The sequence below is a fragment of the Triturus cristatus genome, chromosome 6 (assembly GCF_964204655.1).
Source record: "Triturus cristatus chromosome 6, aTriCri1.1, whole genome shotgun sequence".
NCBI classification, from domain to species: Eukaryota; Metazoa; Chordata; class Amphibia; order Caudata; family Salamandridae; genus Triturus; species Triturus cristatus.
In genome coordinates, this window is record NC_140589.1 from 1,576,678,500 (window position 1) to 1,576,750,588 (window position 72,089).

The window sequence follows — 72,089 nt, forward strand, 5'->3', positions numbered from 1 at the left end:
TATAATTCTGTGTCTCAATTTAGTGGGAGAAATCAGCTTCTCACCACCAAATACCAAACAGTCAACTTCAGAAAGTTCATTGCCAATTTTGCAAAAGAGTTGGAGAACAGGATAAAGCTTTTTCTGCTTTGCCCACCCCCTGATCATGAAATTACTTACCCTTTGACTGGTGCTGTCCTGGGACAATTGAGCTTTCCACATTTCCTCACTCTCACACACAACAGTGTCAATCCCACAGTTGGTGATATTACACTCTTCAGTGTCGACAGAATCACAGTATTCATCACATTAAATGGCGAGCTGAGATAAACAATTAGCTTGCACATTCAGGGATCCAGGAATGTATTCCTTACTGAAGCTATAGTCCAAAAAGCTTTGTAGCCAATCTTGCTAACCTTGATGGAGCTTGTTTAATCTTTTCACCAGAAAGAATGTCTATGACTCATTGTCAGTGAAATTGCTCTCACTCCCTCGCAGCTCTACCATTAAGTGAGGCCTTCCCCCAAGCCCCTGCACTCTCGAGTGTTGGTGTTTGAGGCCCTCCTCTACCCGCTGGTTTCACCTGCGCCTCATCCCTGGTGGTCCAGTGGACCTCCGTCTCCATTTCTTGCTCCGCTTTTTCTCTCCTTTTTCACTCGTTTTTTCCCTCGCTTCTATCTCCCCCCTTCACTCTCCTTCTTGGTCTTTCCTCCAGTTTCTGTCATTTTCCCCACATTTCAAGCTTCCCCCTTTACTCTCCTTCTGTGTCTTTCCTCTGTTTTTCACTCATTTTTTACCCTCATCTCAATCTCCCCCTTTCACTCTCCTGTGTCCTCTGTGTTTTTCCTCCACTCTATCTTGCACTTTTCCTGTTGTTTTCCCCTCATTTCAAGCTCCCCCTTCACTCTCCTTTTGTGTTTCTCCTCCGTTTTTCACTTGTTTTTTACCCTCATCTCAATCTCCCCCTTTCACTCTCCTGTGTCCTCTGTGTCTTTTCTCCACTCTTTCTTGCACTTTTGCTGCCCTATTTTCACTTTTCACTCTCTTTTTACCTTTTTCCTTTTGCCTTTTTCAGCCCGTTTTTCCCCCTCCGCTGCTGTCCCCGCAGCCCCTCCCCCCAGCACGACCAGTGCGACTGGCCCAATCCAGCTCTCTTCCACGCTCCCGCCTCCCAGCTGTCCAGCCCTCCCCAACCCCTACTTAATGGCGGCCGTGCCGCCGGGGTGCCAAAGGCAAGCTCGTCTGCGCCCGTCCGCGACCCGACTGCGACCAGCGCCAGGAACCCTGGATCTCTGCACCGCCAACGCTACGACCCAGTGGTACTCCATGCTCTCAACCCAGGTAGCAACAACAACTGAAAGTTAGCATCACCAGCTGACACCCACGGACCCTTCAGCTGTCACCGCTGCTGGCACACTTGCAGCACCGCCAAGACCACTGACCCAGCGCAATCTGCCTGCAACAACACAACCAAACCGAAGACCCTGCAATGCATCCTCCTCAACGTCCGATCCCTCCACAAACACGCCATTGAAATCTGGGACCTCCTCGACAGCACTACCCTGGACGTAGCATTCTTTACCGAAACCTGGACCAACACCACCTCGGGACCGGACATCGCCATTGCCATTCCCAAAGGATACAAAATCTCCAGGAAGGGTCGCCCCACCCACCCGGGAGATGGAATCGCCATTGCCCACAAATCCACCCTCCGCCTGAGCACACATCCCAACGAGCCCACAGACCTGATGGAACACCTTCACTTCAAGATACTGGCCAGCCCTACCTCCACCCTCCCAGGAACCCTCATCTACTGACCCTCTGGACCCCGCAGACTTTTCGCTAACTCCATCACGAACATGATCTCCCAGCATGCCATTGCGTCCACCAACTACACCCTACTGGGAGACCTCAACTTCCACCTCGACAACCAACTGGACCCCAGCACGATATCCCTCCTGGAGAACCTCCACAACATTGGACTCCGCCAGATCGTGACCGAACCCACTAAGCAGGACACACCCTCGACCCCCTCTTCACAACAGGAAACTCCATCACCTTCAGCCACACCACCGAACTCCTATGGACTGACCATTGATGCGTCCACTTCACCTTCAGAACACCCACCATCCACAGACACCAATACCTGCTCCCACGAAGAAACTGGACCAGAATCACCAGAGACCAGCTAACCTTATCACTCAGCAACACCACCCCAACCATCACGGAAAACGACGACGCCAACACCGCAGCCCGAACCATGCACAGATGGATCTCCGACAGCGCCAACACCATAGCCACCCTCATAAAAACAACAACACCGACACCAAGAAAGCTAGATGGTTCACCACCGAACTTCGAGAGTCCACTCCAGACGCACTTGCCGCCGCCTCAAAAAGGCCTGGAGGAAGACCAAATCCACAGAAGCCCACAACAACTTCATAGCTGCCACCAATGCCCACCACCAACTCATCAGAAAAATGAGGAAAAAAGCGATTGAAGACAGAATCTCCACTCATGCACACAACAGAAAAGAACTCCTTAACATCATCAAGGAGTTCGCCCAACCCACCAGCGAGTCCATCGACATCCCTCCCTCACAAGACAAACTCAGCACATTTTTCTACCACAAAATTAAGAGCATCTACGACAACTTCAACGAAGACAACCAACACACTGAACCCTCACCAACCACCCCCGACACCCTGGAGCCAGCGGTCGACAACTGGACAGCCCTCACCACTAAAGACACATTCATCGAAGAGCACAACATCCTCGACTCCTCCCAATCTGGCTTCAGAAAAAACCACAGTGCGGACACCGCCCTGCTCATCGCAACAGAGGACATCCGTACCTTACTGGACAAAGCAGAAACAGCAGCCCTCATCCTCCTCGACCTCTCAGCGGTGTTCGACACAGTCTCTCACCGCACCCTAATACGCAGACTCCATGACGCAGGGATCCAAGACAATGCCCTCGACTGGATCCGCTCCTTCCTCTGTGGCAGAACGCAGCGGGTCAGACTCTCCCCTTTTCTCTCGGACCCTACACATACCACCTGAGGAGTTCCCCAGGGGTCCTCCCTCAGCCCTACGCTCTTCAACGTCTACATGGCTCCGCTCGCCCCCATCGTCAGAACCTACGGACTCAACATTGTGTCAGACGCAGACGACATCCAACTCATCCTCTCCCTATCCAACGAACCCAACACCGCCAGACACAACTTTCGAGAAGGCATGGAAGCTGTCGCCAAATGGATGAAAAACAGCTGCCTACAACTAAACATCAACAAAATGGAGGTACTCATCATGGGCCCAAACCCAGATGCCTGGAACAACACCTGGTGGCCCCCTGTCCTCGGAACCCCACCTACCCCCACAGACCACGCACGCAACCTGGGAATTATCCTGGACTCAGAACTCAAAATGGACCACCAGATCAACTTTGTCTCGTCCTCCTGCTTCCACACCCTCTGCCTCCTACCTAAGACCTTCAAATGGATCCCACTCGAACACAGAAAGACCGTCACTCATGCCCTGGTCACCAGCAGGCTCGACTACGGCAACGCACTCTATGCCGGAATAAACAAAAACCTCACGCGCAAGCTACAGAACATCCAAAATGCCGCCGCAAGACTGGTCCTCAACCTGCCAAGACCCTGCCACGTCTCCCAGCACTTGCGCACACTCCACTAGATTCCCATTGAAGCTACAGTCACCTTCAAGATGCTAACCCACGCTCACAAGTCCCTCCATGACACCGGACCACCATACCTGAATAGCCGACTCAAATTCCACGCACCCCAAAGGACCCTACGACCAGCCTAGCTCTCCTACGCCGAGGCCACTCCTTCTCCTTCCGTGTGGCCAGAGCCTGGAACGACCTTCCACTCCACCTCAGACAAATACCATCGCTCCCCATCTTCGCAAGAAACCTCAAAACCTGGCTCTTCGACAGACCCCCCTCCTTGATGGACTGGAACCTGCGAACCTCCCCCACACCCCCCAGCGCCTTGAGACCCTTACAGGTGAGTAGTCGCGCTTAACAAACATCTGATTTGATTTGATTTGATTTATGAGTGGCCGGTGACCCAATTGAATTACAAAACGAAGGCCCCAGATTTGCAGGTGAATTTTCTCTACTCCTCATACACAAGCCAGCGTTTCTTTTTCAATCACCAAGTGTATGGGACCCAATCGTTTCTGCTTTTGGTTGTCAAATTGTGAAAGAACTGCACAAAGTCTGTAAGCACTGGTGCATACAGTTATGTGACAAACACTGCCTTCTGTAAAAAGGTTGTACGGCAGGGGCTTCTAATAGTAGTTTCGTAATTTGATGAATGTTGTCTCACATTCCTAACTCCATCGACAATCTGAGCCTTTCCTTAATAAAATTCTAAAATATTCAATCTTGTTAGCAAACCTGTGGAGAAATTTGGAATACAAGTCACACATTCCAAGAAACAACTTACACTGGTCTAAATGTTTGAGTGATGGGGTATTGAGGATGCTAACCACCAAACTTGGTCTAGGCTTGCTACCATCTGAAGTCAACACATGCCCCAGGTACTCAACTTCAGAGGATTCTAAAATAAACTTTTCACTGCACAGCGTTATACCATTGGTCCGATTCGTCCTTTGTGAAGCCTCGCCTTGTCAGAAGCCGAATGCTATGCTGTGACAAGCAGAATCGCTATTACTAACTGGTTCATTTTAGTACATTTAGAATTGTGATTGCCTAATTGTGAAGGGCAAAGAAACTCAATTAGGAACTCACAATACCTAAATTCTGTATATATTGCCCTTGGCTTTTAGCAAAAAGCGAGGAATGGCCGATGATGCCACACATGACATGGGCCCTGCCAGGTATGAGCAAGCAAACATATATGGACACATCACCACGATAGGAGTGAAAGAAAGTTGAGAAACAGTGCTGCTGTGTCCATGTCCATGGCATGTCCTCACCTCACTCAATAACAGACCTATAAAGTAATAGGTGTAGTATGCATGAGAGGCCACCCAATTCACAACACGTAGCTGCACACAGAGCCTAACCAAACTGAAGGAGAGACACATCAACATCACGGCATCAATGACCTTCAGGTCTGCATGGGGGCTTGAAGAGCCCATTCCCGTTTTCTGGTCTTGTATTGCATTGTGGACCTTGTAGTAGTCTACTTTATTGTGCTGAGATGACACCTATTTTCAGCACAATACAAGTACATGAAGTTAAATACTTTTTAAAAGGTGCTTCTGAAGGTGACAGTAGTTATGCTTGCAGAGGGGCCTCTGTACAAGCCTTGTAGTCATATTTCAGTGAGCTAACAATGCTTACCTAGAGGCCAGTGACATCACAATCAAAACCCTGCTGGATCTTAGAGCTGGCAGATTGAAAATACTGACTTTAAAATGTGTCCATTTCGGGCCATGTACTCATGTCCTTAACTTTACAGGCAAAATCACTGATTGTTATTGCAATGACTGTAAAAAACGTTAAGGTAATCTTTGTCAGCAGCAGTCCCTGTTTACATTTAATACTTTTTACTTCATGTTACAGTCCATAAGATTACTTTTTTTCCAAATGTTGTGTTTTATGTGTATATTTTTTATCATTTAATATACGACTTTTGTATAATGCGTACTGTATACAAAGTCACCTCCCGGATTCCTTCAGAATTCAGGTTGTGGGCGGGTGTTTATGACGGCACGATTTAGAGCTCTGCTGCTAAAGCTGAAGGCAGTCTGAATTTCTCATGGTGGCTGTCCGTACATCATAATTGTGTGCAGTCCACATACACATACAATGTTTGGCCTCTAAGCAGAGAAACCACAGCGATAGTCACATATGTGCCAATTGTATTTGCAATTCTATTGTAAAGAGTGGGATGGGGTGGTCAGCTATGGAAATATTGACAGCAGCCCAGAAAAAAGAAAATGCAATCCTTACAAGTGAGTGGATAGGTTGCATTTATATGAGAGGTGGTGACGTGGGGGCTGGGTAAAAAGAATTACTGGCAGGAGAGAGTGAAACGGTGCAGAGGAGGACAGAGACAACCGGTTTGATATGCAGATAGAGGATTTCAGATAGCTGGAGGGGAGAAAAGGGTGTTGGTGCCTACCAGAATGACAGCTTACACAATCTAATCATTCGTTCAGAGTATCACAGTTTCAGTTTTTCTAATTCACACCAAAATATTGTCTGTTGCCAATGTATTTGATCCTGCTAACAGACACTGGGAAAGCTAAGAGGTCGGATTGTTTTAGGCATATGCCCTTTGAATCGTTTGGATACGATAGAAAACTCGCAAAGAGGCACCTATACATTTGTTACGTGGCATGATGTGTGAAGCACTGGCTATTAGGTTACATGTTATATTGTACAACCTTAATTACATAAGTCAATCCATTTGGAAAGGAATGTTAATTACATTTCTTTGGCCATGCCTATTTTAGACACCCCCACACTCTTTTTATCCAAATTAAAGCACTAATCAACATAGTTAAAAACGTTATAGAGTTTAACCATGAAATATATTTATTTTATCAAAGCAATTTAGTCAAATTTTTAGAAATACGTGTGGTTTTTCCGCAGCTGTAAAGTCATCAAACGTGTATATTAAGAGCTGTTGTCTCACGCTGCTTTAGTTACAATACACGATGCCAATTTAAGGTATTCTCAAACTGCGTTATTTGATTGTCTCACTTGCCTCTGCCATGCTTTCTTCCTTCCTGCCTTGGCTTGCCGCAAGGACACGTCTGACACAGCTGGCTGGTACGGTGAGGGAAACACAGGGGAGCCTGATAATAAACTGCTACTACTGGGCCAGGCCATTGCGTTAGCTGATGGACAACTTAGCAGTTTTGGTGCAGTTCTATCTGCACCGAGCTGGGCACAACCAGCAGTATTCAGTACGGAATGACAAGCATGCACAGGTCATGCTGCTGTCAGCCGTAGCGGCACAATCCAGCTCTCCTGCAGCCGCGCACTGCTCCCTGCCTGGAGGTGTGGCCCCACAGTTTATTTATACAGATCGAGCCAAAGTCTCCACGGCACGGTTGGGTGCAGATCTTAGCTGCTCGGGCCACAACACTCACATCATACACAACAGTAGGTAAAAGAAAAATGAAGACTAATATGCAAAGTTTAAAAGTCAAGTTCATTTGGGGGCCTCAGATTTAGGGGGGCCAGGCAGAAATATGGGGTGGCCTGGCCCAACTAGCACCCCCCCCCCCCTCCCCCATGGCTATGCCCCGCCATCAGCCCTGACAAATGCCCCGGACCTTAATGGCCTCTTGCGTGGACGGAAACATGTTGTCCTTGTGAGAGATGGATCTGAGACATCATTCTCTGTATGGTCCATTGATTACGTTTGATTTTAACGTACCTCAGGTCCTCACGAATAAAGGTGATAACGGAGGAACCTGAAGGCACTTTTAATTGAACTGGATCCCACTTTATCCTGTAAGATTTATGTAAGAACTCCCTCCTACCGAACGAAACAAGCTAGAGGTTCTCTGCATCCAGTCCTCAAACTCATGGTTAGTTATTCATGGCACCTGGATTAGAATCACCTCAAAATATGTTAAATTCTACCTCATTTGTGTTGGAAATCTTACCAGCATATTTTGAGCAGTAGAGTTTTGTTATGTTGTTTTGTGGCATAGGGGTAACATCTGCATTTCTTGCAACTGAATTTTTCTTCTTTTGTCTGTAATTTAGACAATTTTTACTCCGGATTGTAGCTGGTTCTTTTCAGCTCAGATAGTTCACCATTGAAATATTATTTGAAAATGTAATCTCCACCCTTGGGTGGATTTGTTTGTCTATTACCAACATGTTGAGAGCAGTAGATGTGTTCAGGTGCTGGATTTCTTAAGGTAGACTGGGTTCGAAAAGTTAACAGCAATGCAGAGTGTCCTAAACTGCTCTGGGCTGATGTTTCTGTAATGCCTATTTGGGAGTGAGAGGAAGCTTTATTTCAGGTTTGACAGAGATGAAAAGCTGGTCTGGCCTGCTCCTTAGTGAGACGGATTAGTTATAGGTATTACATTTGTCCTGCACATTTTTTTTCCAGCAATTGCCCTGCGATGTAATTTAACCCAGCACTGCTTTCTTTGAAGCCAAGGGACTTAGGTTCCCAAAGGAAGTCAGCATTGAAATCACATATGAACCAAATTTTGGATTTGCAGGCTGAGTAATTTAAGTGTACAGTGTTCACCAATTGATGGTTAGCTGGGTGATTTTCGTGTCCCCCTCTAATTTTATCAACACTGTTAAATATTTTTCTCCTCCCAAAGTCAACTTCTCTTATATCCATATAACGGGTGCCTGTGTATGTGGTTTGGAGATGTATCTACTTCAGAGATAAAGGCAACAGGATGCGGAAAGGAAACACAATACTGAAGGAATATTGGCATTCGGGAATCGTTTGAGTAAACTGAGAGTTTCAGTTTAGACATTTTACCAAGTGTTGCAAATCTTGCTTGACTGAATGCTTGACTGAATGCCATTGGACAAGGTGACTCATTAAAGAAGGCGTTCATAAAATTAGGATCAACGAGGCTGATAGTGTAATACATTCTTTCACACCCGGCGAGGACAGATGTGTAGAGAATTTTGCAAAACTCTTAATGATGTCAATAGACAAAATGTAGTAATGCGGGGCCAGATGTACAACTGTTTTATGCGGTCGCAAACGAGAAATCAGGCAGTTTGCAACCGTGAAACGGGTCTTCCCCATATACAAACAATACTATGCGAGTTGGTAAGCTATTACCGACTCGCAAAATAGGGGTTGCGACTCGCTATTATGAAGGGGCGTGCCAAGGGCACCCCTTTCTATTAGTGAGTTGCACTTCAATGTGTGATTGTTTTTGCAACTGTAACTGTGGTCACAAAGCACTCGCAGTTTACCACCTACTTCAAGTAAGTGGTAAGCCACTCTCACATGGGAAGCGGTGCCCAGGGGACACCTTCCCCTTTGTGAATTTATGTGAAAATATTTTTTAAGAGCACAATGGTTTTTTAAGTGCAGATCACTGCCTAGTCTTAAAAAATGAAACAGAAACGTTTCATTTTTCTTTTTTAAATGCAGCCCATTATCCTTTTTAAAAAATGGGCTGCATTTAAAAAAAAAAGCTTTATTTAAAAAGTAGACACAGACATAGTGGTCTGCTGACCCCAGTAGGCCACCATCCATGGGAATGCTAGCCATTCCCAATGGGATCGTAAATTGCACCTCTCTCATGAATATTAATGAGGCAGGCAAGGTGCTACCCCAATTAGGAATCACAAACAGTGTCTGAGACACTGTTGTAAATTACATTTTAAGAGTTGCAAATTGCTAGTCGCAAAACGACGCAATTTGTGACTCACAAATTGCAAGGGTCGTACATCTGGCACCTGGTAATTTTTAGTTGGTGTCGTAGCAAGAGCACTGATGACACACTTTTTAATGGCCTGCTGCCAGATATCATGCATTCCACAGTGATAGGTAATGTTGCATTGGCCCAACACACTCAAAATGACATTTGCACTGACTGATCCGTTCCAGACTGAAATTTATATTTTGTGTTTGGTCTTTTAGCGTAAATTCTGACGCTCAGTGTGTACATGCATTTACTATGGAACCCGATACTTTTTGTAATTCAGTGGGCTGGATAAAAAAAATAATTGTGGCTGCTATTAGTGCTTATGAAAGCAGAATCACTGAGGCGGTACCATTGCAAAAGAATATTTGTCCAAGGGGCGTGGCCGACTGCCAACAAAGTTGGCCACTTGCTAGAGGAACTCCTGCGATCTACCCACTATATATCACTCAAACATCCGCCATCAACTCTGTTCCCCGCAGCCCCAGCCTATGTGTTCTAAAGGCTGGGAGCTATGTGGTTACCAGAGTGACAATGCTCACTGCTGTGCACCACAATAAAGTGGAAATAGTGCAGCAGGATCCAAGAAGAAGGATTAAGGAGTGGACTCCCTGCAAGATAGAAGTTAACGGAGCACACCTGCATCATCTCCATCCTGGAGTGTGTCCAGTGGATTAGTCCAGGTGCATTGTGGTAATTGTAGTCCAGACATCCCAGGGAACAGCTAGGAGATTCCAGATCCTTGGATTTGTGTTTTGGATATATTGAACCCTCAAGAGTAACTTAAGGAGGAAGTTCAAGAAGTTTTGTGAAATTTTGGAGCTTTCTGTCAAAAATCTCCACAAGGTGACCAACTTGATGTCGAGAGTCAAGTTGACTACCTTCAACCATGACCCTGCCTGGATTTCAGGTTCGTTCTACTGAAATCTCTAGAGCTCCAGACTTTCAGGATTTGTCTGAGGCATCAAGGAGAAGCAATCTGGTGATGTAGCATCAAAATTGACCTGTTTGGAGGGGCCAGCTCGACTAAAAGTCAAAAATCCTCCAGAGAAGTTTCTAAGTCTGAAGGTCACATTTTGACCAAGGCCTCTAGCTTAGTGTCTCCGACTCCATCGTGGTCAGCCGCAAACTTTTACTTTGTCCCGGTCAAGTGCAGCCAGATGTCCCAAAGTGGCGCTATATCTTTTTAAGCACTAGAAAGTGTTTTATCATTCAAAGTTCATATCTCAGGTTCCCTACATTGGATTTTTGTCATTTTTGGTGTCTATTTGTGCATAAAAATATAATCTAATTTTATAAATTAGAGTTGGATCTTTTTTGTGTGGTGTGTCTTACTAATTTATTGCATTGGTGTTTTAAATGCTTTACACACCTGTCTCCTAACTTAAGCCTGCCTTCTCCTTGCCAGCTACCAAGGGTAGAGCAAGGGAATAATTTATGGTGACCCTAACCGAACCTTTTCATTGTGTTTGTGGTCTTATTACTAGTAAAAAGGCACTACTTAGCTCTACTAATAAACCACTTTCCAACAGTCTTTTTCAAAGCTGAAACTGTCTCCCTAAAGAAACAGGTCAAAGTCCTGCACTCCAACACAGAGATTTTGAGGATCTCTGACAGAGGAATAATATCTGCCTGGTTGGAGTCCCTAAGAAAAGCAGAGGGACCGGCAGCAGACCTGTTTGTCAAAGACATCATCCTCAATGTGTTACATCCATGCGGTCTCTCAAAATGCTTTTCAGTGGAAAGAGCTCATGGGGTCCAGGGCACCCCTCCCAAGCAGGGTGCACCTATTTGTACAATAATAGCCCATATGTTTAACTTCAGAGACCCAGGCGTAATTCTCTAGGCAGCCCACCGGACCTCACCAGTCAAGTTTGAAAATGCTGTCATACGTTTCTTCTCGGACTACAATTTCAAAGTCCAGAGACACTGTCTTAGTTTCCCAAACTAAAACACATCCTACGAGAGCATCACCTGAAGTACTCCATGCTGTTTCTGGTACACCTTGGAAAGGTGGCTGAAGGGACAACCTGGAACTTTACAACCCCGGAGGCAGCCTTGGAATGGCTAGAGGAATGGAGACAGGCTAGGGAAAGAAACTGAAGAACTGCTCACAACGTCAACGAAACAAACCTACCACCATAGACTGCCAGAGCAGACATCAGGGTTCACCACAGCAATTGGACTACAAGGAAATGGTGACACAAGAGCTGCACTCAGACTAGTTTGATGGAGTTGGCGGATCTTGCTGGTATTGTGAACTTTTTCTTGAACACAGGCCATTGGTGACACAAACTGCTTTTGGAGTCCTGCCATGGCTGTGGGCGAGCCGCTAGGGCAGGACCTATGCCGACGGAGAGAGCAAATGACTCTTGGTAAGATGCACAATTTTTGGGGGAGGAGAACAGGTGGATTGAATGTTGGTGATTGCCAATGTCTATAACTGTAGAGTTCTGGTTATGGGTGACGGGTACCGTTACGGTGGTGGACAGTTTTGTGTCTGCTGTGCAGGGAGGGAGGGGTGAGTTTAGTGTTTCAATTTTGTTTGTTGACTCTACTGGAGGGGACATTTAAGTTTTAGGGCACTGACATCACACCTTAACATGGATTCAAAAAGGGCTCCCCCAGCCCATTCCCCGAATGTGCCAAAGGCACAGACTTCTCAAAACACACCGATGATTGAGTGATCTGACCCACTGGCTATGAATTTCTTATCATGAAATGGCAATGGCCTGGGTGACAAAATTGAAAGAGGAGTTTGATAAATGGGGCTAAAAATTAGTGCCACACATGAAATATACAACTAGCTCCAGAGAGGTGGGGATTCTGGTTATAAAGCCACTCCCAGTTACTATGCAGCAGATCTGGCTGATACCCATACCCATGGCTGCATTGTATCACTCACTGGGAGCTGGGAGGGTCTGATGGTCGACATCTGCTGTGTATTTATCCATCCACTTCTCTGCCAAACTATTCTTCCTGACCAGGGCACCCGATTTCCACAAGCAGCGATTCATCTTTCACTCCAGGACACACGGCAGTCTCTCCCACATTGATTGTCTATTCACCCCTACTCGTCACCTGCACCTTCTCTGAGATGCTCATCATCTGGCACGAGGCATTACGGATCACTCCCCCATGGGCAAAGTTGGGTCTTGGTGAGGAGGGGACACCTACTAGCTTACTATCTCACTTAACCTGCGGTATCTTAATCTACCCAAAATCTGAGAGGGGCACCAAACTGCAACAGCTTTACTTTACCAACAACGAAGCATCGGTTGACTCAGCTAAAGCCCTGTGCAAGGCATGCAAGATAGGTATTAAAGTTAATAGTAGGACACAAAATGGACAAATGAGCTCAGCTAGACTCGCTGGAGTGGCAGACACAAACACACAAAAGGGAACTTACTCAGCTGGATAGTGCCAAAACTGCTGTTACTCTGAAGCAATGAGAACACAGGAAAGTGATGACAGGGAGCACCAGCTTAAGCTATAGAGCCATGCAAATCTGCATATAGGAGGTCAGGATAAAGCAGGCAAATTGTTGGCCTGGCTAGACAAGAGGGAGCAAGCCAACCACTGGGTGCTGGAGGTGTGGTCATAGTTGGGAGTCCTGGCATTGGATCGACTAAGGGTAGCAAATGCCTTCACCACCTATCATGCTCAGTTATATTCTCCTGCAGTGACCACCACAGTGGAGAAATCCTGGGAGTTTCTCACTGACATCCAACTACCAACCATATCCACCTGGATCAATCTGGCTTTTTGCTCTATTGTAGTACCAAATTAAACTTGAAACGTCTTCATAACATGCTGAGCAGGGTTCCCCAGCTGCAGGCGCATGCACTAGTATTTTTGTTAGATGGCAGAATGGCATTTGAATCAATTGAATGGGTGTATATGTTTGAGGTGCTGGCTAGAATGAGCTTCACACAGGTGAGGGTGAATGGTGGGAACTCCCAGATCTTCCAGCTGCAACGTGGCATGCAGCAAAATTGCCCCTTGCACTCGGGTTGAAACAATTGGTGGCCTAGATCAGGCAAGACACACTGGTCAGTGGACTCATCAGTTGGAGAATAGAATCTCCATATACATGGACAGCGTCCTACTTTATGTGATACACACAGAACATACACAATATAGGTTAATGCAGATTATTCACATCTTGGTTCGCTATCCCGGGTACACAATAAATTGGCAGAAATCCCAAATATATAACCTGGGGGGACCACCGCCGAGAATTCTCCGTGACTGCTTGACTGAACTAACTACTGAGGGCTTCCGCTATCTCTGGCTCCCCGTCAAAGAATGCCCTGCTGTATTTTTTGTTAAAAACGTATTGTCACCTCTAGAAAGATTGAAACAAGATGTCCAGCACTGGAGATTCCTCTCATTGATGCTGTAAGGCAGAGTCGCCCTGTCTCATTTCCTCTATATTTTGCAAAAGACACCTTACCCAGTGCATGAATCTGACTTTAAGAATATAGAAGATGAGATTAGAACACTGCTATGGGATGGTGGCCCAGCGTCGATTGGACAGCATAAATTGATGAGGGGTGGGTATGATGCTGGAGTGGTCCTACCAGACATACAAAAATGCTATTGGGCAGCGCAGCTATGCACCATCAATGGCTGGGTCCTCTGCCCCCCCGATTAGCAGGCCTACCAGATCAATCGGCTGGTGCTGCAGCCAGGGGGATATCTCATGGCCCTAAATGGTTCTCCCAAACACCGGAAAATCAAGGGACCAACAGCAATAGTGATTGACATCTGGCATGCATCCACTTGAGTCCTGGGTTGGAAGTGAAGATCATACAGGAACGCCCCTTTGGGACACAGCTGCACTGGCAACACCCAGATGCATCCTGGGCCCTTATTGGTCTCTCCAGGGAGGGAGACCTATGACTCTAGAGCGATGTCATTGCCTTCTCAGACCTGCAACAAGACTATCAATTAGCACCTACCATAACATATTGTTATCTGCAAAGGGATGCAGTGCTACTGGATTCTTCACCTTTGGAGGACAGACTTGAATATATGCCATGCAAGGTCACATCTCTGACTTACAAAAAATGGTACCCCAGAATACACCTGATGCTCTGCACTTGTGAGAGTGCTAGGTATATGATCGGGGGGGACTTGAGGATGATGAATGGTAGGAAGCCATGGCCTGCTCTAGAGAGGGGGCCATACTTTCAGGTTTCTGCCTAGTACAATTTTACTCCTAGACCACTCTGTTCAAAATGGGTAGGGCCCCTAGTGTTCACTGCAAATGGGGTTGTGGCCATGTGGACAGGGTTCAATAACACGATTTAGGAATGTCCAAAACTGCAGAACTTTTGGGTGGGAGTAAGTAACTGTTTGAACAAAGCATGCAGATTCTCCAATACCCCAGCAAAGAAGTGGTGTCTCCTAAATGGGTGGGTGGAAACAGACTTGCTCCATATGGAACATATATGGTTAACGCTGGTGTTGACTATAGCAAAAAGAAATCTCGCAATTGCAAAAATATGGGGGGGGGGTGGGCGGAACAAGTGCCACAGTAAAAAGACTAGAAATGTGATATATATTGATCTATACCAGCCGAAAGGGTCATCCATGAAGGTCGGGCTCCCCTCAGAAATGGGTTAATATTTGGGGGCATTGTAATGACTAGAGAGGTGATATATGTGGAGCTTCAGACACTATCTCCTCAGTGACAAGATGGCCTCGGCAGAACCATCAAGCAATGCTGAGAATAGCATTGAGGAGGTGAGAGTAGGGGAGGGGGGATGGCAGGTTTTAAAGTGTCCACATACATGGTGTCTAAGTATTCAACAGTGCTCATTTATGTATTGTACGTTTTACTGAAAATGTAAAAAAAAAAAAGATCTTAGGAAAAAAAGAATTTTTGTCCAAATTTGAGAAGGCCATCTGTGTTCAGGTTCAGCAACACCACAACATCATATTACAATAGCACACTGCAATAACAGAAATACTGCATACTAACATAACACAACATAACATCACAACAATGTAATAACACAAAAACAAACATCCAGCACACAATTCATCAAGAAAATGTATTAAATGAACAGCACAATAACAACAACAAATGAAACTAAATAACATAACAATACTATAGAGCAGACTACCACACCATAACACCAGCAAAGTTGAATACACAAACAAAAAACAACACAAAATTGCAAGTTGGAAATTGTGTCACATTCAAATGTCTTTTGCTTTCTGCTTCTGTATTTGTGGTGTTAATTTGTTGTTTTCGTGTGTTTTCTTTATTTTGTTTTGTTTCATTTTGTTGTGGTGTAGTGTGCTCTTGTCAAACGTTGATGATGTGTTAAAATTCTATGTGCCCGGTTTACAAAGGTAAACTTAGACTTGGGTCTAAGTTTACTACTTTTTGGTATTCCCAAAAGTAAGTTACTACTAGTAATTTAACTAGTAGTAACTTTTCTAGTAGTTATTTTACAAGCAGTAAAGTTACTAGTAGTGACTTACCTTTGTGATTACCAGAAAGTAGTAAACTTAGGGGTATAGTCACAAGAACGTGTGATAACTACCGCAAGAGTAGCTTAACACAACTCTCAACATCGCAGCCTATCGCGGGAAAATCACGGCATGCCAACCAAGTATTCACAATGTGGCAGTAGCATGCGATAGTCACCAGATAACGCATCAAATGGGCGCGCAAAAATCAACGCCATGACGCAAAATGCGATGAGGCCAATCGCGGTACGAAAAGTTGCGAAAACCAGCCACGGGCTTGCAAATCCCACGCGTCTGGTGAGAAAATGCACCATAAAAACCACAGAAACAACACACCAGAAACAAGCCAAAGCAAGTAGCAACATGGATGCATCCTGACCAAGCCCAGATGCCAACGTGAACCCCACAACCCCCACAGACCATCTGCAATGAACAACGGGGACTGCCACGGAGAAGAGGGAGAGGAAGACGGGGTGGAATCCGCAGCAAAACCAGATCAGCATCACGGAGGTGGCAGAACACTACCAGCAACTGACCCAGAAGTAGACCACCTTGAATGCAGTCGGAGTGCCGAGGAGGCCAAGAGGCGCTGGCATGATGTGACAACCTAAACCAGGCACAAACCCGCTGCCAACAGGAAGGCTGCAATGGCGACAGGAGGTGGCAAACCTGCATCACAGGAGGAGCATGAGGAAACCGAGGCCACAGTCATCAGTGTGGAGACGGTGCAAGTAGTAGGGAGTGCGGACACTGCTTGAGAGGACCTGACACAACATCGACAGGGTGAGTAATGACCAGAGACTGGGGGGACGGGGGAAGACTGGCACAATGGCACACATGCACAATCAAGCATAGCACACTGCACACCCACAATCACCCAGGATCATGTCCCTGATCCCCTTGGCACACTGCAGCACACACAAAGAGCAAGAACAGCACACCCACATTGACGACAACGTGGTAAATGCACAAAGCCGACACCGCAGAACAGAGGACACAACTGGCTCCGCATATGCACAGAAACATGCCTACTACATCTGACAGAGCTGAAAACTGTGAAATGGAAATGTACGCGTACGACCTCACATCCGTCATGTAGTCCAAATGTACACTGTCCTGCAGAAGAATCCAGCACCTCCCAAACAGTCACAATGTACATTGTCATACAGCCTGCATGTAAACCAGTACAATGCGCCAACATACATGTCAACTAAATGTCAACATGCATCTCCCCTTCACATTGCCGAGGGGCACACAACACATCCTGCAGAGCACAGAAGACAACGCATCTGTGATGCCGGAGAGGACAACCACACATTCGACACCGATGCGCTACAACAGCCCATGGATATCCCACGCAAACCACCACCAGGACCCGGGCTGCCAAGCTACTTAGAGGAGAACGCAGAGCCGGCAACAGACCACACAGCAGAAAGCACCCGCAAGCACAGCCGGCTCATGACACTTCACCCACCCACTCATGGCACCCCAATGCCATGTGTCAGCATGTCAAAAATAGGAGGCCCAACAGGTGTGGGTGGGCTCCGAACCCATGGTAGGCGAACTAGATCCCATACGTTGGTGTCTATTACCCTTCAGGGACCACCTACACCCCACAAAGGAGACCCACACTGTCATAGAGACACATGCAGATGCACATTCACAGTACACAACCACACCCAGGGGCCCACACATATCAGTCACACACCCACATTGGCACTGCATACTATGGCCAGGCCACTCTCCTTAAGAATTGAGTGGGTGACGACAAAGCTACATGTCCAAGCTCAAACCCGATGCCTGCGGTGACATACCTGCATCCGCTGTACACAGCACAATGTAATCTCATAGGGCCCTGGGCCCTCATGCATACAACAAGACCACAGGGACACACGCAGATATTATGTTGAACTGGCTATGGGCATGTGCGCCCAGCCCCCTTTATTGACATGGCCACATGCACAGTGAAGCCTGTGCTTGATGTGCGGGGGTGGGTGCAAGCCAGTCCTCAGGGAGATGTTGGTGCTGGCAACAAATACAACAGTTAACACAATGAATACGTAAACAGACAACACCAGCATCACAGGGACAACTGTGGAGCATCATGGAGGTAGCCTGAGCAAGTCAAGAGGGCACACAATGAGCAAACAGAAGTGTCCGTGAGTTGCAGCGCACTGAGGTCTGGGCACTACAGCTGAGCGTGCCCATTTGAAGAAAAAGTCTCGGATTGTGTCATTTCGAGATATTCCTGATGCAGATGCAGTGGGCTGTGTTACACCTGCATCATCTTCCTCATCAATGTCACAGGTCTCCCACACTGCTTGAGGTGACATCGCTGCGCAACCTCTCCACAGCACAAAAATCAATCAGTAACGGACGGTGGCTTGTGGTGCACTGAGTTAGTGGCACCTGGAGTGCCTAGCAGGGTATCAGTCTGATGATGGCATCCACGACAGGTGTGAGCAACTCCTTAAGTCTGTCAGGACCACCGTTTCGACTCTGGCAGATGGCGGTTGGAGGTGGTCCTGGCAGTGGTGGTGTGTGCCTCCTGTTGTGATGCGACATCCAGGCCAGTCAGGACTCGATTTGGTGTGTGAGCCCTGGTAAACCGCAGTTGAGTCCAGAGGCAGCGGACAGCACAGGGCCACAGACACTTGACGTCTATGACCCTAAGGCCATTGCCACAGAGGCCATCCATTATCTCAGAAGAAGGGGTCCCGGACCTGACCAGCACAGAGATAGTGGCCCCGGATGCAGAGCAGCCGGCACAGGCACCCTGCCACAGGACGGTGACTTCCGGTGCACTGAGGTAGGTCTTCGTGCAATGAGCGGGTCCTCATCGATGCCGAAGGTGAATGTGGCAGAGTCTTGCAGGGGACAGAGGAAGGTGTCCTCCAGGGCATGATGCGGAAGGTCTGATTATCCGGAAGCAGCAAATGGTGGAGTAGAAAGTGACATCAGCTACATGAGGATGAAAACTAGCCCCTAGTCCATAGACTCAGACTCCACACATGTACGACCAGAGAGAGTGCCCATGAATGTCGGGGAACAGACTTAGTGGCACCTGTGCTGAGAGGGGATGCAGTATTCAATGATGCCGGTACACTTCTTTGAACTCCGCCATTGCTAAATCAAGACTCTGTGACCTACTGGACAGCAGTGTAGGCCAGGGGCAGCGGTCAGCAGTGGCCCACACCCACCTGTCGTTGGGTCGCGATGCACAGAGTTAGTGACACCAGGGCAGTTGTTGGTAGTGTTAAATCCCCTCCGTAACGATGATCCAATTCCCTCCTGACTGCAACGTGTCATCCTCTTACGCCTCGCCTTGCGTGCAATGATATGTATTCTGCCTTTGAATAATCGATGTTCAGTTCCAATTCTGTGACCTACTCTTGCACAGCATTGGCCGAGGGCAGTAGTCCGCGTAGGCCCACAGACACGTGTGGCTGTAATGCTATGCATAGACTGGGTGGCACCACATCGAAGGGAGTATAGTGACATGAACTCTGCCTTAAATAATGTAATGTAAACTGCCATGGTCTAATCAAGACTCAGTTCCAAATGTGTGACCTTCTTGACCGTGGTGTAGTCCGGAGTCGGCAGTAGAGTACGTCAACGAGAAAGGAGTAAAGGGGGCCCGTGTCGTGGAGGCCGTGATGGTCTGAGAGGCTGTCAAGGTCGCGGGCCTCAGTCTTGGAGCTTGTGCCGGCACGTGGTGGGCCCTCCTTGACACACGCCGGTGTCAGAAGATGATCAGTGTGGCCTGGCTGTGCAGGGGAAGTCCTGACAAGTTCGGGGTCCAGTGGGCTGGGTTATGGCAGGCGCACAGGATCGCAGGCAACTCCGCTCAGGAGGTCGGCCTCGTGGCATGGTGAGAGGCACCACCCTGGCAGAGATGTTGGGCTTTCTGGAAGAGGACTATGCCCAGGGCTACATGCTTTTTATTCCCACCCCTATGCTGGCCTGGCGTATGCCGGGCCATCCCACTCCACAAACGCTTACGGGGGAGGTAACAGGCAACTTTTCAGCAAACTCCCCAACTGGCTGGGGTGACATGGTTGCGTCCACTGTCCACTACACTCCATACACCAGAGGTGTATGTCGCTATGGAAATGGGTGTGTTCAGCATACTGCAGTCTGTACAGCACATCTCCGCCACTCTTGGCATTGTGTACTTTCCCAATCATGGTTCTCCTGCATCCTTCACACATGCCTGGTTGCCACCTCGCCCCACATTGGGCTAGTGTGTGGCTGAGGTGCCATGCTGTTGATGGCTCATGTTCACGTCTTGCCCAGGTTGCCATTGTGAGTTGCTTTGTCGTGTCTGGTGGATGGGCATGTTGTTTTGCATGTTGTTTGTGATTTTGTGATGTGTGTATTGCCAGGGTTGTGAGTTGCATGGTTGTGGAATTGAGGTGAGTGAGGTGTGCATTTGGAACTTGCCAAGGGGCTGTGTATTTCCCTTGGTGCCATCCTGGGAACGCTGGTTGCTGCTGGACTGTCGGAGGATGAATGGGCCATGCACAGTGGCTGGGTATTTGGAGGAAACCTTGGTAGAGGTTCCACGGTGTTCGGATGTTGCCTGCACATTGATGTGAAACATGTGCTTTCTGTTGCGGTGATTGTGTGCTTTGTCACCAGGGGGCACAGGTATGACATGTGTGCTGTAGATTGCCCCCAACATGTGCGTGCATCCAGTCCTTGCTTGGTGTCCAGCAGATCCTGCGCATTGTGTTGGATGTTAGGGACTGGTGTACCTGCCTGATGGTAATGTCCAGGACAGGTGTGAGGGACTTGGATGTGGCTGGCTGTGAGACTCCTCCACCTCTGGCAGGTGTTGGTTAGGGGGTACCAGGGGCCAACAGGTGCAGCACAGCCAGCAGCTTTGTGTGGGGTGGGTTGTTGGCTGTCCGCTATGTTGTTGCCGTCAACCAGTTGGGCGTTGTTGGTCAGTATGCATAGGATGGCTGTCCTTTTGTGCCTGTAGTGGGGAATGACATTGTCAGGTGTTGGGTCTGTGAGGCTGGTGCGTTTCCTGGGGGGGTGTTCTGTCTTTGTCTGCGCAGCCTCTGTGGTGATCCGGGGGGGGGGGGGTTCCAAGTGGGTGTTGGGGTCCTGGAGTGGTGGCGGTGGATGTTGTGGCCCTCTTGGGTGTCTGGGCGGCATGTACAGTGGCTCCGTGGCATCTGTTGCTCTTCCGATGTGGCTGTGGGCTGGGTTCCCTTTTGTGGTGCAGGCTGTGGTCCAACTTTACACCAGGTCAGAGCAGGTGTTGTTTTCCTGCTGCTAACGTGCCTTACCACCTACTTTGTGTTCTTATCGCAGTTCTGGCTTGTCATTGTGAAAGTTGTGGAGTGGTGTTGACGTGGCTTTTTGCACAGGAACGCTTACTCTGCATCTCATTAGCGATAGTTGCGGGGGTCATCTGTGGCGATGTTTCTTGCCGCTGCTATCGCAGGTAAACTGGTGCTGTGGGCTGTTAATACCAACTTGTGACTGGGGTGATTAGTTTATCGCAAAGAGGTAAGTTACTACTAGTAACTTTACTACCAGTAATTTTACTAGTAGTAACTTTACTACTTGTAAGATTACTACCAGTAATAAGATTTCTAGTAGGAACTCTTTGTGAATAACAAAAAAAATTAAACATAGACTCATGGCTAGGTTTACCTTTGTGAATCGGGCCCTATATTTTGTTGGTTTATTTGTTGTGTTTCTGCGTCCTATTGTGTCGTTATTTTGTTTTTAAATTTACTGCCTCGCTATGTTGTGTTGTTTTAGAGTTGCATTGTTTCAGCGGTTTTGTTGTGCTGTCTTGGTTTGTTGATATTTTCTGTTATTATTTTGCATTTTATTGAGGTGGTGGTGTGCTGTGCTGTCCATTTCTTTGAGCCGCTCTGTGTTTCTGTTAAATATTGCATAGCTTTGCGGTCGAGTTATACCCTGATTCTTTAGTCAAATACTGTTTATTGTGTTGTGCTGCACCCTGTCATGTTTCCATGTTTTCTTATTTAGCTGTGCCATGTTATGTTTCCATTTTTCTTACCTTGCTTTGTGTCCTGTTATACGGTAGTGTTGTGCTCTGTCAGTAGTTTAGAGAAATCAACAAAGGCTGAGTCATTTCCATCTAAAAGCAGCATATTTATTTATAATCACAAGAGCAAACAAGCATTTACAGCTGTCTAATGTGATAACGTACCAATAGTCTGGTTGTTTATCTATTTTGACACCAGCCAGCTCAAAACTGTGGTAGAGACAATTGCCATAAGTTATCACATCCAGTCTTTCTTTTTACTTGTGAAAACTCTTTGAAATTCATCACTGCATACCTCCTTGGGCACTGTAGTCCTCAAGTGGTGGGTCATCTAAATATTGAAAGATTTTGAATAACTAGCTAAATGAGTTTGCAGATGCGTCGTCTCGCTCCTTATAATATTTTTTTTGCTATAAAATGGCTTTCTGTATCTCATCCAATACTTAATAATTAATTATCATTCACGTTTGTTTCATCTGTTTGGAACTTATTTCCTACAGGCGGCTCTTATTTATTCTAAAGCTGGAGCGTAAACTTGATCCTTTGCATAAAACGAAATATTGATAAACCCACATTGCTTGCAAAATAATTATATCATGGACTGTGATCCTCTTTAACCTTCTGAAGTTTAAGTTTCTAAGAAAAAATGAATATGATATTCTATTCAGTATATTAACTTTTAATGCCAGTTTAACCTTATTCAACCCATCAACCTCGCAGACCTCCAAAACGGGATGCACTTTGCAATATTTAGTCCCATTATCTATAGAACTGTCTCAGACGCACTCTGCTTGCTTCTTAATGGAGCACGAAAATCGATTCCTCGGTCAGTGTATAAAGCTATACAGGCACATGATTCAGCACAGCCTGCAATTTATAACAGAAGATATATTCCACTACAATACATCAGCATTCAGTTGTGTGTCTGGGTGAGCTGCTGCAGACGGAAGCCACTCTCATCACATTACAGATGCTGTATCAAGTGATGTACGTCACCAATACACAAGATGCTACTTTTAACTGCAGGACAAAAATGTAAGCCTTCCATTGACATGCCTAATACAGAGGAAGGAGATCAGATGGTTCAACCTATGTATTAGCGTATGCTGCTTCTAGTTAAAGAAAACAGCTATAGGAATTTTACATCTGAAAAAAACCTTGGCACATCTATGAGTTATTAATAAGAATTTGATGACCATTGTTCATTCTTGACAATGACTGGTTTGCCGTATGAATTTGCTGGTGTTCTGGTCCATGATATGATTTCTTGTTGGGGAAGGAGACAAAAAGATCTTGTTTTATTTTGAAAACCAGAATGCACTGTCAAAAGAAAATGCATGCTTTATATAAAAAAAAATACGTTAGTCCGTATTTTATTAACAACATTTTAATGTCATAAATAGTGAACAAAAAATGTATCTTAATTTACTTGCTAAGAATAACGAAACTGTAAAGACAGAGCACTGTCAGAAGAGAAAATATTTTTCCAAATGCTTCATTATGATAAAACTTTATACATGCAAATCATTGTATAGTTGATTATGCCATCCATAATTGCCATGCAATTTACATTCAGAGGACATAGTTAAACTGTTAATACGGGATGTCCTTAACATGATTAAAATTCCGAGGAGATGTGAAACTATAAAGACGATTCTTGACCTGAACTATAGGCATGCAGGACAGTGTAACATTGTTCATGCAGACCATCAGTGCTATGACATTTATGTTCAAAGGAAAAAGTGTGATCAAATGTCACATTTTGTATGGTTAGCCCCCTCATTTGGCTAATTTTTGTCACGTGTTGTTTGACTCTACACACTATGACACCACTGACCAGTGCCCAGTGTATGTCTTCTGACCCCTCAGACATGTAAAAACGGACTTATCCCAGATCCACATACTTAACCTTCCTATAAGGCATATGGTGAAAAAATTGCAACCATGGCATGTAAAGTTAAATTGGAAACAAAGGGGAGGGGAGTAGGAATCAAGGGTTTTTTTTATATTAAGGTCCAGCATACGTACCCAAGCAATTAAGTATAAACACAGAGTATGCAGTTCCTGACTAAAAAGAGAACCAAGACAAATCCTAACTGTAACGATAAACACCAGTGAAAGACAGGAGAGTGATCTCCTTATTGGAAAAAGGCCCTCACACACCTGACAAGAAGTAGTCTTGCTTCATCATTGGGCCTGCTCCTACTCGGGCCGGCGCTGCAATGCCCGATCAGGCGCCCGTGATGGGGCCTACTTATCGGAGATCTTTTTTCCGAAGCCGTTAAGCGAGGTGAAAGTGAGGGTCTTAGTGTAGGTGAATGTGTGAGTATATGAAGTGACTTAAAATAGGGAAAAAAATCCAGTCAGAACAATTTTAATGTACATGGTTCTTCCCCTAATTAAAAAATGAAGAAATCGCGTATGGACACCCAATGTTGTGTTTTTAGACGCTAGTTTAAATATCAGGGCACTAGAACTCAGTGTCCGTGGCGCCCGGTACCGTCATGGCCCGGATCATTATAAACAAGGGTGAGGACTTACCTTATGTTTACATGCACCATTGATTACATTAGTTTCAGCTCATCTTGTCTCTACCTTTTGTGACAATTATGACTCCTTTTTTCATCACTTGAACATATTCTGTTATATTGATGCATCTAGCATGCCACAGCCCACGAGTTTTCTGCACGCATGTGATACACTACCACCTGCTATATCAATCAAATTGGGTTGTGTTAAGTGGTATTACAATGTTTTTATCTGTGACTGCTCTAACTGTTTTTATTATTTCCACAGGTTACATTTAACTTTATTTACACCAGAGGTACCCTCACATTTTTTAGGGTGCTGTAAGGGTGGTCACTTCTCACTTCATGTGTTTGGTGTCCACCACCAAAAAATGTGTAGGCAAGATTATTATTTAGGTCCTGAAGAATTGCCATCTACTTGATAATTAGGCATGAAACATGTTGACCACATAAACTAGCGTCTAAAAACACAACATTGGGTGTCCATACGCGATTTCTTCATTTTTTAATTAGGGGAAGAACCATGTACATTAAAATTGTTCTGACTGGATTTTTTTCCCTATTTTAAGTCACTTCATATACTCACACATTCACCTACACTAAGACCCTCACTTTCACCTCGCCTAACGGCTTCGGAAAAAAGATCTCCGATAAGTAGGCCCCATCACGGGCGCCTGATCGGGCATTGCAGCGCCGGCCCGAGTAGGAGCAGGCCCGATGATGAAGCAAGACACCTTCTTGTCAGGTGTGTGAGGGCCTTTTTCCAATAAGGAGATCACTCTCCTGTCTTTCACTGGTGTTTATCGTTACAGTTAGGATTTGTCTTGGTTCTCTTTTTAGTCAGGAACTGCATACTCTGTGTTTATATGTAAAGTTAAATGTCACCTATGGACTGCTGCATGTACTGTGCAACCCACTAGTGTGGCAAGGAAAATGTGACTTCAGGCCTACCATAGTAGCCTGTATGCTGAAGTTCAAACCTACAGTGTGAGAAGTTAAAATAATCCTTTTTCACAGGTATAAAATCGTCCCTTTTAAATATTAGTAAGTAACCCCTATGTAGTTCTTGTACCTACAAGGTAACGTGCACGGTATTTAAAAGTGGGATATATGTAGATAATTATTGTTAACACGTTCCTACCGTGACTAACCCAAAAACGTTTCTGAATGTTTTCAAAGCTTTTGCTCCAGAACTCCAGAGCTTCAAGGGGAGTGACCATGAGAAGTTACTTAATGGTAGTTCCAAAGCATTGGATTTAATTCCGGGTTTGTCTTTCGTGAGAACACATTTTTCCGAAGAGAAAATGGCAAAGTGCCATTTGGGGTAAGGAATTAGAATTTTTTAAGGACAAGTGGTTCTAATGACCTTGGAGTATCCAACTTGTACTCCATGGCTTCTTCCCCAATTGCACCAGGTCTACAGCATCCACTTTTTACCATTAGTGTTTTGCACTATTTTCACTTAAATCTTTTTTATAAATTCATGTTGGTGTCATACTGCTTATTATAAAATGTTCTCAGACATTTTCTTTGGATCTCTGTGAAACTACTTAAGTAACTTACCTCTATAAGCAAAAGATGAAACCTGGGATCTCTTAGATTGACACATACAGAATTATGGATGGATAACAGCCTTATCTTTCATTTTTACCCCAGCATCAATTTGATATTATGTAAGTCCCCTCCACACCTTTTTCCATTGCTCAAATGAGCAGTGCAAGACTACTGGGAGAGGCAAACGCAGCTCAACCACCTTTGGCATTAGATGTCCCTGCCCTCACCGGCCAGGAAATTCTTCCTGGCTTCATACAATCCTCAAACATTAACTCCTCTAGTCCATACACCCGTACAAAAACAACTGCCACTCCCTCCCTTCACACGTAGCTCATTCAAAAAATAAACCGGTACCTTATGTTGTTGCCTCTTACCCTGCTCATCCACCCTCTGCAAAACACTCCCCACCAGAACACAAAAAAAAACTACATGTTGTGGTGAGCATCCCCGCCCATCACTCTTTTTCCCTTCCCTTCCCCTTTGCCCACAGCCTTACTTAAGAGAAGGGCTGCACTGACAGTGACACTGTGATAGTGACTCGCCAGCACGCCATACATTTCCCTGTCAGCACGGCTCCAGAGAGATGCACTGCTGACAGCGAATGTTGTAGTTTGAATAGACAGTTTGCCATCCATACTCTTTCATCTCCTTCGGGCTTGAGAAGGCAGGTAATATTGCCAGCTGCCTTTCTGCCTCCTCGCTTGGGACTCTGCTAACTCAGGAGAGATGGGAAAACACAGGAGAAGTAAACACTCCCCCTTATGACTTAGCAATAACCAGATTTCTAATGCGATAATTCACATTAATTTCGCTAATGAGAGCCCTACATACCAAGAGAATTATACCATATATTGATACTTTAATACTCAGGAGAAGGCCCATTACCCCTGCTACCTGTTTTGGTAAGTGTAATATTTAATATGCACAATACTGGAAAAAGGTGCTACAAAGTAATAACTGTCAACCACAATTCTACATCTTTCAATAGAAATAAATAAAAAACAATGTTGACAATTGAATGACAAAAAATGGTGGGCTTATACTTTCGAAGCTATTATTGGCCCTAAGCATACATTTATGGCCTAAAATACCTTCTCTACTCCTGCGACGAACCTTCACAGGTATTCCAATTTCTCTGGCACGAGTGCTTAAACATTCACGGCAGCAAAATCTACTCAACGGATGGGAAGTGGCCAATCCAAGGTGTGGTTTCTCTTGAAAGTATGGAAAAGCCCACAAGCATTTATCTTTCTGGGTATTTGAAACCACGTGCTGGTCCTCTTCAACCTTGAAAAGGCAAGGGATGGGTAACTCCTGGATGGCAAGGGCAGATGATCACGCTCTGATTTGCTGAAGGTGTAGGGGAGAAACCTTTTCCAAAAGAAAAAATGTGAATACACATGGGCAGGAGTGAACCGTATTCACAGGAAACGGGGCATTCCTGTCAGCCATCGCTGGTGCACATTTTGCAGCCATGCACCAAGGCAGGCTGTCTTGTTGGCACAATACACACTAGCCAAGGAAGAACACATCCATTTATGCTTTGTAGACCTTAGTTCTGCCTTTGACTGTGTAAAGTAGGGGCGGGTGGAATTTTCGTAGTCGCGCTACGCAAACCTCCATGAAACGGTAAAAATCTCCGCGAGCATGCAGAAATTCTGCAAACTCGTTGAATTGCTTGTTCGCGATGCTTTTTTCCTGTTTGCGAATGCTGTTTGCGTGCTCGGGGAGAAATATCTTGCGAACATACATTTTGAGAACGTGAACAAGCAAAAAATTACGCGTAGCTGCGGAACGCAGAGCTTTGGGCAATTCCGCGTTCTCCGCGGGACGTGAAATTACCCAAATTCTGCAAATTCAGCAAGTGGAACAGAATTTACCACCCAGGTCTAGTGTAAACCATGCCAAACTGTGGGAAGCAAAGATCAATATGGGTGCCCCAGAAGACATTGTTTTATTCTCATCATAACTTTATGCAAGACTGACATCTGGAGTAACCCCGGGCGTAGTACTCCGCTTCGCCCACGGAGTGTACGTATCGCTGCCTGCTTCGCGGTTTATGAAGTAGGCGTAGCAGGCAGCGCTACGCACACGCCAGGGCGAAGCAGAGCTGCCTGCCGCCCGCCACCCGCCTCCCGCCCGCCCTCCTTTTAAAATAAGGTAAACTATGATAAAAAAATAAAATAAAATGCCTTACCTGCAGCACGGCGTCCCGGGGCTCCCTCTTCCTCGTTGAAGACAACTTCTTTTCAGAAATGCGCATGCGAGGACGCCCGCGCATGCGCATTTCTCACGTTATATATATATATGAACAGTGCATGGTAAAGGCAAACGTTGCAAAAGCATATATGATCTAAAAACAATGCAGGTTAAAAAAATGCGTTGTAAAGGCATGCAGATTATTTCCCAGTGTTGTTCGGTCATACAACTGCTCTAAACCTAAACCCTTCCTCTGAGGCGACAGTAGTGGCAAACAATGTTAGTGGTGAATGATGTTGGTTTCTTTGATGAGTGAGATACCTAGTAAAAGTGCTACGGTTTCAGAAAGCAGAAAACCTTTGACATATGTTTGCACCATTTTTTACATTTATTGAATATTTCATACTAACTGATGACCTGAATAGGACCTGAATAAGACAGTGACAGACTGTTGCATCAGTTTATGCAACTTCTCTGACCACGGCCTAATGGAGGCCACAGTTTGGTGGAGTGGCACTAGTTTTTATGTAAATTCAGGGCCAAATTTATCAAAATGTAATGTAGCGCAGTGCAGCAAGTCACCTTTTGCACTGGGTTAAAGGCAAAGAGCAGGAATGTGCTGTTTTTATCACAATATGGTGCATTCCTGTATTTTCCCAGTGTTGGCACACAATGTGCTGCCTAGCCACTATGCAGGCACTTTTGCACCATGGCGCAAAGGTGCCTGCATTGTAAGCAGGATTGATTTTCAGAAAACAACCCCCTGAGGCATTTCCCTCTTTCTATATGAGCTTCAGAATTCAGTACACATAGAAAGAGGAAAAAAACAACAAGAAATTAAGATATTTGTCCTTGTTATGCCTCCCCTGGGAAGGTGAAGCATTTTGGCACATTTTGTCAGTAAAGGTAAATCTGGGAATGTGTCTAAATCAATGGGTTTTGCATGAAAACACCCGTGCACTACCCATGGAACACCTTATGGAGCAAAGTAACACAACACAATGAAGGGATTTGCAATGCATTGCATTACAATTAATTTATCAAACCACTCAGGACTGCACGAGGGGGCATAGCGTGGCTTGATAAACCTCACCTTAGGGGCAAATGAAACGCAACCTCTTGATTGATATGGCCCTCAATCAGCAGCGGCTGGTGCAGGTAAGTCTGGTGGGGCAGGGCAGTAGGGAGGGAAGTTGACAGGTGATGGAATAGGTTGAATAAAATAAATAAATACATCCTATTATGTCCTCTGTCAGCATCCCTCCCACGCCCGCCCTGCCCCACTCCACCGTGCTTACCTACAACGGTCACTGTTACACTTAATTCATAACCTCTAATGATATAGACTTTCGTTCTCATATATCTGAGTCAATTCGGCAGTATGTTGAGATTGCAGACACTTTCCATACATATATTGTCATAATTCTGGGAAGCCTTCACTGCTTCTATAAGTAGGATCTGCATTCCAATAGAAGCCTCAGTAAGTAGTTTTATCTGTGCCACAGTACCTGCCAATCAGGGCCAGGGGCATAAGGCTCAAAAGCAGGCACTATTGGAAATGTTTGATGATGCTGGGTGGAATATAGATTTCTCCCAAGCTTGGCCCTGCCATGCTTTTATCACCAGAGTGATCATCTTGATAGGGGAAAGGCTACACTCTTGAGTTGATTCAGGCAACAGGGAGCATGTTTGTTTGACACAATGGAAATATTTGCCACCAGTTATATGCTTTCTGCTCCATGCTTTATTATTCTCAGGACCACCTAATCTGGCCTCGTCTGGAAAACGTGCATTCGTATTTAGCCCAGGAAGCCTTTCTAGTAATCTCTGCAATTGATTGGAAAGAGTTGGACTCAAATATCTTTGACACATATTTTGAATCTGCAGTGCTATGTGTTCTACTTTTGGTAAACTCTCTGACACAGATGGTTTAAGGGCCTAGCTCTTAAGGCTGTTTGAATGATTTTGGTTACAAAGCACCCGCATTTATTACCAAATTTTCGGGATCCAGGCTAACGTCCTCTCATGTTTAGGTAGTCTTATATTACAGTCCTACTTAAGGCTGATATAAAAAATAAGCTCTGCACTTGTTTTGGTGTTTAATGGACAAGGATATCAATATTTTAGTGTCACTTCCGGTGCACTGACTTGACAAGGTAATGTCCTTTTTATTCCATCCCTACCAATCGAGATTTGTTGTGGGCATATCTGCAGTGCTTCATTTTCACAGGTTGTTGAATGTGGTCAGTTTGGGGGCTTGAATGACTATCTGGTCACTACACCAGATGACAAAAAATATCAAACTCAATGTCATGTGTTTAACTCTTCTGGCTTCTGTGCTGCACTGGAATTGGTCCATCCTATTTTGAGTTGATGTGCTTTGTCTATACTACCCCTAAACTGGTGTTCAGCTAAATAGGGAGCTTACTTTATCATTATTATATCAGAAGGCAGGAGTACACCTTATCCCCCATATTTGTTGACAGTACTATGAAGTAATGCAGCAGATCTATAGGCAACAGATGGTGGTTCAAGTGTCATGGGGTATGTCTTGGAATTGCTGATCTCTCTGTATTATGACAATGTGATGCTATGTGCAATCTGACTGGGGATCTTATGATCTTCAATACAAATGAGCAGTTTGGAGACGTTGCATGCTTAAGGTAAACCAAAGAAAATAGAATTGGTCCACCGGACTTACCTGACTGCATCAAGAGTAATTCTGTTGGTTTGCTGATTCAATTCAATATCTTGGGGTGTGGACGCACATTCATCCAATTTGCACCCTGCTTCAAATTTCCAAAGTCGAAGGTTTGCAGGGAAATTTGACTCAGAACTATGCTTGTGTATTGTGATGGTCTAATTGTTCCAAAATGTTTACACTTATGTGATAACATTTCATTCACTCTTGATCTGTTTGGTGTGTTGGGATGCACCATAGAACGGCTTCTGACTCCAGGCCCTCGACTCAGAGTGGTTTTAGCTGCATGAACTGTTTTGGTACTTTGAAATAGCTCAACATTCGCATATCCATTACTGGTTTGGCCATGCCCACATCCAAATGGCAATAAACTTTTTGGAAGAGGTAACCATTCAGCCATCATCCCATTTCCCATTATTCGATAAATTCATAGATGGAACTCCTGACAAATGTTCCTACTGCCATGGAAGGTGGCTGTGCAATAGTTTCTAATCCTTGCTCATTTTAACTACCCTTCTTTTACCTCTTGTACTGTACTCTTCAAATGGAGGCTGTACAAAATTACAATTGTGTTCCCCTAGATTTTTGCCCTATTTGTATTTGCTGTCTGTAGAACTCTGGTACTTTATCCCAGCTAACCAGTGAGAAGGTGCCTCTTCTCCACCTTTCATTATGACGAGGTTTGTATATCCTTTATTGGTATATTTAACTTACATATACGGTCTGTAGTATATGGTACCAAATGTACCCAGTGCTAGTATGTACAATATTCTCAGTGGAGTGCAGCACCCATTGTACCATCCACTACGTGATACTGCAAAAAATGGCAACTTGACTTGCTAAAATAAACCTGTTTGACATACCTTCCTTGTGAATATTAACAAGTCACAGCTAAGTAGGCCTTACTTCCCACAAAGAAGGGTATATGGTATTTAATAGTAGGACATGAAAAAGTTTATAATAAACATGTCCATACACTGCAGAATCCCCAAGAATGTATTCCACTCTAGTAAGGCTGGCTATTCCACAGGAAAGCCCGGGGATGCAATATAAAAATGAATAATGCTATCTAGGTTGAAAACTCTAGAAATGTAATTCTTGGACTCTTTCTAATATTTATTAAAACCCAATTCACTTGTGAAGTCAGATTTATAATAAATATTAAGGTGTGAGAAGTTGGCCTGGTATATGCTGTTCACTATTTAAAGGGGACACATTGCACCAGTACAATTCGACTCTTATGGTAGTAGGTTTACGACAACGTTTTAATGCTATCCTAGTGGTAGCTGTGGAGAGCAGCCTTCAGGCTAAGTCTTTAGAGGAATGTAAAGCAGCTTGTTTTACTTTATAATCTCTTGAATTACCAAATGAAAGGACACCACACATTTATATATATCAAATATATATGTATTTATTACTAACAACTCTCTGCTAATCTCTTTATGAGATTAGAAGTCAGCAACATATGCATAAATCAACGTTTCACAATAAGTTAAGCACAAATATGGCTGGGGTCCTAGGGGCGTACCAGACCATATACGAAAAAAGAGACTTAAGAACAACGACTTGCAAAGGGACAAGACCTAGGGACTTCAGAAGTGCTGGGGCCTCACAAAACCACCCAAGGCAGGTAAATAAAGGACCCACGGGAGACGCATGCAGTGTGAGAACACAGCCGCGAATCCCTATTGCCTTCAATGGAGCAAGTCGCGATTGGAAATTAAGAGTTTTAGGATACTTCGGGAGAGTCTACAAGCAAGTCACTTACAGGGTAAGTAGTTCTAGAACCAACACCCACAGGAGCACCGTAGTGCTGCAATTACCTCACCCAGGGAAGCCGGGTGCATAGGTGTCTTTTGGTGTCGGGTCGCGGCTTCATTTTCAATGGGAGCCAATGAAGACTTGCTGATTGTGAAGACAGGAGAAGTGTCCGGTGGAATCCAAGGCTGGATTCAGAAGAAGGAAGACCTGAAAGTAGAGGGGACAGTGTTCAATGTCACTTGGCAGTGACCCGGGGCAAGGAAGATGGATGCCCACAGTCATCGGGTGATTTCAGGTGATCCATGGGTGTCTTGACTCTTTAGCCACGAGGTCCAGGAGGTGTTGATAATGACCAGGAGCTGGATTCGGCATGTCCCATGAAGTCTGCAGCTTACTGCTGTGTCGGTGACCAGATTGGAGCTAACAAGCCTTGGTAACAGCAAGTCTTGTGGAAAGGATAAAAAGTCAGCGGTGCAGACCAGCAAGGTCTGAGGGACTCATCCAGCAAGGGTAAGTCAGAGCAGGTCTGGAGAAATCAGGGGAGCCCTTTGGAACTGTAGAAAAGTCTTCTGGGGACCCACAAGCCAACCGGCAAGGGATAACGAAGACACTTCGACGGGCCCACGGTCACTGGGGACGGGGTAGGCCTCTGATCTTCAGAGGGATTCCTGCTAGAGGCTTGGACCACACGTGGCCCAAAGCACAGGTTCGTAGAATGTCATGAAGGGGTTGCACTTGAAAATAGTGCACAGTACCCAGGGATTTCTGTTCCTCATCACTCGTGGGGTCCACTTGCCTCAGCATCGCTGGGGACTCACGATGGCCTTGGAGAAGTCAGGAAATCCTCTTCCTGGGCTGCAGGGACTTCGGGCTCCGGCGGGAGTGATGGAGTTTGTGACCGCTGATTGCAGTGTTGGGTGCCTGCCAAGCAGGGGAGTCACTCCTTGACTCCAAGGGAGATTCTTTCGTCTTCCAGAGGAAGTGGAACGTTGAAGGTCTGGGATTCATATTCAGAGTGTCATCCAGGGGTATCTAGTTTGCAAGGGCAAGGTTTCCCTAACTTATACTGAAAGGAAGGGAGGGACTAGCTCTATGACCCCACCTATGGGAGGGTCAGGGGAGTGGGTGGCTACACCCACTTCCCTTTGTCCAGTTTTGCGCCAGAGCAGGGGCAGGTAGCCCCCGAGCCGGTTTGAACAGGTGTATGCACAGAGGAGCCTACTGCTCCCCCAGTGCAGGACTTCAAAGCACTCTAGGAGTGCACCCACCCAGCCCCAATACACTAAACCCTGTCTGGGAGGTGGTCACACCTCCCTGTGACAGGATGCCTATTGTTGGGCCTCCTCCACTGCGAATTTCGGTCATCAGCAGGAGGGCAGCCCAGTGTCTGTGACTGGTGGCATCCATTTTGTGATGCCAGGGCTCTTCAGGATTCTACCGCGTTTCCACAGTAGGTGCATGTCTATCCCTCTAGAAGGGTGGGATCATACTCCCACACCAGTTACTGGTGTGGGGGTATGATTCCAAAGCATTTGACACCAAACACAACATGTTTTGATGCAGCCATTCCAAAGTTAGCATTTACTGCGAGGTTATAATGCACTTAAGAGTATATGGTTTGACCGCATTCACAAACAGCCCCAGAGAATGGACTCTGAGAGCTGCAGAGGGGCCCTGCTCAGGCAGAGGCACCCCCTCACATGGAAACCAAGCACCCTGCCCTCAGGATTGATAGTGCCTGCCTAAGGGTTACTGATAGGTTTAAATGTGTGCGCAGGAGAGATATAGGGAACCTATATCTCAGTGAGTAGTGCTAGCACCACCTCACCCAGACTGCAGTAGCAGGTCTGTGGCGTCAGATTTAGTCTGCTTCCCAGGGGTGGCATAATACATGCTTCAGCCCCTGGTAGGCCTGTAAAGTACCTATGCCCTTGGTACCTAAGGTACCATATACTAGGGACTCATAAGACACCACAGTATTCAATCACTAGTGCACCTAATATGCACTCCAGGTTGTTTAAAGAGAACGGAGAGGCTGGGGCCCTGATTAGCAGGGTCCCAGCCAGACTATAGCCAGAAACCAGTGTAAACATCAGAAAAAAAGTGGGGGCAACATAAGAGGCAGATCTACTCTCCTACACAACACCCCCCCCCCCAAATACAGGGACACTAAACTAACCTTGACCAGTTGAGTCTTCGTGTTCTAAGTGGAAATACCTTGAGAGTCCATCTGCATTGGCATGTTGGGTCCCAGGTCTATGTTCCACTGTATAGTCCATCCCCTGTAGGGAAATGGACCACCTTAAAAGTTTTGGGTTTTCACCTTTCATCTGTTTAAGACATAGGAGGGGCTTGTGGTCAGTCTGAACTATGAAGTGAGTGCCAAACAAGTATGACTTCAGCTTCTTCAGGGCCCACACCACAGCAAAGGCCTCCCTCTCTATAGTTCACCAACGTTTCTCTCTAGGGGTCAGTGTTTTGCTAATGAAAGCTACTGGCTGGTCTTGACCTTCATCATTCAGTTGAGTCAGTACAGCTCCCACACCCAGCTCAGAAGCATCTGTTTGGATAATGAACTTTTTGGTGTAGTGTGGACTCTGTAAGATCGGAGCAGTGCACATAGCCTGCTTTAGGTCTTCAAATGCCTTCTGACAGCTAGCTGTCCACTGAACCTTTTTTGGCATTTTTTTGAGGTAAGATCATTCAAGGGGATCACTATAGATCCATATCCCTTTACAAACCTCCTATAATACCCAGTCAGGCCTAAAAAGGCTCTCACCTGTGTCTGGGTGGTTGGAGCAACCCATTCCATTATGGTTTGGATTTTGCTCTGCAAAGGCTGAACCTGGCCCCGACCTACAAGGTGGCCCAGGTACACAACCTGACTCTGCCCTATCTGGCACTTAGTGACCTTGATAGTGAGGCCTGCTTTCTGCAGAGCCTCCAAAACATTTCTGAGGTGGACCAGGTGATCCTGCCAGGAGGAACTAAAGACAGCAATAGCATCTAGATAAGCTGAGAAATAAGTTTCAATCCCTGCCAGAACTTTGTTCACCAACCTCTGAAAAGTGGCAGGGGCATTTTTCAATCCAAAGGGCATCACCACAAAGTGGTAGTGCCCACTAGGGGTCGAAAATGCTGTTTTGGCTTTTGCATCATCAGCTAACCTGATCCGCCAGTAGCCAGCTGTTAGGTCAAATGTACTGAGATACTTGGCTGAGGCCAAAGTATCAATCAGCTCATCTGCCATTGGTATAGGATAGGCATCAGTCCTGGTGACTGCTTCGAGGCCTCTGTAGTCTACACAAATCCTCATTTCTTTCTTACCACCCTGGGTATGAGGGTTGGGTACTAGGACTACTGGGCTAGCACAAGGGCTATCTGAAGGCTCAATCACACCTAATTCCAACATTTTCTGGACTTCAGTCCTGATACAGTCCCTGACATGGTCAGGTTGCCTGTAGATTTTACTCTTGACAGGCAGACTGTCCCCAGTGTCCACCTCATGGGTGCCCCAGGTAGTCTGACTAGGGGTCAGGCTAAACATATGTCTGTACTGATGCAAAACTTGTCTGCATTCAGTTTGCTGATGGTCAGTGAGGCTGCTTGCCAAAGCAACACCATCTACTGACCCATCATCAGGGTTCTGTGAGAGCAGGTCAGGGAGAGGGTCACTCTCCTCCTCCTGTTCCTCATCAGTTGCCATGAGCAAGCCCATGTCAGCCCTGTCAACATATGTTTTCAATCTGTTGACATGGAGCACCCTCAGGGGTCTCCTGGGAGTTCCAAGATTCACCAGATAGGTGACTTCTCCCTTTTGCTCAACAATGGTATGTGGGCCACTCCATTTGTCTTGGAGGGCTGCTGGGGCCAGGCTTCAACACCCACACTTTCTGTCCTGGCTGATACACAGTCAGCAGAGCCTTTTGATCATGCCACGTTTTTTGTAATTCTTGGCTGGCCTCCAGGTTTTTGGTCGCCCTCTTTATGTATTCGGCCATCCTGGAGCAGAGACCAAGTACATCGTCCATCACATCTTGTTTGGGGGGTTTGAGAGATAACTCCCAGCCCTCTTTTACCAAACATAATGGACCTCTTACAGGGTGTCCAAACAGAAGCTCAAATGGGCTGTAGCCAACCCCCTTCTGTGGAACCTCTCTGTATGCAAACAAAAGGCAGGGAAGAAGAAGGTCCCATTTCCGCCTAAGCTTCTCTGGGAGTCCTTTAATCATTCCCTTAAGGGTTTTGTTGAAACGTTCAACCAACCCATTGCATTGTGGGTGATAGGGGGTGGTGAATTTGTAAGTTACACCACACTCCTTCCACATTGCTTTCAAATATCCTGACATGAAGTTTGTTCCTCTGTCAGAGTTGACCTCCTTTGGGAAACCCACTCTGGAGAAAACTCCAATGAGGGCTCTTGCCACCACAGGGGCTGTGGTGGTCCTCAGGGGAATTGCCTCTGGATACCTGGTGGCATGATCCACTACCACCAGGATGCATCTGTGCCCAGATGCAGTTTGAGGGTCAAGGGGACCAACAATGTCAATCCCTACCCTTTCAAAGGGTACCCCCATCACAGGTAGTGGTATCAGGGGGGTCTTTGTTGTGCCACCTGACTTGCCCCTGGCTTGACAAGTGACACGGGAGCGACAAAACTCCTTGGTGTCTTCTGACATATGTGGCCAATGAAAATGTGGAACAAGCCTGTCCCAGGTCTTGTTTTGGCCCAAGTGACCTGCCAAAGGGATATCATGTGCTTGGGTCAAGAGGAACCCCCTAAACCTCTGAGGTATTACCAACCTCCTGGTGGCTCCAGGGGTTGGATCTCTACCCTCAGAATATAGGAGTCCCTCATCCCAATACACGTTATGGGACCCACTAGCACTCTCAGCAGCCTCAGCAACAGCCTGCTGTCTGAGGGGTTCAAGAGAGGAGCAGCACTGTTGCTTCTTACTCAGGTCTTCTCTAGAAGGGCCCCCTGCCTGCCCCCAAGAACTCAACCAGATCAGGCTCAAGTTCCCCTGGGGCAGTTCATTCTTCAGGATCTGCTTCTCCTCCCTCAAGAGGTGAATCTGTGATCTGAGACAGAGGGGAAGGCACTGCCTTAACCCCACTGCTCCTCTTCTTGGGAAGCACCTGGTCCATGGTTTCAGGATGCAGAGCTGGTTCAGTGTTATGCATTTTGACGTGTGACCTGGTCACAGCAAATACCTCTGCAGGGATGCCCAACATCTCAGCATGAGTCCAGTCTCTACTTCAGACCAGGCTGAAGTCTCTAGATCATTGCCCAATAGACATTCTACAGGGAGGTCTGCACTGACTACAACCTTCTTAAGGCCAGTTACCCCTCCCCAGGAGAAATTCACAACTGCCAGACTATTGTTGGTCCTGACATTGCTTGCATTGGTCACCTGGTACATTTTGCCGAGGATGATCTGTCCAGGGTCCACAAGATCTTCTGCCACCATGGTGACACTAGCACCTGTGTCCCTGAATGCCAAAGCCTGTTTGCCATTTATTACAGGCTGCTGTTTGTATTTGACCAGATTACTGGGGTTCACTAGGAAGGACATATCAATGTCTCCATCACAAATCAGCAATGCCTGAGTGGGTACTCTGACTAGGCCAGAGTCCACTTCAGAACCCAGGGTCAACCCTATTACACCCTTATTCTGTGTACCACGTCCACCAGTAGCTGAACTAGGGGGAACAGTTGCCTTAGGGGCAGGAGTGGTGGTGGTTTGGTCTTTGGACTTGTTACATTCAGAAGTCCAGTGCCCTTTCTGGTTACAGAATTTGCACCAGGGCTTCTTTTGGCCTTTTCTCTTGTTGGATTGTGAATCCCCACCAGATGCAGATTTTTGGGGCCCTTGTGAAGACTTCTGGTCTTTTGACTTATCCACACCTTTCTCAGAGCCCTTAGAATCCTGCTTCTTGGTGTCACCCCCTTGGTTCTGGGTTTTCTGCCTCATCCTGGTTCTGACCCATTTGTCTGCCTTCTTTCCCAATTCTTGGAAAGAGGTCAGATCAGAGTCCACCAGGTATTGATGCCACAACTGGTTCTGGCAATTATTAAGGATCTGTTCTCTCATCATTAGATTATACAATCCCTTGAAATCAGTAACCCTACTGCCAACCAGCCAACCTGCCAGAGCCTTGGTTGCACAATCTACAAAGTCAGTCCAGTCCTGAGTCTTTTGGGTGTCTCTGAACTTCAACCTGTACTGCTCAGTGGTTAAGCCAACCCCATCTATCAGTGCACTCTTCAGGACTTCATAGTCATCGGCATCCTCTTCTCTAACAGTGAGGAGCTTGTCTCTAGCTTTATCTAAAAAGGAGAGCCACAAGATTGCTGCCCACTGCTTTTGGGGGACCTGTTGTACTCTACAGGCCCTCTCCATAGCTGTTATCCACTTATGGATATCATCCCCACTCTGGTAGGGAGGAACAACCTTGTTCAGGTTCCTATGGTCTGGAATATATTCTCTGCCTTTAGGGACACTGTTGCTACCACCAGGGGGTTCTAATCTCTCTCTTCTAGAAGCTCTCTGGAGCTCAAAGGCTTCTCTATCTGATGCCAACTGCTTGGTTTTGAGGGTTCCTCATACTGCAGCAGTTTGTACATTCTGTCAGAGGAGGTCTCCCTTCTAGGAAAGTAGGAGCTCCTCTGCTGGACAGATTCTCTGCCAGAGTGATAGGAGTGGTCAGACTCCCTAGAAAGGGACCTAGGCCTTTCCTCCACTCTGTCAGTTCTCTGTCCTTTTCAGACCCTTGTGTATCTGGCCCTTCAACCACAGAGTCCTGGTCATCCTGATTTTCATCATCTGACCCAGACACTGTAATTGACTCACCACCTGATTCAGACCCATTAGCTCCTAGAGCTAATCTAAGATCATCTGCTGTCAGCAGATCTATCAGGTGTAGTGTGGAGGGACTCTGTCCTAACTTCAGGTGCCTTGCAGCACACATGGCTTTCAAGTCAAAGAAAGTCATGTCCTTATACTGAGGCTGGGTGGACCCACTGGTTCCAACGCTTAGGGACATTCTAGTGTTGTGCACTGTTGTACTACCTACACTAGTTTGTGGCCTACTGATCCTAGCTTGAGCTGTAGAAAGGGTGTGCTATCCCTTGGCACACAGCTCTAAGTTCAGTAGAACGTATTGATACTAAGCTTGACTTTATATGTACCTTGAGTACCTATAGTGGTTTTCAGTTAGTAATTCAAATAGAGATTTTCTGGTAAAACAATGGCAAGCTGGAATCCCACACGCTGCCCACCAATGTGAGAAGTTGGCCTGGTATATGCTGTTTACTATTTAAAGTGGACACCTTGCAACAGTACAATTCAACTCTTATGGTACTAGGTTTAAGACAACCTTTTAAAGCTATCCTAGTGGTAGCTGTGGAGAGCAGCCTTCAGGCTAAGTCTTTAGAGGAATGTAAAGCAGCTTGTTTTACCTTATAATCTCTTGAATTGCCAAATGAAAGGACACCACACAGTTATATATATCAAATATATATGTATTTATTACTAACAACTCTCTGCTAATCGCTTTATGAGATTAGAAGTCAGCAACATATGCATAAATCAATGTTTCACAATAAGTTAAGCACAAATATGGCTGGGGCCTTAGGGGCGTACCAGACCATATACTAAAAAAGAGACTTATGAACAACAACTTGCAAAGGGACAAGGCCTAGGGGCTTCAGAAGCGCTAGGGCCTCATGAAACCACCCAAGGCAGGTAAGTAAAGGACCCACGGGAGACACATGCAGTGTGAGAACACAGCCGCGAATCCCTGTTGACTTCAATGGAGCAAGTTGCGATTGGAAATGAAGAGTTTTAGGATACTTTGGGAGAGTCTACAAGCAAGTCACTTACAGGGTAAGTAGTCCTGGAGCCAACACCCACAGGAGCACCGTAGTGCTGGAGTTACCTCACCCAGGGAAGCCGGGTGCATAGGTGTCTTTTGGAGTTGGGTCGCGGCGTCGTTTTCAATGAGAGCCAATGAAGACTTGCTGCTTGTGAAGACAGGAGAAGTGTCCGGTGGAATCCAAGGCTGCATTCAGAAGAAGGAAGAACTGAAAGCAGAGGGGACAGTGTTCAAAGTCACTTGGCAGTGACCCGGGGCAAGGAAGATAATTATAATAATACTTTATTGCGTGATTAAAAAAACCCATTGCAAATGCAAAATTAAAATGTCAACAATTCATTTAAAATAGAACTAATTTAGTCCGGTAAAAGTAGGGATGTCGGGTGGCGCCTGCCAAAACATTATGCCGACGGAGGATCACTGACTGGGGGTCCCTCACAGAGTTTTTTTTCTGCGTGAGCCATGAACCTTACTAGGGCACAGTTTAATTTAGTGTTCTTAGGATCAAAGCAGGCCAAGACTGCTGCTCTACAAGTTCTAATCTTTTTTGTGTTCCAGTGGTGCTTAAGGAGGGCCCATCTTTTAGTCAGTAATTTTGGGCATAGACATATGATGTGTGTAGTGTCTTCTTTATGATCCCCACAAAGTCGGCAGAGATCTCTTCCATGCTCTCTTTTCTATTTTTGCAAGTGAACCAACAAGTTAATGACACCCAGTCTCAATTTTAAGAAGCTTAGTTTTTTTCGTGCAGTAAAGGGTACAGTTACGTACTGCTGTGGGATCAACGAGGCATAGGATTGCAGCGTCAGCCACCCGTGTCTTCTTTTGGCTAGACAAGCCTTGTCTTCCACTATTGAAAGTTGTTTTGTGCTTGTTTTCGCTAGCCGTTTGAATTCCTTCTGGCTTATATGCATCCTCCAAAGATCGTTTAGGCCTAAAGTTTTTAAGCCTTTTGTAAGGGTGGGCGTAGTTCGCGAAGTAGCACTTCGCGAAGCTACGCAAAGTGAAGTTTGCACTACGCGAGCTACGCGTAGCACTTCGCGAACTGCGTAGTAACATGTTCGCACTGTGCAAGATGTTGTTTTCAATGATTGCACAGTGCGGACAAGCAACCGGCACTGTGCAATCATTGAAAATGGCATCTTGCACAGTGCGAGCTGTAGTTTTCTGCTGCTCGAGTAGATTTTTACTCGAGCGGCAGCTTTCTCAACGTGAACTGGTAGTTTCTCATCGCGAGCAGTCGCGAGCATACGCGACCCCTCGCAATGAGAAACCTGACCTCCTCGCGTTGGGAATCTCGCCGGGAGGTTTATTTTCCATGCTCGCAATAGCCAACTTGATGTTGCTGATCGCGAACAAGGAAAATGTCTCGCTGGGATGTCATTTTGCTTGCTCGCGGTTGCCAACTTGACGTTGAGGACCGCGAGCAAGCAAAAAATGACCGCAGCACTACGCAACACTACGCTACGCGTGTTCGCACTGTGCTACGTGCAGTTCGCGTAGTGCGAAGTAGCGCGAACTTCGCAAACTACGCGAGCGTAGCGTAGTGCTTCGCCCAGGCTTAGCCTTTTGCCAAATAGTTGTGACCTGCTCGCCATGTGTTTGTGTTGAGACTGACCCACAGGTGGTTGCCTAGAGTTCCCTCCTTAGATGACCTTAGTTTGTGGCAGCACACGAGAAAAGACATAGCTCTGGCGAGTGGTTGCTGGCAGATTCCAAGTTCCAACCTGATTTGTGCCGGTGATGTTTGGGTTGGTAACTTGAACACTGAAATTATTTTGTCCAGTTGGCAGCTGTCTAGTCCTTTAAGGACTTCACTGCCATAGGTTAGGGTAGGGATGATTTTCGCCTGCGCAACCTGTAGTATAGGTGCGAGAGTTGGACCTTGTAGTTTCTTTTGGATTGAGCCAATTGCAAAAGCAAGTGCAGCACCCTTCCTTTTTTGTTCTTCTAAGTGGGATTTGTATTTGTCATTATTATTGTATATGACTCCAAGGTACTTGTGGCAGTTGGATTCGACGATGCTTTCCTTATTCAGGGTCCAGGACAATGTCTTTGCTTTCCCGGGACAAACCGCCAGGATTTTGGTCTTCTTGTTGTTGATCACAAGCTCGTTCTTATTTGAATATTTAAGAGTGGCGTCCAGAAGCCTTTGCATTCCGATCTTTGTTTTGCTCAGAAGGACCACGTCGTCGGCGTATAGAAGGTTTGACAACAACAGGCCGGTTACTTTGGGAGCATGAGAATTGACCTTATTTAGAGCTTCTGGGAGGTCGGATAGGAATAAGTTAAAGAGTGTCAGGGCCAGGACACAGCCCTGTTTTAAACCTCTTCCCGTTGGAATTGGGCGGGATAATCTTGAGCCGTCCCCGACCTTGATCCTGACCCATGTATCCTGATGTAAAAGTTGCATAGCTCTTAGAAGGTCGGCTGGAATGTTAAGGCTGGACAGCTTCTGCCAGAGCTTTGATCTGTTCACGTTGTCAAAGGCCGCTTGGAAGTCGATGAATCCCATATAAAGTGGGCAGGAGCTGAATTTAACTTGGTGAATCAGACAGGAGAGGGTCATGAGATTGACTGATGTGCCTGTATTGCTTGTAAACCCTGTCTGATTCGGGGGAATTACAGAGTTGTCGTCCGCCCATGCCCTGAGGGAGTTGAGCAACACTCTCGCAAAGTACTTAGCTTCGTTATCGATGAGGGCAATGAGGCGGTAATTCCTGGGGGATTGTTTTTCCCCACCTTTGAAGATTGGTACGAGAATTGATCCCCGCCAAGAGGGCGGTATGATGTTATTCTGCCAAATTGAATTGAATAAGGTGCTTAGCTTCCCAGCCCAGAAAGGTGCATCTTCCTTAAACAAGGCTTGGGGGATTCCTCCTGGACCTGGGGCCCCGTCCTTCCGTCCCTTTTTAATCAGTTTTTCAATATCTGCCTTAAGGATTGTTGTATTTTCAATGCTGCTTTGAGGCGGAGGGCTCTCTTTTGTTATTTTTATTTTTGGTTCATCGTTCCGGCATACTTTCATTGGCGGATTTGTGATATTCGGAACAAGTGCCCAGTCGGCTGCTTTATGTGCCGATTTGTCTTCGACTTGGAGCCTCTGATTTTGGATATTTGCATCCCGATCGTTGAAGTGGAGATGGAGGAACTCTGCCCACTCTGACTCCAATATACTTGATGAAGCGACTTTCGATATGCGACCAGATGCACTATTGATTGTCCTCCAAAACCTTGCGGAGTTGTTCGTTTTAATGTCATGCTGTAGTTTCGCCCAGAACGAGTTCCATTGGTTACTGCGTAGCTCTCTTTTGGCTTTCTTAAGATGGCTGTGGGCCGCTCTCAATTTTGTTATTTTTATAGGGTCCGTTGGATCACTTTTTAGCGCCCGCCAAGTCCGGTTCGTGGATCTTGTTGCAGCTTGTATCTCAAGATTCGAGCTGGGCATCTGCTTCAGCCCAGTCTGGATCGCGTGCTTTACTGGTTGCGCGTATTTGTCGGTAAGATCAGTTGCAAATATTGACCAGTTGGAAATTGTGTCATCCGGGCATCTGCTGTGGTGCTCAATAAATCCTTTGGCCTCTATTGCTACTTGTTGGAGATTATTGAAGGAGCATTTGATTCGTTTTAGGTTGATTGTGAAGCTCTCGGATGGCAGTGCCCTTCCTTCATCGAGTTGCATGACACTGGTCCTCAGCGATATTTCTTGGGGACAATGGTCACTTTCAGTTCTGCTCCCTAGACTGAAGTCTATTATTTGATGGAAAAGAGAGAGACTGGCGAATGTGTAATCTATTAGTGAAGTGCCTTTTTTCGATATATAGGAGAAGCGAGGGGGCTTGTCTGAGGGAAAGCGTCTGTTGAGGGCTCTGAGGCCCAGATTTTCAAGATTGCCTTGAAGGGAACGTCCCTTTAGATCGTTCTTGTGCCATCCTGGCCGGACCTGCGGTGGAATCTCCCAAGTGCTGTCATGTGATTTGGTGTCCTCGTTTTTCTCTAAGTCTGACATTAGCCACATGTTGAAGTCACCGGTTAGTAAGATTTCTGGATCAAGAGGTCCAGTTTTCACTCTCACTACTATCGCAATCGCTTCTTCTATAAAGGATTGCCTTGATGCTGTAGTTGGGCGGACGAAGGCATTCATTAAGATCAAGATCCAGCGTTGACCTTTTCTAGGGGTGTAAGAAGTTCCAACACATTGGAGACAGTGTGGTGAGCCCAGAAGATCCCAAGAGGTAACTGCGTTTTTAGTTGATATGTAGATTGCGATGCCGCCGCTTCCTCTTCCCGGCCGATTCAATTTATGGGCTGGAATGTGATGGGTTTTAAAACCTTCTATGTGCTGCGGTTCAAAGAGCCATGTCTCTTGTAGTAGTAGTATGTCGAATTCCTGAAAGTAAGAGATTGTGGCATTATCCTCCAGTTTACTTCTTAGGCCATTGATGTTCCATGAACAGATCTTTAAGGGAGGTGTGTCGTGGCGGTTTTCCCTGTTGGGCTGTCATCGTAAAAGTCGAGTTGTGTTCAGGGTGCCTGCCAACCATGACCATGTTCCGGCCTCTTCTAGATCCCTAAGTGGTGTAATACCATCTTCTCTTGGTTCCCACTGTTTGTGAGCAAGAGTGGGGTTTTTGTTGCAAACACCCCTGAGGACCGAATACACTGCACCCCTCCCTGGTCGTCTGTTTTCCTCGCTATGGCATGCCTGCAGAATGTGTGGATAACCCGGTTCCCTGCCCGGTTTTATCTGTATACCCCATTGCTTAAAGGTGTCAGTTTGCCCTAGGATGTTATTCATTGCCTCTACTGATCTCCAGGTGACCTTTGTTGTTTTGTTTATTTGGCCCTGGCACGGTGCAATAAATTCTATCGATGTTATGTCTTGTGAGGTTATTAGATTTGACAGACCTGATGCTTGAATCAGCGTTATGATGTTGCCACGATTTAGGACGTCATGGCTGCCTTTTGACTGGTATTCTGGATAGAAGTAGGTAAAGCGGGTGTCCCCACTCATTGCTGTTCTTAGCGTCCTTGGAGTTGCCTCTGGTCTTTGTGCGCTAGACGTGTGAGCTACTTTTGGCTGAGGGCCCGTGGCTTGGTCTTCATTCTGCGCTCCTACGAGCTTTTCATTTAGCCCTTGTCCCACAGTCCCTTTGCTACTAGCTGGAATTGCGCCCTGTTGGTTATTGGCGCGGCTAATTGTAGATGCCTGATTTGAGGTCATGGTACCACCGAGATGATTTGTCATGGGGCAGGGTGATTGGCTCTGGGTCGTGATGTTCTGCATAATAGGTGTGTTTGGGGGAGCCAGGTGGGTGCTTGTGGTTAGATCTTTTGTCCCACTGTGCGCCCTTTTTCCTGAAGGTGCCATTGCTGGGTCCTTTTCCGTTGTCGGAGGGCTGAAGCCACTCTTCCTTTTTACGCTATCTTGCATAGTCGGTTGTTCTTCCCTTATGTTTAGTGGCACGGCAGAGTTTTTTGGATCATCGACCCCTGTGGCTGCCGGATGTCTAAAGGTGTTGAACATCGGGTAGAGGCTTAGGTCTTGTTTTCCCCTTCTCATTTTGTTTTGTCCTTTCCGCATCCTTTGTCTTTTCCCCTTCCCCGAGGGGTCTCCGTGCTCTTGTTCTGTTGAAGTGAGGCAGGTAGAGTTTGCTCTGCTGTTGGCCGGAGATGATTGCTGTTCCCTCTTGCGGCTCACGAGCCCAGATAGATCTTGGGGTTGAGGGGAGTTGGTCCCTTCAGCCCCTCTTGGCCTTGAGTTAGGAGCTGTTGTTACTTGAGGATCTTCGCATGGGTCTCCTAAGTCGACGTCACTGCCTTTTCCGGGGATGGGTTTGACTTTTGCTATTTCTTTAAGGTCTGCCACTAGCTTTTCCATTATCCCTGGGAGTGAGCTGAGTTTCTCCACTATTGGTGTGCAGTCACATCCTTGTTGCGGGCGGTCTGCCGCTTCTTGGGCTCGTCTGATCAAGCTGTTTAAGTTTGAGATCCTGTCGTCAATTTTGACTACATACACGGCAAGCGTGTTTAGAAGGCTGATTTGGATATCCATTTTGTTCGCCTGATAAGTCATAGCGTCAGCTGACTTTTGAAGAATATCAAGGGCGGTAGCCCATGCCATCTCTTGTGAGGGGCCCGCACTTTTGTCCTGCCTTGGTGACGGTGGTGGCAGCGGGTGTCCAAAGGTGGTGTTCCCGTATGAATGCAACATATTTTCCCATTCCTTTGACTCGAAGTAGGAGAGTTCTTTTGTGCTGCCATCTGCCTCAACTGCGTCCTCTGTAATTTCCGTGGGGTCCGGTTTCCTCACTCTATGTTGTTCCTGTTTAGCTGAGTCTATTACGCCGACCCCAAGGGTGGTGAAAACTCCTTCCGTCCTCGAAACCGTGGGGCTAGCCATTTTGGGGTAGTTTGAAAATTCGCCATTTTGGCTGCACTGAATGCTGAGACAGACTTTGTTTTGCAAATCGCTTGAGTCGTTTAAATCGTCTGAATTACTTATTTTTTCTCCAATTGGTTCTACTTGGAGGTCCAGTGGCTTATGTGCAGCGTTAGGTTTGGCGACGTAAGATGGTGCTGGGTTGTGTTGACGCACTTGCTCGATTGGAGAGGACTTGATTGCTTCCTCTGGTGACTTAGTAGTGACGCTAGCTGACGTGTAACTGCTTCGCGAGGTCCCCCCATTTGCCGCTGAGCTGCCCTTGATGACTGTCACTAGGGGACTTAGGGGGGTTGGAAGACCAGCGATGTTCATGTTGCTTGAGAAGATCGCTGAGCCGGCGTCTTTTAAGTAGGTGAATTTTGACGTTATCTTGGGCTGGTTGCTGAAAGGTTTGCAGGCCTTACAGGTAGATTGGGGCGTGCTGTCAGTTGTGGGTTCAGGATCATACAACAGCAGATTGGGTATAGGCTCAGAGTCTGTGTTGACAATCGTTGTTTTCCCTCTGCTTTTCTTTTTCTTTTGTGGGTCCAGAGCCCTCACTTTGCCAGATCTCATCTCGGGAGACCGGGTGTGGCAGGAGAGTGTGGCAGGAGGGTGGGCGAGAGCACGGGACCCCCTACCCACACTTCAACTCTACTTCTGCTTCCTTTCTGCCACTTGCCTCTGGCCGCTTGTTACAGGTCACAGCCAGAGGTCACGGGTCGCAGGTGCTTGCTTCGCCGGCTGCACACCAGGCTAAGGTGCTGTGGGGAGCCGCGCGGGAGGCTAAACACCCTATTCACTTCCCTCGCCTCTTCACGTCTCCCCTCTCCACCAGCTGTAGTAGAAAGCACCGAGGTCACTGCGACGGGAGGGGTAAGGGGAGGGGAGCGGTGGGACGCGGCTGAAGCTGCAGGCTCTGCAGTCTAGTGCAGTCTAGCGTAGTGAGACGATGGGGCGGCAGAGCTCACTGCTGGTCCCCCCCGCTGCTGTGCCCCATTTGCCCCACTCGTGGCCAGTCTAGTGCAGTCTAGTGTGGCACGACGATGAGCAGAGCTCCCTGCAGGCACCTCGCTGCTTTTCCCCACTGCAGTCGCCCACTCGTGGCCACCAGCTGTAGCCCTACCTCCTCCTACTCCTCCTCCACTGGCGTGGCCGTTACTGTACTCGGACCCGGGAGTAGCTCGGACCGACTCGGACCTCCCTCGGACCTCCCTCGCCAGGCCGACAGCGCGGCACGGCACGGCTCTCCTCTGCTCTCCTCTCTGTGTCCTGCTTTGCTCACGGCTCTCATGGCTCCCGGCTGCTACGTGCTGCTACGTGCCGCTACGTGCCGCTACGTGCCTTGCAAACTGAAGGTGCGGGTCAAGGAAGATAGATGCCCACAGTTGTCGGGTAATTTCAGGTGATCCACGGGTGACTTGACTCTTCAGCCACGAGGTCCAGGAGGCGTCGATGACAACCAGGAGCTGGATTCAGTGAATCCCACAAAGTCTGCAGCTTACTGCTGTGTCTGTGACCAGATTGGAGCCAACAAGCCTTGGTAACAGCAAGTCTTCTGGAAAGGATAAAAAGTCAGCGGTGCAGACCAGCAAGGTCTGAGGGACTCACCCAGCAAGGGTAAGTCAGGGCAGGCCTGGAGCAACCAGGGGAGCCCTTTGTAACTGTAGAAAAGTCTTCTGGGGACCCACAAGTCAACCGGCAAGGGATCACGAAGACGCCTTGGGAGGATTCACTCAACAGGGGCCCACGGTCACTCGGGATGGGGTAGGCCTCTGATCTTCGGAGGGATTCCTTCTAGAGGCTTGGACCAGATGTGGCCCAAAGCACAGGTTTATAGAATGTCGTGAAGGGGTTGCACTCGAAAATAGTGCACTGTACCCAGGGATTGTGGTTCCTCGTCACTTGTGGGGTCCTGTTCCCTCAGCATGGCTGGTGACTCACGATGGCCTTGGAGAAGTAAGGAAGTCCTCTTCCTGGGCTGCAGGGACTTTGGGCTCCGGTGGGAGCGATGGAGTTTTAGACCGTTGATTGCAGTTTTGGGTGCCTGCCAAGCAGGGAAGTCACTCCTTGACTCCAAGGGAGATTCTTCTGTCTTCCAGAGGTAGTGGAACGTCGAAGGTCCGGGATTCGTCTTCAGACCCTCGTCCAGGGGTATCTAGTTTGCAAGGGCAAGGTTTCCCCAACTTATACTGAAAGGAAGGACGGGACTAGCTCTATGACCCCACCTATGGGAGGGTCAGGAGAGTGGGTGGCTACACCCACTTCCCTTTGTCCAGTTTCGCTCCAGAGCAGGGGCAGGTAGCCCCTGAGCCGATTTGAACTGGTGTATGCACAGAGGAGCCTACTGCTCCCCCAGTTCAGGACTTCAAAGCACTCTAGGAGTGCACCCACCCAGCCCCAATACACTAAACTCTGTCTGGGAGGTGGTCACACCTCCATGTGACAGGATGCTCATTGTTGGGCCTCCTCCACTGCGAGTTTTGGTCATCAGCAGGAGGGCAGGCCAGTGTCTGTGACTGGTGGCATCCATTTTGTGATGCCAGGGCTCTTCAGGATTCTACCGTGCTTCCACAGTAGGTGCATGTCTATCCCTCTAGAAGGGTGGGATAATACTCCCACACTTATGATTCCAAAACATTTGACACCAAACACGACATGTTTTGATGCAGCCATTCCAAAGTTAGCATTTACCGCGAGGTTACAATGCACTTAAGAGTATATGGTTTGACCGCATTCACAAACAGCCCGAGAGAATGGACTCTGAGAGCTGCAGAGGGGCCCTGCTCAGGCAGAGGCACCCCCTCACATGGAAACCAAGCACCCTGCCCTTAGGATTGATAGGGTCTGCCTTAGGGGTGACTGATAGGTTTAAATGTGTGTGCAGGAGAGATATAGGGAACCTATATCTCAGTGAGGAGTGCTAGCACCACCTCACCCAGGCTGCAGTAGCAAGCCTGTGGTGTCAGATTTAGTCTGCTTCCCAGGGGTGGCATAATACATGCTTCAGCCCCTGGTAGGCCTGTGAAGTACCTATGCCCCAGGTACCTAAGGTACCATATACTAGGGACTCATATGGCACCATAGTATCCAATCACTAGTGCACCTAATATATACTCCAGGTTGTTTAGAGAGAACAGAGAGGCTGGGGCCCTGATTAGCAGGGTCCCAGCCAGACTATGGCCAGAAACCAGTGTAAACATCAGAAAAAAAGTGGGGGCAACATAAGAGGCAGATCTACTCTCCTACATAAGGAAAATATACTTTTAGAAAGTATTCTGCACAACACAGGTGCATTAACTCATCGGAGTCCAACATATCAAAGTTGGGATTCTGAGAAGGCATATCAGTGACAGTCACACCCTCCAGGTTTGCCAGAAAGGTGTCACCCTCCTCATCAGAGATGTTAGAGAAGTTGTCTCAATCCAAAAGATCGGGGGAAGCGGGGGTAAAGGAGGAGCCTGCCAAGGTGACAGGTGTTGGAACCTGCAGATCAGCTGATTGGCTTGGGATTCCATGAACACCTTATTAAGGCAAGCAAAAGTATCAAGAGCGACCCCAGGGTCATCTGCATGCTTGCATTTAGGATATGATGACTGGACAAGGGCTGTCCTGGAGGTAGAAGGGCCAGAGGCCCAGCAGAATCTTCCCTCAATATGAGGGGTGTTTGGCACTGAACCTCTACGAGGATAATTTTCTGCTCCAAAGACAATACTCCTTGAGATACTGCTTTAAATGTGGATGTATCCATGAACTGACAAAAGTGGTCGTCTATAGGGAGGTAGGTAACCTCTTCCTCCTCCATGTCCTCCTCAGTCATGCATGGTGACAAGTAATTCCATATGGCAATAATGAGAGGGTAGTAATGGCTGGGTAATTCCCAGATCAGATTAGAAATTCCCTGAAGGAACTGTACTATAGGGGCTTTGTAGAGGCCCTGGGAAAGATTCACTCAAGATTCCACAGTGTGCCACAATTATTGACTGAATATGGCCACCTGGGACGTGTCCCAACAGCAAATAGAGTCTTACCACCAAGGGTGTTCTGTCTCCAGGCAGTGGATCTGTTAGTAATCAATATTTAGGATTAAGGTCCAGTTTCTGAGCCTTGTCCGCAGGAAGAAAGAGGGGGATAGAGTGTCTGCAGGAATTTCTTGAGGGACATGCTGGCCTCGGATTGGATGGACTGATCTTTCATCACTTCCCAGTATTTTATGGGAAATGTAGTTGGTACAGTTTTATTAAATGTTGAATAATAGCTGCTGGTGTAAAATAAAATTGAAATAACAGCTTAATCCTTGCCTCCGGTCCTGACAGAATTAGGTACAATTCTCCTTGTCACGCCTCACTGGGGAAGGAGTTGCATTTTGACCCAATCCTAGGTGTACAAGTCTTTGCACATCTGTGAATGTGCCAACATCCGTAGGTAGATGCATAGGAACGCCCATACTCCACCTATGGAATGAATACCTTCCTGAATCAAGGTAAAGCACTGCAGCTTTTTGTGCTGCAGTGTGTTACTTCTTATTTACTAAACCATGCAAAGTGACTGTACATGGTTTGGTAAATAACAAAAATTAAGGCTGTACCAGAAAAGTGATACAGTGCTAACTGCTGCGTTGCTTTTCCTTTATTTACGCAGCCATGCAAGAACACGCAAATCAGGCCTTGAGTGCTTCTGTAATTCCTAATATGTATTAGCTTTGTCCAATGTAGCCTTGTGTAACACAAGGGCAACGCAAAGGCTAATTCAATCAAGGTCTAAGTTTTATACTGATGCTATTACAATATTCAAGTTGTACCCAAGGCCACAGTCAATAATTAGCATCATTAAAAGAACAAATGTGAACTAAAGATTTATCTTAGCTCTGAAGCTCTAGTTTGCTGTGCCATCATATCTTATATAATACTTCACATTTCAATATATCTATTTGTGTGTGACTCAGTCAAATGTTATACAGAATTATTGTACTTTAGAAAAATGAAATGTTCATTTTGATTTTCAGTTTTTCCTAGAAATCTGAAGCACCTACACAACAGGATTCCAAATTCAGCCTCACCATCGCAGTAAACATTGTGTTAGTCCACAATTCAGGATTGAGGGGCATATTATCAAGACAGGCGATAAAATTATCGCCTCTTTCGCGGCAGAAAACTGCCGCTAAAACAGCGATAATGGGCTTGATAATATGCTCTATGGAATTCCAATTGAAGCCCATGTTAGATGTGAAGGACATATAACATGGGCTTCAATTGGAATTCCATAGAGCATATTATCAAGCCAATTATCGCCGTTCTAGCAGCAGTTTTCTGCCGCTAAAGCGGCGATAATTTTATCGCCTGTCTTGATAATATGCCCCTTAATTAGTAATCATTCAATTTGGATTTGTAAAGTGTGGCTAATAACCCATGTCTGGGTGTCGCAGAGGGGTATTAAATGAATTGAAAATAAAATATATAATTGTATGGATATATCCTGCTGTACTTTTACAGCAGAGAGTGTGACGCCCCAGTGTGTGAGCGAATATTAACCTGTTGAAATGTTTTCAAATGTTTAAGCAGTCACAAATTATGTTTGTCTGTATACATGAAATATACATTTTTTAGTATGCTGAGATCAATCAAACCACTTGCGCTCTATATAAATAATTTTATGTACTATTTTTCTTGACTCAATAATGTATTAATTCATATAATATACATTGTATGCTATAAACTAAGTTAGAATGTATGGAATATGGAATTGTTATTTGATCAATGTATCCATTCTGTTACGAGGTTGTTTTCCTCCTTTAACTGATGCAGAAATAGTCTAATTCCAGGATTCTGCTGCACCTGGTGAGTGTTAGTTAAAATAAACAATCATACATACATAATGTGAGTTCATGAGTAGGAGATCACATCTAGGATTTTGCCAATGTTGAATAAGGGATTTGTATAAAAGTTGTATTTAAAAGAATTGCAATATTAAATATTTAGAATGACTATTAGAACAATTTGTTAATTTAGCATTAATGTGCAATATTTTATATATGAGCAAACAACACACAACAATAAATATGATTGATGTCATGAGTTGCAGGTCTTGAGTTTCAAGACTGTAGCAGACACAAGGTTTAATCAATAGTTCAATAAGGTGACACATTATTTCTGTAACCTATGTTGTCTGATTGTGCAGACACATTTAGACTGTTTAGAAGCAATGCTTAGCCTAGTGCTTTGGTGCAATAGTGCATGTTTAATGCTAATGATATACATAATGCATAAATGGGTCTACAACTAGAAAACAATTTAATCATTTTATGACCGTGGATGTTGGTATGTGTGATGTAAATTTCAACATACTTTCAAAGAAAAGGTAAGGATAAATATAATTGTTGCAAAGTCATTCTGTGCCCTGGGCACCCCCCAACATTTTGCTGATTGGTACTGGTAGTAACTGACTCTGACTGACCCTGGGCTCTGCCTAACTAGGCCCAGGGCCAGTGCTATGCTGAAAGAGACACATTTAGAAAACAGTGAAAACACCTACATACACTAGGGTACAGTAAGGGTTGGGGTACCCCTGTGGTTGGCATGACCTACCCTAGCAGACCAATCACCAATCAAAGACTTTTAAAACTTTGGGAAAAGATAGGTTTAGAGTTTTTTTCTAAAATTGATGAAGTTATCCTCTCTTCTGATACTCATTGGCAAGGAGTTCCAGAGTTGTGGTGCAAGATAACTGAAAGACTTGCCCCCACTTCTAGCTCTCTTAATTGTGGGGACGGAAAGCAGTTCAAGATGGTTTGATCTCAGATCCCTATTGGCCTGATAGGGAGTGGCAAGTTTCCGTAAGAGAGAGGGTCCAGTATAATGTTTTGCCATGTAAAATGCAGCATGCCTAAATTTGTATTCTGGACTGAGTTTTTTCATGTCTAGCAGAATCCAGGCAACGGCATTTTGAATGAGCTGGAATTTTTTGTTAATTTTAGGCTGCCTAGATCAACGAGTTGACATAATCAAGGCATGATAAGATTAGCCCTTGAATCACAACTCTCCGTGCTTCTACCAAGATCCATTTCAAAACATTTCTCAGGGCTCTCAAAAGGGCAAAGCACCTGCCTGCCATTATTTAGTCCTGAGAGGCCAAGGTTAAATGGTTGTCTAGGAGCATTGCAAGACTCTTTACTTCTAGCTGGGGGGGATGGAGGTTTGCTCCATTGCCCTTATGATTTGGCCTACTCCTTAGATATCTGGTGAACAAATAACTAAATCAATATTTTTGTCTAGAATGATTTAGCAGTTCAAATAAAATGTACTGCAATTCATAATGGAATCTACGCTCACAGTCAGAGGGCTGCTTCTCGAGTACAATTGCCGCTGCTCACGTAGATTTTCAAATCGAGCGGCAGCAAAATCAGCTTGAATGGCCAAGCGCTCTTTCGCACCGCATGTTGCCGTTTACATTGATTTTTCAGTGCTGCTCACTCTACCAGTGCTAGATTACAGTGCCTTTTGTATATTTTTCACTTTTTGGTGGAACTCTGTGGAATCTTGCTGAGCTTTTATGTAACTCTTCAGAATTCGATGGATTGAAACTCTGCGGTTCCACCCACCTCTATTAACTACATACCCTTTGCAGTTAGGATGGGATCCATCCAAACATTTCTGGAACTCCTGTTCTACTTAACTCCTTTTCTTAATTGCAGGGTCTTTCTGCCCATTATATGGCCTTTCTTTTTCTGTACTGGTTTGGGAATCATAATATGTGGTATTCTTTAATTTAAATTTGGTGGTACAGTGTGTACTTAACATGCTCCAGCTGCTCGGGTCAAAGCTCCCAGGGACTAAGCATAGATTCTCTTAGAACTGTAGTGTACCCCACCCAAATTAATAACACATTTCCAGACATTTCAGCTATTACCATTCAGTTTAAAAGTTTAAGAATTAAAAATTATGTTCTAGATTTGGAGATGTAATTTTGTTTTTGATTTTTAATTGGCAAGAACATTTTTATAATTAATTTATGATTACATTTTTCATTTTTATGTTTGGTTACAATTGTGTACCTTTTCAGTGGGGACCTGAAAGTAAATTGGTCTGCCCTAGTGTGCCTTAACGTAGTGGAAATGAAGGCTGTGTGCAAAGCAGGAAAGCTGGATTTGAGCCAGAATATCAGGAAAGGGGAGTATGAAAAAGCCATGAGACCCTCAAAATAGGTCCTCCAAGTACAAACATCTAACTGGAGAATGAGGATGAAGTTTAGGAGGAGCCGGTACAAGAGGAGGAATTTCACAAAGGAACATCCTTGCCTGTGTTGACTACAAATAGGAACAGTGTGCCTTCTCACAGTTTTATATACATTAGAACTTGGGGGTCACAAGCTAGAGCTGGCACACAGAAAGGCTGTGAGGGACTTGAAATTGAAATTGCCCAATCTTGCCGTAGTGGGCAAGAAGGTTACCTTGGCTTCAGAGGAGACAAAGAAGAAACTGCCTTGGCTGCTGATAACAAGGCAGACTTTGTCCTTGAGAAGAAAAAGGCGCTAGCATCCCTGGCTGCCTAATGGAGGACAAAAGCTACTTCTACTGAGGAATTGAGGCTGGAAGCTGAGGAGGACAAGAATTTAGCTGCTTTGCTGGTTTCTGAGAATAAATATGCAGGAGTAGCCCACATACTCAGGGAAAAAATGTTGTCGCAGGAGTAAAGGATTATGCTGGCCCATAAGAGGAGCTGGCACAAGATGGAATTGAGGTCCAGTAGTGCATTCAAGTCCAGTAAGGATGGTGGCAGGAATACTGAGGTTTTCAGCAGTGGCGATTTAATACCTACAACTCCCAAAGATCTTGTGCTTTGCCATGTGGTTGGGTATGGCATAGTCAAGTGTTTTTCTGCTCATGAGGTTGCCTTGGGCATGCCCGAAGTACAATAGGAACTCTGGAGCGGTTAGCCTGTATAAGCATATGCTTATTGTATAGCAAGCACTCTGTTGAATCCGAAGATGTCAGAGTGCACATAGTGCGAACACATGAAATCTGCCCTTAATTGCAAGTGTGATCTTATTCCTGAAAAGTTTAGGGATGCCCAAAAACAGTCACATCTGTCTTAAGAATATTTTGTTCATTTGTCTATTAAAGCATTGGAGGTCTAAGTAATGGCAGGAAATTAAATAACTACCTTAGACCAGCACCTGAATGATTCTAATATCACTGATCCCAAGTAGATTTAGAATGAGGCTGACCTCTAGTTTAGGTCAAAGGGAGAAAGATCATTTTTTTTTTTTTTTTTTTATTTATTTTATTTGCAGTTTGAACACATCAATAAGAAAACATCAGCACATTTGCTTATCAGGCCAGTGCAAAATGCAGTACATGAAATACAGAAAGAGACTTAAAAAAACTGATTTAAAATTTATAAGCCTAACTCGACTGGCTACTGGTCATCTCCCTCCATATTGAGATCGGGGCCCAGAATTCTCTACCAAAGTCACGCATTTTTTTGCCCTTCTGCTCATACAAACAGGTCTCTATGTTGTGAATGCTTAGCAGCCTTGAAAGCCACATTTGAAAGGAGGGGGCCAGAGTATCTTTCCAACCTGAAGAAATTAGGATCCTCAATACCGCCACAGACATAAAAACCAACGCTTCTTCAGTTTTAGCCAGTTTTTGCTTATTATCACAGCCCAGCAACATCAGGGTAGGAGATAGATCGATCCTATGACCTAGCAGCCCCTCCCAAAACTTACACACTTCCCTCTGTACTGAGGAAAGTGAGCTGCAATAAAAAAACATATGCAAGAGATCAGCTTGCCCAACATTGCATCTAGGGCATCTATCATCCCCCCTGACCCCCCAAGCAAATAATTTGGCTGGAGAATGATATAAATTAAATACCGTTTTATAATGCTGGGCCCTCAGGTTGGTGGATCTAAAAACTTTTTTATTCAAAGTAATAGCCAAATCTTAATCAGCGTCTTCCAATTTCCGAGCCAGAGATACTTCTGTTTTTTCCATATCATCTGGTATTTCCATAATTAGCTGCTTATATACCACTCTAATCTTTTTACGCCCAACCATTAACAGTTCAATTACGGAAACGACCTTCATTAACAAAGGTTTTGGTCTCACTGCCTTTAATGCCCTAACGACTTGACCATACAGGAACCAATGGTTGGCCGGGATACCGAACCGTTGTTGGATGGCATCAAAACCTAGCAGATCATGGTCTCCCCATATGTCCCCAAGGGACCTAATACCAACATTTCTCCATACCTGTAGTTTCCTATCGGCCCCAACATAGGGGAGTAAACTTGAGTTACAGATCTGGAGATAACGATTCATTTTTGGGATTTTACACAACTTCGAGATAGACCTCCAAACCTCCCAAACACCTTCCAAGATCTTCAAGCGAGGCCTCTTATAATACCTACGGTCCACCTCACGCCACAACAACCCGAGAGCCTGTTCCCCGATTAACAGCTCAAAGATGGAAGGTAAATCCTGGGCTAGCATATTGATTACCCCGGACTTAACCTCCTGTTGAAACAGGATGGACATTTGTGTCAAAAGACATGACCAGTGATATAATCTCAGATTTGGCAGGGCCAGACCACCCCTTTCCCTGGGGAGAGACATATAATTAGTTGATCGCCTGATCCTGCCATACTGCCAAACAAATTTGATAAAAATAGACTCCAACCTTTTGATAGTTTTTTCCTCCAGAAATAAAGGTATGGCTCTAAACAGATAGAGAACTCTGGGAAAAATAGACATTTTTAGAACATTTACCCGCCCAATCAAAGAAAGATGTAACACGTCTATCCTCTTTAGCTCTTTTTCAATGGATTTTATGAGTGGAGGATAATTCTCATTGATTATTTCCCCGACTGAGGCATTGATCTTGATCCCTAAATAGGTTGCTGAGTCCACATACCTCGAATCAATTTTAGCTATATTCGAAGAACAGATTATTTGGGTTTTGGACTCATTAAGAAGGTAACCCGACCTCTTACCAAATTCCTCTGCTATTTCAACCAGGGCCGTAAGCGCCTGCTGAGGGTTAACTGTAATTATTGCCAGATCGTCGGCATAGGCCAGAATTTTGCTAGTATGGCCATTACATACCACCGGGCTAATCCTGGAGGACTCCATGGGGAGAAAGATAACAACAAGAAGATCTTCTCTAAAAGGGTCACATTGATGGGGGTAGTGTACTTGCAGTATACTTCTGAACAGGAAGAGGGCAGTTTTAAGAAAAAATGTTCCTGGTCCCTCGCCACCAGAGATGAATACACATAGACAAAGTACAACACTCAGCTTGTTCTAGGAAGCCTTCCCTCCATTGATGGGTAGTCCACAGAGATTGACAATGGAATTTGGTAAAGATGTTGGCCTATTGGGGACAGAAGTGTGAACAAAGGTTACCCTGGTGCCCATGGGTGAATGGGAGGGTTAACAGTAACACCACAGCTTACATGACTCATAATAGTAAAAATTGCAGGCAGTGGTCAACCATTAATAGGAGCAGGGTGGTAGCTCTGAGAGACCCCGGAGCCAGCATGAGTTTTGTTGTTGTCATCTGGTATCTTCAGAACAGATTATTCCTATTGTGTGCCACCATAAGGTGAATGCTGACCACCATGTCAGCTGTGGTGATAGTTATCCTGGAGATGGGGTGTGTCACCGATGCTCTAAAGGTAACTATAAACACTGCGATACCTCTTGATTGTCTGGTGAGAAATGAGCCAGAACACATTTTCTAGAATGAACTAAAGCTGAAGGCTCATGCTGAAATGTTGAGACTGTCTGAGTGGGTGCTGCTGATTACCAAGAAAGAAAGACAGTAAAGGGACATGGGAAAACAACCCACAAAGTTCTCATGGTCCAGATGAGTCAACTCCTCAATTTGGGTTTGGGGCCTAAAAGGGGAAGGGATGGCAGCCCTCGGTGACCTACCTGATCTGGATGGTTGACAAGCTGCAGCATGAATTAGGCAAGGTGCAGAGACTATGCCCCACTATGGGGGGGTTTCTGCAACAGGCGAGGCTCAATTCAATGGTGATACCTCTTGTATGGTTTGCACTAGATAGCTGGGGTGAATGCTGTCCAGTGAGAAGTGACTCTTCTGCATTTTGACCTCCATCAGCTCATGAAGGAAGGCTCACCTAGTGCGGGCATTCACATGTCATGGTGCCTGTTGTCTAGAATAGCTCGGTCAGTTCTTTGGCAAATTCTATGGCTAGTTCTTAGGCATGCTGCAATGCTTTCTGGGGTGTTTGCCTTCCTGGTGCTGGTGGAGTCTCTGTATTGCTGCTCATCCTTGCATCCAGTCCTAATTCCCAACTTGTGCAGTCCTGGAAATGTTCATTGTATTATTTCTTTTTTGGGTTCTTTTGAGTGATCTTGGTTTTCCAAGGCAAGATGGACTCCTATCGCTTCCGGGCCATGAGGAGGTTTTTCCTGCCTCATTACCATAAATAGAGGACTTGAACTGAATCTGATGTGTCACAACTTTTCATCTAGGTTAGTTGTTCACTTGTGGTCCCTGTTTGAGTCCTTACTACAAATTGCTACAACAGTTTGTCCTAGCAAGTCAAGCATGCTTTGAGATTCTGCACCTCATCCTCATCATTTAGCCTGTAGTTTAAAAGGTTTTTTCCTTCTCCTCAGACTTTCTCCCTTCAAAGCCTTAGATCTACTTTTGGAGGTAATCTCAGACTTCTGAAACCTGGAGACTGCAGTTACTACCAGGACAGGCAGGCCTTTCTTCTACTCAAAGCAAAACCATCATTATGTCACATAGAAGACCTGACCTTGACACCTTTGGAGATCACCTGACATTTTGAGAATAGGGCTTCTTTACAGTGAGCCTAAGGGTGCCGGGTCATGGTCAATCAAAATGCTCATGGGCCTCAAGGCTTATAGCAATTCCTACTGGAGTTGACTCATGACATACTTTTGGTAGGACACCTGGGGCAGGCTAAGAACTATGACATGCTGATAACCAATTTTACTGGTCCCACATGAGACCGTAGGCAGTTTCCTTCTGCCATCCCTGTATGACTTGTTAGGTGAGTGGCAATTCAGGAGAAAAGTGCAAAACTCACGCCCAGAAATTCCCTGTGGTACTGACGCCCTTTGAGAGGGTAGACCCCTAGACTCATCAGCCTCCGGGAATGGGTTTTTCCTGGTAGTGCTAAATCATACCACTCAGTACCCAGAGGCTATACCTTAAAGGGCGGTTACTGTGCCCTAGGTGGCCCTTGGTGACCCAGGTCCTGTTGGGTAAACTCAAGCAGGGTTCTCAAAAGCGGAAGTTTCAGATAGGAGAAAAAAATACATGTGTGCACATGTATTCTACTTAGAATTGTTCTTAGTCCCAGTCTGACTGAGGAGTATGGGAGGCACTGCCTATGGGGCAGCTTCCCTTGCTATTCTCACAAATTCTTGGGTTCCCCATTTGGTGTATCCAGGATAGTGACACTGATGACACCATGCCTGCTAATAAGAACATCTATATGCTGTCAGACCTGGGGATGGGCAAATCCAAAGAAACTGAGCTCTTAAGTAACCCTTGCCCCAGTCTAGTGGTTCTAGTAACAAAAGCCACCTTCCAGTGTGACAAACCAGATGTGAAGTTCTGTGTGGGCTTCAGTGGGTACAATAAATCATGAAGACATATCCAATAACTAAGGCTGATGGGCTCAATGGCTACTTAGAGACTGCTGAATTTCTGAGCATCTTTGTTTTGATATCTAGGTTTTGGCAGATCATCCTAACAGAGGGTGTATTCTCCTCTCCGGAAGGGCTCTCTTAGTTCAAAGTCAAGCCTTTTGGTTGAGGAATGTCCCTGCCTACTTCTGTTGAAACCCAAGGAACAGACCTTGTGCTATGTGTCCTGTAGGAGTGCTGTCGATATGCCTAGCAGCTAACTCCCTTCTGCATTTGGTTCAAAATCTGCAAAAACACTTATACACAGCGGGCAGATTTATAAGCATCTTGCGCCACCGGTGCATCACGTTCTGTGACACACAGGCGGCACAACCTGCTGCATGATATTTACAAGCACAGGTAAAGCCACCCTAGGTGGCTTTACCTGTGCTTGTAAATATCGCCCCTATTCATGCAACACTTTGGGCCTGGTTCTGATACAGTTAGTAAATCTTCCTGATCTAATCTGTTTGGAATGGTTTCTGACCGACTCAGATTGGGAGAGTCCGAACGACCGAGTATGATGCATCCAGATGCTTCCAGATACTATTTGGTTGGACTCCCATTGACTTCTATGGGAGCCTGTGTTCCTAACCGCATTGTAAGATGGCCCTCGGTCAGGAAGACACGTTCCCGATCCGATTTGGAAGGAGCAAATGTCGTTAGGAGGCCTTCCTAACTGCATCTTAATCGGGCCCTTAGTGTGTTAGGGGCATGGCATGGGAGTTGCTGTGGGTGTTCCCACGCAACACTAATGACCACTGATGCATTTCCAGATTTATGAGCAATCGTAAATCAGGAAATGCATCAGAATGCTACACCCCCCTAGGAATGGTGTAGGGAGGTGCAACGAGAAGAAATGTTTTAATTTCTCCTCGTTTTTTCCTCTTTCGATGCGTGCTGCATTCTACAGCACGCATGGAAAGAGGAAATCACCTCAATTGATTGTTTTTGTGCAGAAAGGTGCTCCTTCCTCCACAAAAACAATCTCCCCATGAAGCAGGCATCCTTGCACCATGGTGCAAGGGTGCCTGCACCGGCGTATGGCAGCAGTTTGTGCACCAGCACAGGGGGAAGCACAGAGATGCAACATATTGGAGATATGCTGCATCCCTGTGCTTTGAAACTAACACAGCGCCGCTCAGCACAATGACTTGCGGCACCGCGCTGTATTAGTTTTTTGTAAAACAGCCACAGAATGTGAAAGGAATCGGTGGGGACATTGGACATGGGATAAGTAGAAATAAGGACGTTTGGTGCATGATTTGTGCAGGAGATCACTAGTCCTCTGAAGTCATCTAGTTAGTTACAAGATCAGCTATCCTACAGGTGATTTACATCCAAAACAGATTAAACTCTTATAAATCCTGCTCAGTTTATACTTTTACCAGTACCTCTCTTATCCTTACTTAGAATTTGATAACTGAACGTGCCCCTCTTGTGTAGACTTCCTGCACTGAAAAGGAAGGTTGTGTGAATATATGTCACATGCAATGTTTTCTTTCACTGTGCTAAGTATAAATGTCAAAAGAACTTTATCTGTGCACTGTTCAACATTGCTGTTTCTTAATTACTCGACTAACTTTTGGGAAGAGTAAAAAAAAAACATGGTTGCAATAAACAATTATTATTACAAGTGCCAAAGAATATAATGAACTTATAATAAGGCAGACAGTATATCCATCAAATTTGTGTTGGAGTAACACAACCGCCAAATTCAAAATCAGGCCCATAGTTTTTTCACATCAAGATTTAGATTTCTGTGACAATCATAAATTATTTGTGCCAAGAGTTTCTTTCTCTGCTTACTCAAGAGACTGCATAAGAACTAAAATGTTGTTGGCACTTCAAATATTAATTCTTCCCTCTCCTATTTTCTGCTACATGTTGTGCTAGTGTCACCTTGTGTCAGTCTCATGTATCCAGAGCCGGCACAATTATTTCCTAGGTGGACCCTTGTGCCTTACCTCAGTTTTCTTGAAAGGTTTCTTTTAATAGTGGAGAAGTGTGGCTCAATGGTTAGAGCGGCAGACCTTGATGCAGAGCACTGGTCCGGGACCAGGGTTCGATTCCCATCGCGGCAGGGTCTCAGGCTATAAATTCCGCGGACTGGATATTCTCGCCTCAGTGCCTATTCTAATCATGGGTCCCACGCTGCAACTCTGGGCAATAGCTTGCTTAAGCTCCACAACGGCCCCCCCGCGGCGGGATGCCTGGCTTTCACCTTGGGGATGCCCAGTACGGGTTATCTCACAGGGAAAAACCAGGATGGGTTCCCAAGGCAAGCGCCAAGATGCCCAAGGGTAGTTGAGCGCTATATAAGAACATATAATAATAATAATTGCATTTTAAAACCTGCACTTTTTCTTACCTATTAGTTTCCAGGTAGGCTCCTGTTCTCATAATTTGATGCAAAGTTTTCAGGGCTCTGCCACTGCTAATGCTGAAGAGTGTGCTAATAAATCTCCTACTTTTTGCAAAGACCGTGATAGCAAGTGAGACTTCCAGAACAAGGTGCAGCATAAATTCTTGGATGCCATTCTCATGGATGGTTAAAATCCCATGACAACAATTTAGTGATAGGGAGCCAACTTAATCACTTCAATTTTTCGCACGACTTGTGCACGAAGAGGTAAATTAAATCAAGCACATATAATGCTAGGCTTTTCTGTCAGCAAATTTAGCAGTATGTTGATTCTGTCAAGGTTATTTTCGTTAATGTTATAGCGATTGATTATTATTTGACATACAAGAAGCAAGGTCTAGAAGAGTACATGTGAAAAGACCTCTCAAAACTCATGGTGTGACCTGACATTTTCCAAACATGTGTCCCACCATGTCCTGTCACAGCTGGAGGACTTCAGTGCCACTTACCTTTAAGACATTGCTGTCTTCGACTACAGCTGGGAAGAACACCTGACTCATCTGAAGGAAGTACTTTACGCCCCAAGACAGGCAGACGTGACTGTCAAGGTGAGCATGTGCCAAAGAAATCAGGACTCAGTGGTGTACCTTGTCCACCAAATTGGTGGGGAAAATGTGCAGCCTTTGTAGCCCCAAGATCTGGTTAATCATGACCTCGGAATCCTCCCACAGCCCAGACTCATGTTAAAGCTTTTTTGGACATCACTGGATGCTACTGCAGAATAGTTAATATGTACATGAGCATCGTAGCACCACGCACAGAAATAACTTCAAGTAACCCAAAAAGGTGACCTGGAAAGAGGAGTATCAGAAGGCTAACACCTGAACACTGCACTGTGTACTGTAGCAGTCCTCAAGGCACCAAACGTCAGAGCTTTTTGGGCAAACAGATGGATAGAATATGGCATACTGACTGGGTATTCTTAGCTAAATTATTAAAGAAAGGACCAACCAAATAGTTCATAAATAGACAGCTTCTACCCAACGTCTGTGGAGTGCTACTGAGAGAAAGACATTTGCAGTGGTCTGATCTCTAAATAAACTGAGACCATACCTATTTGTGAATAATTGCCAAATAAAGATATATGGTTTAACTGGCTGATGGAGATGTGGGGGTAGAACCCACAACTAAGGAGGTGATCCATCTCACTGTAGGTCATGAATGCTATAGTGAAACAGGGACAATGGGCTGGCCACCCAAATGCCACACAAATGCTGATGGTCCTTCCAGGGTCTTCCACTTTAGCTGTAGGAATTTTCATTGATGGTGGCTGTTCTCTCTGCTTTCAGGTGAAGACAGCCCATGTGACCCCATTTTTATTGTGCTCTCTCCGTTGTTGCCAATTTGAGTTTGTTGGCCTTTAGATAATGTGCACTATAGCACTGCTAAACAGATGTAAAGTGCCTGTGCTTCCACTAAATCATCTGCTATACTTTGGAACCACATTTGTTCTGTTTAACTCACCTATGAATCCATTGCAGATGGAGTCTAAAACACACCTATAGCACAGAAGGATAAATGTGAACTGCGGTAAATATTTAGACCAGTCATATATATGACAAATATATGACTGCCGAGGGCATCATGGTGCTAAGTGAGATGAAGGTTAAATGCACTGCAGTAACAAATAGCACAGAAAGTGCCTTTGCCATGTAAGAACATGTGTGTATTTATTTATAGGTCACCCTTAAACTGTGCCTTGTATGTCCACATGGCAGGGTGTTATTGTATAACAGTAGGGCAAAATGTATATGGTGGTTAGTGTGCTCTCTAAGTACAATAAAACCCCAAAGCTGTTTCAATGTACAAAATTTACTAGACTTTTCCCTGAACATGTCAAGATGGGATTAAGCACTATTTTCCACTTTGAGAAATTGCTAGAAAATTATTTGAAATTATTTCCTACTCAAATTTCAAAATATGCTTTAATAGTGAAATCAGACCCTTGTTAACTGTAGTTGACAGGTAACCTTACAAAAATATATTTTGATTTGCCTGAGCCAAAAATGTCCTAAAACAACTTTTGACACTTAGCCTCTCTAGTGCAGGTATTCTCATCCATGACTTGGAGAATTAACATCTCTGACAATATCAAGGCTCTAGGCACAGGAAGACCAAATAGGTGATAACTACTAACCACTTTGCAGAGATAAGTCATCTAGAAGTCAAAGTTTCCTCTGCATGTTTTTTCACATTAAAAGTCCTGCGGAAAATCTTGCCATTTATTCCTTTGTCACTTAGGAAAACAGTGGTCGGAGCTCTGGTTTTTTCCAGAGTCGACTATTGTAATGCCCTATATTTAGGGGTTGACAAGGGACAGATCACAAAACTTCAATCGCTTCAGAATGCAACGGCTCGGGTTCTGCTTGGTTTACCTAAACACCACCCCACAGCAGCGGTGATTAAGCAGCTACACTGGCTTCCAGTCTGTCAGAGAGTGAATTTTAAAGCCCTATGCCTAATGCATAAGGCTATATATGGAGGAGGGTCTGTGGATATTCAAACCCTGTTTTCTGTATACCAGCCCCAACGCTATCTCAGGTCTGCCAACACAGTACTGGTATGTGTTCCTAGAATAAAAAGAGCTAGATGGGGAGGAAAGGGTTTCTCCTACCAATCATCCATCTTATGGAACACCCTCCCCGTGAGAATCAGGTTACAATCCAACAGTGCCTTATTCAGGAAACTGATAAAGACCTGGCTCTTTTCAAGGTCTTAAAGATCCATTAGCTGCCTGCATCACACTCACCCAGCGGCAAGACGACTCGGCAAAAGTGCGCTTTATAAGCTCGTCAGTCAGTCAGTCAGTCAGTCAGAAGTAAACATAACAACTCGAAGACTAAAGGGAAGCTTTAGCACTACCTCCTTTAAGTTGGAGTTGAAAGGAAGGACTTCCAGTCCCAGTACCCTCCAAGACAACCAATCGGCAAACACAGTAGAGGAAAGAACCGCACTGGACGCTGTCAGGTTGAAGGAAATCTGATCTAAATAGGAGAGGGCAAGAAGCTGAAGATAGGTCTGCCTGATAATAGAAGAGTTCTATACTGAAACATGAGCCTATGGGTAATGTTACAGTAAGGCAAAGATGAAGTTCTGTAAAAGGAGATAAGGAACAGTAAGAAAATAGAATAAGATTAGGTGGCAGACTTTCTCCAATCACCGGCTAGTGCACATGATAAATCTTGCATCCCAACCACTAGTTTTTCTGGTCATTTATGGAGCTGGGAAGACTACACTTATAGAAGAATGCATTCAGGAACAAGATTCAGACTCTTGCCCCCTGCTAGAAGAAGAAGAGAAGTCACTTGAGGACTCATGGACTCCTGAATCCTGTTGGCATCCAGGATCATGAACTGCTCTCCTAGGGTCCAAGGTCTGGCATCTTTTTTTCCCAAAGCAGAGACACAAAATGCAGAAGACCTCGTCATTCCATGAGCGCCCATATGACTAAAGAGGACTAGACCCTAAAGGAGATCTGGCAGGAGAGACAGCTGATGTCTAGAAGCCTGCCCAGAGGAGCTAGGGCTGAAGCACTGACCAGTAAGTCCTTTCCAGCCATTAGGAAGAGTGAAATGTAGTTATTTTTTCCACCTCTGGAGGACTGGAACAATGTGCTAAAACTTGCTCAACAAGGTCACACCCTAGGTGGAAAGAAAAGCATGTTTTGCCCATTTTAAGTATTTTGCTGCACTAAAAACTAGTTCAGCAGGGCCTCACTGTGAAGGTATCCTTCCTAGTGGAGCCCTGCCTGTCTAAAGCATCCCACTGGAGGATTTTGACTTTAAAAAAATGTGTCTAAGTTGAAAGGCAAAACCTTGGAAGAGGGTAAGGCGCAAATCTATCTGACCAGTGACCTTGTTGGCTATGAAATCCAATTTCGCCCACTCAGTGCTGTTGGTGCCAAAACCTATTCTGCAGCAATAAATGAATGAGGAAAAAGCCTCTCAGGGTTGTTTTTGTAAAGGAGGGTGTCCTTTCCTGCACAAAAACTATCCAGCTTTAAATTCGCAAGGCTTTCTGAGAATACCTTGGCTGCTTTATCTAAAAATAATGTTTACAACCTTTTCCTTGGAACTTCTGTGGGACAAACCTGATGAAAGCAAACACAAGGAGATGATGGACGGAGCACTGAAACTTTTCAGACACTCACCCCCCGTCACAGATCTAGGTTGAATCCATCATCATTCTGTAGCTCACTTCACCACCTCAGTTCAGACCCAGCTATATGCAAATCAGTCTTGACCCTGTGCCTCATGGGAACAGTTCAGCCCGAACTGCCAAGCCAGGTCTTTCCTGAAACGGAAACAATCATCCTGGGACCAGTTTCTGGGTAACACACTTCATCAGCCAGGCTAGCTTGAATCCAGTGGCAAAGTGAACAAGGTACCCACATCTGGGCATAACCTGCCAACTTAAAGCGAACAATCAAACAGAAGGACATGATGGACGGAACACTGAAACTTTTCAGACACTCACCCCCAGTCACAGATCTGGGTTGAATCCATCATCTTGCTTTAGCTCACTTCGCCACCTCAGTTCAGACCCAGCTATATGCAAATCAGTCTTGACCCTGTGTCTCATGGGAACAGTTCAGCCTGGACCCACTTCTGCGCATACCCTGCCAACTTAGGGTGAACAAAGCAAACACAAGGAGATGATGTACGGACATACCACGCCAACTTAGGGTGAACAAAGCAAACACAAGGAGATGATGGATGGAGCGCTGAAACTTTCCAGACACTCACCCCCAGTCACAGATCTGGGCTGAATCTATCATCATTCTTTAGCTCACTTCGCCACCTCAGTTCAGACCCAGCTATATGCAAATCAGTCTTGAACCTGTGCCTCATGGGAATAGTTCAGCCCAAACTGCCAAGCCATCAAACCTGATGAAGCCATTAAGGTACCAAGGCATCTGACAAAAGATTGGTGTAAGGACCACATTTGGGGCAAAGTAATTAAAAATTGTGTTTCTTTTTTTTTTTTTTTTTAATTTTTATTTATTTTTTATTCAATTCAGTGAGGCCAAAATACTAAACAAATTTCATAATATACAGAGAACAGCCTTGAGTTAGGGGCATATACAAACATACAGTCATATACAACAAAAATGATCCTTGATTTTACAGACGTTAAATTGAAACTGATCATCAAAATAAGTTCCTATACCCAATTAGCGATCGGCTCCCATATTGCTACCCCCAATTTCTTTCTTGCCCTACCTTTTAATTTATATAGGGCCATTTCCAAATTATACAATGAGATAAGCTTAGACCTCCAGTTATCGAATGAAGGGGGTTCAGGGTCTAACCACTGAGATGTTATACATAGCCTCAACACTGCCATACATATAAACTTTAAGCCTCTGTGTGAAACCATCTTCCTCCCCGAGTCTGTGCCATGTTCTATCCCAAACAAAACCAAATGTGCGGTCAAGGAGATCGGGATACCCAGAGATCCTAAAATAAAACATTCAATATCCAATAAAAGTTGGGAGAGCGAGGGGCAAGAAAAAAACATATGTATTGAGTCTGCAGCATATAACCCACATCTAGCACATCTCGTCCCCCTTCCAGCCTTCCACTTTGTAATCTTTGCTGGCGTATAATATAAATTGAACATAGCAATATACGCTTGACTTCTTAAACTGCCAGAAAGCAAAATGGCATATGCAGTCCTCCAAACCAGCTGAAGATCAATATTGGTCAATGTTAATTTCCCCTCCCACATTACCTCGAATTTACGGATGTCATCAGGCTCCTTCACAATAAATTCTTTATATAATTGACCAATTTTAGATTTGCGTTTTATCAGCTCCAAGATCCGGATCTGGGACACTTGACAATTCCCCCTCACAATTTCGGCCTGAAGGAAACTTCTAAGTTGCAGATATTTAAAGAAATCCGCCCTACCAACCCCAAATTTCTCTTGTAGCATTAAAAAAGTAAGAATATTACCAGTTTCAAATAGATCCCCTATTACTCTTATACCTTGCTGTGACCACCTCCTCATAACTGAATCTTGACATACAGTGGAAGGCAAGCCATACGAGTCAAAAGGTGTGCACCACATGATAGTGGGAATATCTAATTGTTTCCTGAGCCTCCTCCATACTGCATATGCTGCCTGTATAATCTTAAATCTAGTCTTTTTATAGTAGCTTGGCTCTAACACTTTAACCAACAATCCTCGGGCCGATTCACCAAGACACCATTCATAAATTGAAGGGGAAAAGGCAGCCTCCTGTACCTCAGTATTCCCACATACCAAGACCCCCATAAATTGGAGCAGTGAAACAGAATAGTAAGCGTAAAAGTTAGGAATAGCCAGACCTCCCCGCTCTACCGGCAGATATAACCATTTCATCGCCCTTCTAGAGCGCCGATACCCCCAGAGGAACCGTGAACACATTCGCTCCATTCTCTTAAAAAAAATATTAGGGAACATAATTGGGATTGCCCGAAACAGATATAAAAATCTCAGAAAAATTGACATTTTTAGTACATTCCCCCTTCCATATATAGATAGATGGAGCCTATTTAGGCGCTCCAAGGTGTTACTTACTGATATGATCAGTGGATCAACATTGATCTTTGGTATCTCTTGAATTTTAACAGAGATAAGCACCCCTAAATACATTGCCTCCTTGGATATATCCATCCCTAATGGTAAACCAACCTCCGTGTGTAACACCTGTGTCTTGTCCAGATTCAGTTTATAGCCTGATACTACACTAAAGTCGCTAGTAGCAACCACAATTCTTTCCATGGCCTTACCCATATCCGCAGACAACACCGCCAGATCGTCCGCATAGGCCAAGACTTTCACTGAGTACATGTGCGCTTTAACTGGACAAATTTCATAGTCGGCCTCCAATCTATTCATAAGAGGGTCTATATATAGAGCAAACAAAAGCGGGGAACAGGGGCACCCCTGCCTCGTGCCCCTGCTAACCATAAACCTCTGAGACTCTTCTCCCCCTAATCGTACTATCGCATTCGGCTTACAATACATAGATTGTATTGCTCTTATAAAGTTCTCAGGAAAAGACTTCCACCTCATCACTGCCCACAAAAACTCCCAGGAGACCCTGTTGAATGCCTTTTCGGCATCCAACAGGGCCACCCCGGCAGGAGCCCCCGTTGCCTGCGCCCAATCGAAAACAGAGATAAGCCGCCTAACGTGATCCGTAGTACCTCTCCCGTCTATAAATCTGTGTTGACGTAATGAGACTAAGGGAGTGATAACCGCCCCCAATCTCTTTGCTAAACATTTAGAGTATATTTTGTTGTCGGCATTTATAAGGGAGATTGGACGATATGAAGAATGCTCACAGGGATCCTTTCCCTTCTTCTTAAAAATTATTATTACTGTTTCCGACCAGGAGGCTGGGGGATACCCCCTAAATGCAGCCTCAACAACCGAAGTAAATAACCCAGCTAAGCTCTTCCTGAACTTGGTATAAAAAACTCCAACGGAATTGAATCAGACCCCATCGCCTTCCCTGAGGCGAATGAGAGCATAGCCGTCTCAATCTCCTCCCAAGAAATCCCTTCTACCAATTCCTCTTTATCCCCCTGTTCTAACTCAAGAGGGCTCATTTCCTCTAAATATTGCTGTATTCCTCTAACCGGTTCTGCTGTATATAATTTTTCATAAAACTTTTTAAAAGAATCTTGAATCAGGGAGGGAGTCTCTAATACATTACCATCTCTATCCTTAATCTTTAAGATCCTAGAATAAACCTCCTTTTGTCTAAGCCTTTTAGCCAAGACACTCCCAACCTTTTCCCCATATTCATAAAACTCCCTTCTGTGAGCTTGGTATTTAGCGGCTGCATCATCGGCATACCCTTGATATATAATTGAGCGAAACGCGGCTACTTCCGCTTGAGCCTCGGTCACCCTCCCAGCTAATTTTATCTCAGCAGCTAGTTTATGCTCCAGCAACGAGAGGGCCGCCAAGTCGTTTAAAGATTTCACACGGTCCTTTTTCCGCTTCCTTGCTGCAAACCTTATTGTCTCGCCTCTTATACCCGCGTTAAAAGCGTCCCACAGAATCTCCGTCCTAGCAGATCCAATGTTCAACTGAATAAAGTCAGGGATCCATTTTTCCATCCAACTACAATAGTCATGATTCATCAATAACTTCCTATCAAAAGTCCATTTCCTTCCTTTGACCTTTAACCCCCCGCATTCAAACTCTAATACTACTGGGCTATGATCTGAAATTATCTTGGGGGGTACGTTTATAGAGGCACTCGATAGTATAACATCAGAGACCAAGAATAAATCGAGTCTTGCCATCTTCTTGTGTGGGGCAGAAAAATACGTGAACCCATCTTGCCCTGTTTTTAGCTCCTCCCAAACATCATTTAGACCTTGATCTTGAACCAATGCCTGCAAACTCCTAAAAGCTCTATGTTTCCTGCCCTTATAGACTTTGGCTGTCCTTATATTCAGTTGAGAATACATATGTATGTTTAGATCCCCACAAACCAACATAGGCTGAGGATAATTAGACAGCTCTGTATTAATTACCTGAAAAAAATCTGGGTCATCCTCATTTGGTGCATATATTGAACACAATGTCATTACTTGCTGTGAAATTGCTACCTCCATTAAAACCCACCTCCCAAATGTATCCACTTTATGTTTTTTGACCTCCAACAATCCCCTTTTAGCCAAAATTGCAACCTCCTTTTGATTGACTGCCTGCGATGTACATGCCAACAATTCAAGCCCCAGAGAGCCGAGCCAGGCCCTATTAGACCATGCTATATGCGTTTCTTGTAAAAAGAGCAGATCCCATGAACTTTTATACACAATTCTGGCTAATACTCGTCTTTTCTTAAAGTCATTTAGACCACAGATATTCAATGAGCAGCAAGTTAATTTCACCATTCAGAACAAAAAGAATTCTTACGAAAAAACAACACACTAATAACAGATAGCTTGCTCTGCTTATATTTGATACAATCAACATTTTTCAAGGACAGTATACTATCTTTTACCTTATACCTCACTGAATTGATTACCACCCACCCCCAAACCCCCTTTTCC